The sequence below is a fragment of the Rousettus aegyptiacus genome, unplaced genomic scaffold (genome assembly GCF_014176215.1).
Source record: "Rousettus aegyptiacus isolate mRouAeg1 unplaced genomic scaffold, mRouAeg1.p scaffold_m13_p_2, whole genome shotgun sequence".
Taxonomy (NCBI): domain Eukaryota; kingdom Metazoa; phylum Chordata; class Mammalia; order Chiroptera; family Pteropodidae; genus Rousettus; species Rousettus aegyptiacus.
The window spans coordinates 41,520,806-41,592,894 of NW_023416295.1; the positions used below are offsets into that span (position 1 = coordinate 41,520,806).

Genomic DNA, 72,089 nt, shown 5'->3' on the forward strand with positions numbered 1-72,089 from the left:
CTGGGACCTTTCTTTCCTGAAATGGGCAGCAGTTCCATCTCATGGAAATGGATTATTTATTTTGGGTATGCATTTGCATTTCTTACCACCAATCTTCATCCAGTACCATTATCTGGGGACTTACAAAATGCCTGATCCACAGACATATAATACAATATAGCATCCAATTAGAGAAAACACTTCACAGCAAAGGTGGCTGCAGGAGGGTACCTGTGACCACAGGTTCCACTGGTGTATCACAGGTTCACTGGCCTAACAGAGCACTGGCATGGCCTGCTACAGGTGAGATTCAAGCACCTACTAAGATATAATACTCAGCAAGAATGAGGTGCTGGTCCATAGGATGCAGCAGATCTTGATATGCTCAGAGTCCCTAATAGGAACAATCCTTGGGTCCAGGAAACAAGAGGTTAAAACAGGAATAGCCTAATTTACCATTAATTCTAATGACCTACTAGGAGACATAGTGTTTCCCGTTCTTGCAGCTCTGAGCTTTGTGAATTAGTGGTGCTACTCCCCAAAAGTCCTAGTCCCCATTCTTGCTAAGGGACATAGCAAGACTCCCACTGTACTAAGCTTCATCTGCTACATAGGCACTTTGAGGCAAGAAGAGGAGTTAATGTCTTAGCAGGAGAAGCTAACCCTGATCAGCAGGAGGAGGTAGGCTTGATGTTACACAATGTGGGCAAGTAAGTATATGTGTGGTACTCAGGCGATCCACTTGGGCACCTCTTAGTACAACCTGTCCAATCATATCTGTAAATGGACAAGTGCAGCAACACCTGCCTGAGAAGAAGATTATTACCAGGGGCTCAAATTTCTCAGGAATTAGGGTTTTCACACCACCTGTTTAATCATTAAGTCTGGCAGAGGTGTTAGTTGAGTGAGAGAAATTTAGAATGGATAGTAAAAAAGAGAGGCAATGAGTTCAGTTGTGGCTCAAGACCAACTGCAAAAATGTGCACTGCAGTTTGTCCACTAACTTCTTAGTTTCTCTTCAGGAAGAGAGGCTCACTGGAACCCTGGAGGAACTGTTACCTGAGTGTGTAGAGAATGGATCTACATAGTGCAAGGGGTGGACAGACACACAGATGTGCGTGCTGCTCAAATACCGCTTCAAGAAAACATTTTTAGCATAGCTACGAGGAGTGTCCTAAAGTGACAACCTTTAACTGTTAACACTTTCAAGACCACCTTAGGTTTTGAGTTGAGGCCACACTCTTCTTGGGTCAGCTCCAGCCAATGACTGAGCAAGACTGCATTACAAGGGCCTCCTACTTTTTCCCAGTGTGGGACTCTTACCCCTGCCTCATCCAGTTTCCTCACTATTCCTTATACCTTTCTACGTTCTTAACTCTATCTCACTCTTTGCTTCCTAAAGGACCCAAATGACAAACCTCCTCTTTTCCAGCTCCCTCGAGCTGCCCTAGGTTCAACTAGAACTTTCCTATTTCTACTGATAATTGTAGAGGTGGCATTGGCTTTTTTTCAGATATGCACACAAATGTTTGCCAGACTCATCTCCTGTATCCTATATTGGTACAAATGAAATCAATTCACTTAAATATTTTAACAGACCAAAATGCACTATAGCCGAATATCTTAAATATGAAAAAGAGTAGATAATACTATATATCAGAAATTATCTCAAATGCATCAAGTGTATCAACTAATTCAATTCGTAAAACTATTCTGTGGGGTGGACACTACTATTACTTCTATCTAACACATAAGGAAATGGGCACAACAGTGAGAAATAACTTGCTCCAAGGTCGATTGTCCATAAGCATATCAATAGATTCATGACTTAAATATAAGTAGTCGGTCTCGAGTGTCTTTTCCTGCAGGCATTATATTCTTCTGCTTCTAGTTAAGGGTTGGTAGCACACTAAAACTGCAATACAGAAGTGTTTGGAGAAACAGGCCTGGTTTACACAAGATTAGAGAACATGAAGGAACAGTTGTTTTAGGGAAAGCTGGATCCCATAAAAGTGACAAGTAGGCGAAATTTTAGGTTTTCTTACTTTTGAAAAGTAAAGTTTAAGAAAACGCGTTTTTGTTTTGTTTTGTTTTGTTTTTTACCTCTGATCTTTGTACAGACCGCTATTTCCAAGTCGTCCAGGCAATCTTCTCCATGTCTCGCCAGTCGGTACCTTAATCTAAAATAGAAGCATTATCTTCTCTACGGAATTAGCTTCTCATTACTTCACTCTGGTTATGGTCCAATACTCTCCTATTCAGTTTGGCTTGAAATCTTGGCATTTAGTAGGCACTTAATAGTTAGTAATAGTTTTGCTTGTTATCAGTTCTCGGTCTAATTATCGTAAAGACTCTTTTTAAGGTTTTCACGTAAAATGACCACTACAGTCTACTCTTTGCATCTGCAAAGAAATAGTTTTAAAATAGGTTTTGCTACACCTTATTCACATTACCACGTTTTCAGAAGGCTTCCTGAATGTACTCTCTGGCGCGTATCCAGAACTACAATTCCCGACATACACCGCGGCCACATTAGCCTAAACTACAATTGCTTCGCGTCACTTCCACCTTCACAGGCGGTGGATGCTGGACCTCGTAGTTTTTATCAAGTCCTCGTTTGTCGCCGTTTTAGGAAGGAGAAAGCGTGGCCGGATCGACTTCTCTGAATTGGATATTACAATATGTTTTTTAAGATAGGCTAACAGGATAACATATCAAAGCCAATGTTGCACCAGGTTTTTATGTATTTCACTAACTCCTTCCTACTTCCAGGGGCGGGAAAGGGAAGTGACGTACTTCCGGTGTAATGGCGGCGCGGTGGAGCTCCAGGTAATTCTAATTCCGTAGACGCGCCGTAGTCAGCGATCCAGAGTGAGGGTGGTGGGTTGCCGAACCCGGTGGGAAGTGAAAGGAGCCCAGGAGCAGGTGCAGGCTCGTCAGTTTGGCCGTAGTCGGCGTGTAGGTGGGCTCGACTCTGCCCACCGCGCGCCGGCCCGCGAGGTTGGAGTGTGAGTGCTGGTCGGGCGGAGGAGTCTGAGCGGATGGGGAAGGGGCGGCCGGGAACTCCATGCCCGCCTGCGAACTCCACGCCCGCCTGCGCGGACTGACTTAGCTTCCTAGTGAGGTTTCTCATACTGTCTCCACCGTGCCTTTGTTGCTGAAATTCAGAACCAGCGGTCGTTCTCCTTTCTTTGTGCGGTGTGTTCGGCCTAGGGTCACTTAGACCTTCTCAAGTCGTTTGGGCTTCCCAAAGCCCCCTTCTTAGTGCCTGGCCGCAGGCCATGGGAGTGGGATTAATGAATTGTGGTTAGTTGAAAAATAGAAGATCCACTCCTATACCTCTTCCCGGCGTAATTTCTCTGTGACTGCGTCTTTAAAATTTAATTAGTCCTTTCTTTTTCACACATTTCCCATAAATAGTGATTTTCCTAGTGTTTAGTCCTGGGGACTCTGATCCTCAGTATATGTTGCTCTTTGTCATTCTTTATCCTTCCACAAAGTGATCCACTTCTAATAAGGTGATAGCTCCCAAACTTAGGTCTCCAGTCTCCACCTCTCTGTCGAGCTCAGGATCCTACAGTATGCTTGCATGTACTGGTAATATAATAGTTAATTTCACCGAGTCTTATTGCAATAATGCTTTACTTATTTTCACCTTATCCTTACAATTCTTCGAGATAAATCAAGAAGGGAAAAAATGGGGTAAGGCTATTCCTGATGCAAAAATTAAGTGATTGATAAGTGCGGTAAGAGTTTCCTTTGTATTTTTAGGTGTCTACAGACTGGAAATAGGTAAACAAGCAAACGTAGGCTTCAGAAGAGCAGTTTATCTCCTCCTTAACTGTATTTAGATTTGTTTTATAGGATTGTGAACTCCGGAGTTAACCTAAATTAACATTCTACTGTGGAAAACAAATTTAGAATTGGTATTAAAAGTCTGATTTTGATCAAAAAAAGTGTTGATACAGACAACATCTGTAGGAGGAGGAGACCTACTTGTGTTGGTCTTGGGTGATGGAACAGTAAGCCAAAGATTTCAGTCTTCTGCACATATTAGGTCAGTCAGTTGGGGCAGATTACCTAATGTCTTAAGTCTCAGCATCCTCATCTGAAAAATGTGGATAATCATAGTACCTGTCTCTGGATTGTTTTGAAGATGAAGAAGAATAATGCATATAAAGCACTGTGCTGGCTGGCATACAGTGTTAGCTGTTGTTGTTACTACTACAATTGATTCATTCTCTATGTGCCCTAGTTCTTTTTCTTCGGTTCTAAATGTTGCCCTTCCACCTTTAATGTGCCCATACCACATGCCACTTTCATGGAGCCTTTCCCACCTCATTTGACTGGGGCTCTGGGACTTAAGAATCCAAGAACCTTGATCTGGTACTCTGGCCCAGTAATTCTGAAAATGGAGTTTCTTGAATCCATAGCATCCATGGAACTTGTTAGCAATGTAAATTATTGGGCTTTATCCCTGTCCTTTTGAATCAGAAACTGAGGAATAAGGGACCATCAAACCATCCACATCGTTCTCATGCCAGTTAGTTTGAGAGCGACTGTTCTAGTCCATATCCTACGGATCTGTTATGGTTCACCCTAAACCCCACCACTTGAATCAGATTTGATGCCTTCCTTGCTTCAAAGTATTTGATCTATGGCCGGTCAGTATTTCCTTGTTACTATGCCATCATGTCCTGCACGTTAGATAGTTTAGCTCCAATCACTTCTACAATTCTGACACGAAGACTACTTAACCATCTTTCTTAAACCTTCTTAGCTTTGTCAGTTTTCCCAGCTGCTAGATTGTTAGAGGTTAACTCAACTCTGTGGTGATTGTTTATTTCCAAGTGATCTACAGTGGCCATTGTACCTGAGACCACTTAAGAGAGTACATGATGACATATTGTGTATTTATAATGCTCATGCCTTAATTTGAACATTATTTTCTGTTTATTGCCCACATGTATTTAGACTGAATTTTGTACTACTTAATGTGTCCTTAACTTGCTGTAAGTCATGGCTAGCCTAGAGCTAGTTTAAGAAGTAGTTCAGTAGCTGATCCCACTGAAGACTTTGAGGGCTTCCTTGTTGTATTTCTCTCCTTTTCTATTGAGTCTGAGAATCCTAGCATGGGAAGGTGATGGAACAAAAGGCTTCTGGCATATTAATTTCAGCAAACTTCCAAACTTAGTAATATTTTCTCTTAGTATATGCATGTCCCAAGTGGACATTGGAAGAGACATTCCAATGCCTACAACAAAGTGCAAACTTTCAAAGCATTCTCTTCAAAAATAATATCAGGAGAGGAAGCAACAGATTAAAGCAAGCTTTTGCTATTCGTAGCCAAGCTAGTAAGTCTTTCCCAGCGAACAGATAACCAAAAAGATGGTATAGGCTGCCTTGGCCTGAGGACATATGGAATCCTGAGGTTATAGAATAAGTTAGCTAATGGGAAGGAGAGACCCGGTGGAGATTCACATTTAACTTGACTTTATGCCTAACTCACGAATCGATCAGGCTAGACAGTTCACTTCCACCTGAAAAGTTACCTTGAGGGTCCTCCCCCGAATTCTCTTTTTATCAGGACAACGGATGACAAGAGCCTTTAATGGAATATAGTGCTAAGTGACTAGGGGCTACTTCATAGATTTCTCTGGAGGCCACCACCTCCAAGTTTTCTTTAAAACTTAGAATGAGGTTTACTAAACGACTAATTAATTAGAAAGTCCACGTTCAAAGCTATACTGTGAGCATTGGCAGTACATATCCAGCCCATATACTTAATTGAGCAAGCTGAGGAACAGATACTCTGAGAGGGAGAACAAAGTGGTATGAATGAAGGCATACGGCACACTCAATAATTAGACTTGTTTTTATAAGTTGAAGTAACTTCACCTTGAGGGTCCAGTTTCCTCTTGCAATGTCATCAAAGGAACTGGCTTTTTTTTTTCTTCATCTCAGTAGGGAGATTTATTCAAGCTGCTCATCCAGTTAACATGGGTTGAAGACAGGGGATGGCACCCGATAGTGCTGTCTTGATGCAGTTGATGATAGATATAGCTCAGGGGTTCCTAGAAGTAGAGGTTAATAGGTAAGACAAGGCTGCTGTGGTATTCCTTGGTAAAGAAGTCAGAATACCATTATAGGGAGTTGTGTGTAGGGAGAAATAGGAATAATCATTAAAGTCTGCACACCCTCTTTTAAATTTAATTTTAGAATTGGAACCTAGTAAGTGGCAGGCACTATCCTAGGTTCTGGATATGTAGCTGTGATCAAAAACTTCAAGTATTCTCATACAAGGTCTTTCAGGCTTTAGCTTCATGAGTCTTGTGTTCCCTCTTATTTCTACTCAGTTTTCTATACTTAGAAACTTGGAATCCCCTAAATTCTTTCATGTCTCTGAGTTTTTATACATGCTGAGCTCATTGCTTTATGCCTTTTCTCCACTTTTCATGTGGGGAATGACCTTTTTCCCCTTTCCTACTTGTCCTTCAAGATTCTGCCTCCAGACCCACTTCTTTCTGTATCCCCCAGACCCGCTTAGTTGCACTTCCTCTTTTCCAGTAATATTGTGTTTGTAACATTGCTAAAACACTTAGAGTTTTCACCTCTGCCAGGATATAGGAACTTAGATCTCTCAGACTACTGTGTCTTATTTGCAGCTTAAGGTATACATCACCCCACTGTACACAGACATTGCCTGTAATCCTCTATCCTTTATTATTTCAAAAGAATAGGAGGTAAAGCAAAAAAGTAGAAAAAGACCACAACCATACTGCTCTTTCTGTTAACTTTATTATACTTCTTCATTTTCTTTGTATTTTTGCGAAACACTTCTTAATATGAGGATCAATTATGGCTCCAGCCTCATCATTTTTTTTTTTTTAGTTTTATTTTCCTGTTTGTCTTGTACAAAATTTTTCAATTTTGATAACTTTGCCAAAGAGACTCTTTCTCACAAATACAAACGTTAGCACAAAATGAGTAAGGAAACATTCAGTGGATAATTAGAAGCACTAGAGCTATTTCTTTACCATAAGGCATATATTAAGTAAAGTAGTTAGGGTCATGATATAGGTTTGAAATTTAAGGTTTTGTCTCTTCTTTGGTATCATAAAAATGAGTATTAATGGGTTTTGTCACTAGACCAAAAAAAAAAAAAAAACCCATAATGGTATTTGTTCTATAAACAAATTGCCACGGTTTATGAAGAAAGTTAAATCCTGTTGCCAAGCAGATAAGCCCTGAACGGAGAGGTGAGAGGTGTAGGAGGGAAACTAAGACAATACAGGGTGGGCTTAGCAGGAGATGTAAATACAGGTGATTAAGGGTTTAGTAGTAGAAATGTTCTTTAGAATTTGTTTTTATTCGGTAACTAGAGCGACTGCTATTAAAGAACTCTTCTATTATAGGGTAATATATAGAGACATTGTTGATACAGTGGACATTGAGATAAAATTTCTATTTTAAAAACTTAGGAAATTTGGAAAGTATGGAATAATATTGCATATAGTATTATATGCATTATCATAGTGGACCGTGCTTTTAATTTAAGGCCTAGGTTTCTCTGTGGGCAGTTTTACAGATATTTAAAGGATCTTTTGCCCTGCATGGGTGGAATACAGTGGAGCCCTACTAGTTAACCGTACATACATATATAATTTATATTTTTAGAGGCAAGTTGTGAAAGTTTTTATAGCTTAGAGATAAAGTAGACCTTGTGAGAAATCTTATTAGAGAAGTCAAAAACAATTTGCCTTCGAAAATGAAAGTTGTCTCATGGGATCTTTCCTAATGGATCTTTCCCCTACCTTCTCCCATATACAATGTCATGGAGAATTGGATGAGGAGCAGATTTGATTCTATCTCATATTAACTGGGAAGGTCAATACGATTTGGAGACTGACTGGGAATGAGAAGGAAATTGTCATTTGACTGGCTTTACAGGTAATACCTTAGAGGAAGAGCTGGTTTGAGGAGAGGAGGAAATGGTAAGTTCCAATTTGGACTTCCCTGGTTCAGAGGGCCTTTGGGACATCCCCAAGGAGGTTTCCTGGAGGGATTTGGACGTAAGGATTTGGACCACTGTAGAGTAGATTGGGCTGGAGTAAACGCCATTCTTCTAAATGTTAGTTGAAGGTCTAGGGTACAGATAGTTTTCCAGAGGAAACATGGAGAAAAGATAAGGACTGTTCATTTGTTCAGTTAACAAATATGTTTTAAGAGCTTCCTGTGTTGGGAATGTGGCAATGAACAAAACAGACAAAAATCCGTGAGCAAAGATTAAACTTTACAGGATAGTAAATGTTAGGTGGACAAAAGAAAAAGACAGAAAAAAAAGAAAAAACAGATGAACTTGGTCCCCGTAAGTTGAGAAGCAAGAACTTCAAGAAGGGAATTTGCAGCACCAAATGCTAGAGCAGTGTCAGATAAATGAGATGGCGCCCGGAATTAGCAACAAAGAGGTCTTTCTGTAACCTAGATAAGTACTTTGGAGTACTGGGAATGGAAAATCAAATTTTGGGAGGAATGAGGAGTTAATGTGAGGTTAAGAATTGGAGGAATCAAGTGTAGATTCATCTGTCCAAAAAAAAAATTTGGTTGTTTAAAGAATGAGAAAAACTAGAAGGAAACAGGAAAAAGGAAATTTGCCCCATAAGTGTCATAATTTACATTTAAATGAATCAGTAAAGAAGTTCAACATGTAGAATTTTTCTTTGAAACCAACTCATTTGAAAATCAATAATATAAATCAGGAAACAGCTGATAGAAAGTTTGAAACAAACAAAAATGGACAAACCTCTGTCCTCATGGAGCCTATATTCTGGCCATATTAGAGGATCTTGCTATGTACCAACAAAGGATTTTTAAAAATGAAGTAGCTCATCCAAATGATCAATCATATCAATAGCTTTGATTTCTGAGGTTACTTAATTGCAGACCAATATGGACTGGCTACATGGTATAGGAAATGAATGAAGAATAATAGATCTCGCAGTTTATAGAGTAATTTTTAGTGTTGGTATCACTATTTAGGTTATTGGTATCACTGAGTTCATCAAAAATATAAAAATTTTTAGATTTTATTATTTTTTAACTCATTTGAAATTGTCTTAAAATGTCTCCAAATTGGTGCTGTCTCCCCTACACAGAGTCAGCAATCAAAGGCTTTTATACTGTGTCTATACCTCATCACTTACAATCTTTATCACTTACAGTCAGTGCTATCTACACAGCTTCCAGCACTGTATTTGAACGTAGGAGTCTTCAGTCATTCAAATGATTATGAATGAAACCATACTCCTAGTATACAATGTCCAGGAAGCAAGCAACAGGGAGTACAAGTCTGCAATTCTTTATTTGTAATTTGTAGAGTCAGAACAGTTTTGACATTTGGAATTTTTTAGATTTGGGGGAAGAAATACATTGCAGAAACATAACCCCCCTTTTGGGGTTCTGGGCAACCTCTTCTGTGGTGTATCAAATGAAGAGTCACATAAAATCTCAAGTTGGTGCATGGCAAGTTTTGCTGCCAAATGAGTTTACCACAAGCTTAAAAAAATACTTGTATTTTCAGATTTCAGAATTGAAGATAGGAGTTGTCACCCTGTACTTGGTGACTTTCCCTGAAAGGGACAGGAGTATGTTGGCCTCTTTATGTCCTTGAAATTGTGAATTTGCTGAAATCAAACTACATCAGTTTTCTTTATGTGGCATATCATGGGCGGGGGGAGGGGGTGTTTCTCACTGATATGTATATATGAAAGAAAAAAGCAATAAAAGGTTAAAGTGATTTTTTACACAAAGGAATTTTCCTTCAGTAAAATAGGAAGAAGCCATACCGCTCTTGGTCATTAATGCTTCAGAACTGTGGCCAGTCTGCTACTCCTGTCTGTTCTCTGTGAAGGAGAATCACTATTTGGGAGGGATGGGGACTTAGGTCCTAATTGGGGATTTTCTTGAAGATCTCTCCCCCACCTCTACCACCCATTACATTTTTCTGCATCTAGAACAGATTTAAACTAGTTTTTATTTTGAATATTGTTTAATACTATCACTTACCCCATTGGACAACTAAGGTTTGGGTATTTTGTTTTTTTTTTTTTAACTTATAATGTTTGAAGTTTGCCAAGCCTGCTATTACTGTGTAGAATGCAGAAGAGCAATCTAAAGGGAGTCCACTTTGTTGATTCCCTTTTAACAATTTTATGTTAGTATATTTTGATGAGTCCCTCTAAACTGGACACCTAAGGGACAATGATAGAAATGTTATACTGAAATAATCGAGAAAACAGTGCATTTTGACCATTAGTTGAATATTTTCTTCTTTTCTGAATTTTTGAAGTAATTCCAGAATTTATAGTTGCATAGTTTCCAAATAACAGTTTAAGGTCCTTACAAATGTTATTAAATATTTTACTTTCTGAAGCTGGCCAAAACCGATAGAAAAATCTTCATTTTTAAACTACATTTCTTTATTGTAAAATCTCCTTGCTCAGGAGAGCAGGTGTGGTTCTGCTGAGTTGCTTCCTTGTGACAGGAGAGAGAAATTTAATAATTCATCAAAAAATCCTCCTAGTTATGCTAAGAAACACAGTGAGAGCTATAAACTCTAAATAAATTGTTCTCATTGCAAGAATCTCCAGTTAGTCTAAGTATCAAGCATACACATGTGAAGTCTCGGAATTTCCCTAGAGGTATGTTCTGTAGAAATCTGGATGATGATAGTACTTTGTGTCTTTTTTGGGGGGGAGGGGGGGTTGGGTTTAGAACTACAGTAGCAATCTACATTATTGTCAATTTTACACTTACATTTTGGGACATGGAAATGTAACAGCTTGTACTTAATTGCCAGAAAATTATTTGGTGATGATGGTTGAAGGGTAGAAAGGGGAAGGATGACACTGATCGGAAATAAAACTCATTCAATTTAAATTAGTAAGGTGACTGGAAATAAAATACGCAGAAAATTGTGTTTTTTTTTTTTTTTTTTTTTTTTTAACGTGTTGGTAGATTAAGAAGAGAAACCACAAGATCCGAAGACCCAAGAGGGATAAGCAAAAGAAAATGCTAAATCTTGGAACATTAGAGTCGAGTAATTTGCTCATGTTGTACCTGGTCACAATGAATTCTATGTATGCTGACTAAATAAAGGAATCCTTAATATTTTTATTATGCATGTTTAAAAAGAAGTAATGCCTCATATATTAACATCAAAACCTTTGCTATCTTGAACTTTGGAAGAATGGATCAGTTTAGGATAGGAAAATTTTCTGGGTAGTAGAGAGTGTTATTTACATTTTGTAATTTACCAGTTTGGCATCCGTTTATTAATGTTGACATTTTCATTGGGATGCAATATCAGATGGTCTTGGTATCAGGTGAACCTTTTTGAATTTTAGCTCTGTTATTTACTAGCTGTAATTTACTTGGACACATTGATTCAAATCTCTGTGCCTCAGTTCTCCCATTGAAAAATAATGTGAAAAAAATCACCACATCAGGATACATATGAGGATTGAAAGGATTATATTAATGAAGTGCCTAGTATGTCTTTGTGGCTGCAATGATTTATCAGTATTCATTATTGTCGTTATCTTAATTTACACATTTCTGACTTCTAAAACAGGAAATGTAATTAATCTTTGAATAGCTCAGAAATATCATTGGAATGTGCTATAGAATCTATTCCTGTAGATGGTATATTAGTTTGTTGCAGATCTACTGTATTCGTTGACAGTCCTCCCATTGTCTGGTTTTGAAAAGCTGATAGATAGCTTGCCTTAACTGTTGCACGTCAGTACCCATTGGGACACTTCTTTCCACATTATTTCATATGACTTTTGTCTCTGGAATACATATAATACAGTTGAGAAAAATAATTTTTAAAAGTTTGTATATTATTGGCATTAGAGCTTAGAAATCTCCATTATTAACTGGAGCACAGGATAGATGATTTTAAAAAGAGTTATTTTTAAGTACATATCAAGATAAGCTCTCTTGGATAAAAAATATGTATAAGGTTAAAAGTAGTTCTGAGGGTCCAAATCCCACCCTATTCTCATTCTTCTGCACAGAAAACCATGATATGAATATAATAATTATCAGCAAGTTTACAGTCTTACTGAATTAGAAAGTGTTCTCTTCTGTAATTTTGTCCCGTCTGTGGAAATGCGATCTTCAGTCCCCCTCCTTCCTGGAAGGAGGCTTAGTAGAGGATGTTAGTCTATTAAGTTAGTGCTAAATTCAAGTTAATGTGGATTCTTACTATGTAAAAACATCCCATTTTAGAGTAGGGCAAATCGTTCAATTCGGGATCTGCACATTATATTTGTTGTCTTTTAAGTCTCTTATTCTATAACTGTCTGGCTCTTTTCTTTTTTGTCTCTCATGCTATTGAATTTTTGGAGAAACTGGTTCGTTCATCTAGTATGTTAAAGCCCAGCAATAAAAACTCACCAGTAAGATACCTAATTAGTAGTCAAAGTTACGTTTATTTGCAGCAGCAAGGGAGCCTCAAGAAAGGAGGTTAAGGAAGGGTACTTAAAAGAATTTGTGAGACTAGAGGTAGTTGTCAGATGATCTGGGTAGGGATTGGGCAGAATTGGGGGTTTTTTTGGTTGTTTTTTGGCTTTTTTTTTTTTTTTTTAATTTTTTACACCTACAGCGCTTGATTTTCCTAGGTGGTCTCCCATCCAGGTACTAACCAGGCCCAAATCTTCTTTGCTTCCGATATCAGACAGGATCAGCCTTGTTCAGGGTAGCTTGGTCGTACACGAGATTGGGCAGAATTTGTAAACTAGAGAGTTGCTGGAACAGTAGATCCTGTTTTTTGAACAGATACACGATAACCCCTCAAAATAGCATAATTTTTGCTTTAAACAGACCTATGTATTTTATGTTTTTAGACCTATGTATTTTAGATAAAAGAAAAAGTCATCTATATCTTGAGAAAGTTACCATTTCCAGTGTTCTTAATTTCTTTCTGTAAAATTCGAATTTCCAGTGGTATTATTTCTCTTCGGCTTGAGGAACTTCAGCTTCCTTTAGCATTTCTTGCAATGCAAGTCAACTGGTGATACAGTCTCTTAGTTTCTCTTAGTTGATTTTGCTTGTTTGTTTAATCAGCGAATGTCTTTATTCTGTCTTCATTTTAAGGTTATTTTTGCTGGAATTCTAGGTTTAACAGTTTTTACCTTTCAGTATTTTAAAGATTATTCTACTGTCTTCTGGTTACCTTAATTTCTGATGAGAATTCAGCAGTAATTTGAATTATTTCCCTGTATTTAATTATGTTTTTCTCTTACTGCTGTCAGGATTTTCTCTTCATCGTTGGTTTTTAGCAGTTTGATTATTGACTACTATATAAGACTGTGCTTCAGTGTGGTTTTCCTTATATTTATCCTGCCTGGGAGTCTCTGAGCTTTATGAATCTGCAAATTTGTGCCTTTCTCCAAACTTAGGGAAACTGTTGTTTTGTTATTTTTTGAAATATTTTTTCTATCCCATTTGCTCTCTCTTCTTAAACTTTAATCACACATATATCAGGCCTTTTGATATTGTTCTACATATCCCTGATACTGTTCATTAGAATTTTTTTTGTCCCTCTGTTGTTTAGATTGGATAATTCGATTGATCTTACCTCAAGTTCACTGACTTTCCTTTATCTCCATTTTGCTGTTAAGTCTATTCAGTGTATTTTTCACTTCATATATTTTCACTTCTAGAATTTCAGTTTGGTTCTCTTATGTCACTTTTTGTTGTTTGGTTGGTTGATTGGTTTTTGCTTTTTTTTCCCCGAACTATCCTGTTTTTATTCCTTGCAAGCAGGGTTTTCTTTGCACTCTTAAATATGCCTTGTATGCTAATTCCAACATCTGGATCATCTCTGTTTTTGTGTACTTTGATTGTCTATTTTCTTAAGATTAGGCCACAGTTTTCTGATAAGTTGAGTTATTTTTTTTTTTTTTAATTGTGTTGTGGACATTGCTAATATTGTGTGAGTACTTTGGATTGTTATATTCCTCTAAGGAGTGGTGACTTTTTAGGCAATGAACTTGATTAGACTTACATTGCAAATTCTTTGTCTTAGACAGCTGTTCACATCTCAGTTCAGTTCTTTGATCCTTAGCAGGGCTCTGTTTTGTACATATGTTGGTGCAGAGGTGGTTAGAGATTTGGACAAGTTTATACCCAGCCTGTGTTGCTTGCCTTCTCTGGCTCTCTTCCCTCTGAGAGTTCCCTAGAGGCATGTTAGTCTAATTGCAGCTATAAATACATAAGAGGTAGAGTGCTTTAGATTGAAATTATATTTTTTACATTGATAAGTGGGTAAAGAATCTCATGTATATTATATTTACTAACCTTGATAGCATGCTAACCATTGTATTAAAAACTTTCCTTAGTGATTTGTGTATATCCCCATCTGTATTAAATTATAGCAGTTCTCCACCACTTCATAGTGTCAAGATTGTTTGTGTATGTGGTCTAGTGAAAAGAATGCTTACTTGGGGGTCCACAGGCTAGATATCTAGTTATGGTCCACTACTAATTGGTATTAGAGCTTGGGACATTGAAATGACCTATCCGATCTTCAGTATTTTTATCTATAAAAGAAGAAATTGTGCCAGATAATCTGTAGCATCCTTTTTGGCATTCAAATTAAACACTTTTTCTGGTTGTGTTCAATTATTTTGGTACTGATCACAGTTCTTTCTTCATTTTCTCTACCTCTTTTGATTCAATTTCTTCTATTTCGTTTTTTTAAAAATTTTCTTACCATACTCTATATTATAAGCCATTTAGATATTCAATTCTCATAAACCACTTAATGTGCAATTCCAATAAAATACTTGAATGGCAGCACTATGTAAACATAACTATCAATTCAACATTTTTCAGAAATTCCTAAAATTTATTTAACAGATGGATACTGAAAGACATTTTATTTTAACACTTAATGTTGATGACTAGATTTATTCTGAGCCAAATACTTAGTTCTCATATATGCATATATCTAAAGCTTTGTACCTTTGAAAGATCACGTTAAGACTTGATCATTTTAGCAGAGCATCTTGTGTTTTCATGCAGAGTATATTTATTCCTGAATGTTCGTTCTTACAATAATATTGGATATTTTATTCTTAGTTTATATAGAAATGTTGAATATTTTATACTCAGTTTATACAGCATTCCTCTTAAAATTGTTTCTTCTGTTTGCTTGTTTTTTTATGTCACAGTACTGTTTTATGATGTATGTATAGATCTTCTTCACTGAGAACAATTTGAATAAGGTTATCTGACATCAGTTATTAAATTAACTTTTGTTCTTCTCAGTCATTAAAATAAAATATTATACTAAATATGCCCTTTTTATTATTTTTTCTCATTCAGAGTCTTTTCTAATAATATGTACTATTTACACATTGTTATGTAGAACTATTTAAGGATTTTTTAAAAAAATTTTTAATTATTATATCTATGCCTACTGACTTAAAAAACTAAGGAGGTCAAAGTTAACAAAGCTTTCTTTGGTATATTTTATAGGTGACTTTTGCAAACAAAAAAAGTAAACTGTCAAAGAATCCATACCATTTGGTACTTGTTCTTTGGACCAGCTTAAGGAATCTGATTTATAGGATCAACTGGCGACAGAAAATGAAAAGTAGTGTGGCACACATAAAAGTAAGTTTTTGAAACTTAAAGAACACAATTCAAATGTAGATACTTCGTCAGATGGGAGTAGTAATGCGCAAAAGAGCAGTTGGAAGAACATACAAGATGTTTGTGTACATGTACGCACACACATGCATCAAAAAGAGTACATAAGTGAGCACATTCCAAAGAAAAAAAGATAACAGGGTAGGAAATTCCATCATTCTTAAAAACCAGGCTTTCCTTAATGATCATGAAATGGAAGCTGTCTCCTTCCTCAACTGGTCACAGTTCCGCATGTCTGTCTACAAGTGAAGCCTTTTGTTGCATATTTCATATATATAAATGAACTCTTTATTCTTTGGTGTTCTTTAGACATTATACATTCATTTATTCAAATATTTATTGAATTCTTGCTGTGTCTCAGTAACTTTCTAAGTACTTTGGGCGAAATGATTAGCAAAACAAATCTTTGTTCTCGTGGAGCTTACATTCTAGTTGAGTGGGAGAAAAAATAAATCATAAACTTAATACATAAATAAATTACATAGTATGTTAGAGTGTTAAGTGCCAGACTTGTGCTTTGGAGAAAAGGAATAGGGTAAGGTTGATCAGTAGTATTGGGGGGTTGCAATTTTTAATAGCGAGGGCCCATTGAAAAGGTAGTCATTTGAACAGAGACTTGAGGGATACAGGTGCCTGGGGGAAGCATGTGCCAGGCAGAGGGAACAGCAAATGCAGCAAAAGGTCTAGTGCGGATGGAACAAATTATAAAAAAGGTAGAGTAGTATGAGACGAGGTCAGAGCAGTAACAAGGACCGGTAACTCCATCTGCTTTCAAAACTGTTTGTCTGTAATGAGTGGACAAAGTGGGAGAGAAGACCGTTCCACTTCTCTTTGCAACTGCATGCTTCTGCAAGCAGGCACAGCACACGCATCACTACCTGGGTCTCAGAGTCATTAAAGAAGAAGATATATTTTTATTTAATTATAAATGTGGATACCTTTCCCCTCATCTCCTCTACCAACTCTGTTCCCCTAACCCTCCTTTTAAAAGGATCAGTAGACTGAGCTCCTTAACAGCAGGCACCAGCCATAAGGCCTGGTGCATGGTAAGTACTTAATAAACTGAATTGATAGACTTACAAACTGAGGCAGGCTCTGCTGCCATCATTTATAAAGTCTGTTGATTATGCGAAAGACACATATTGCAGCCTCCCTGCTTAGGTAGATATTGAGCCTGTGTTCACATATCTCCTGTGGCAGGGGGCTCACCTGCCAAAGCTACCCCCGTTTATCAGTAGATATGTTCACGTATTGTTCTGAAATCTGCCTCTTTGGGACTTGTAATCATTAGTCCAGTGGCATTTAAACAGTTAATTGCAAGCCTAGTAGGTCGCAGACTGCAGACTGTGTTAAGAGCTGGGGACATAAAAAAATAAGGAGAGCTTATGTGAAACTGGCTCTTGACTGAACCATGTTAGATGAGCCCTCAGGTTTAGACTTAACCTTTTATACAGTGGGAGAAGTGTTTAGTTTTCTTTCTCAGAATCTTCTTCCTGCACATTTTAGACTTAGCTTTTCCACCTCTCCCTCTTGTGTTCTAGATGAATCCTTTGTGATATTCCCCCAGTCAAGGAGTGGGTGTCTTCAGTAAGCATGTTCTTCATAGTTAGAGGCTTGGCCTTCCAGCCAGTTGTCAGTTTAGTCTGCCTCCCTCTCCGTCCTGTTAGCCACAAGTAGGTACTGGGTCGGGCCTCGACTTACCTCAGGTGAAGCTCAGTTATTCCCTTGATGCTCAAGAGGACTCATCTGTTAGGTTGAGGAGGCTTTAGCTAAGTATCCCTTGTTTTCCAAGGAGCCTTACTACAGCTTCAAGCAAGCCCCCTATCTCCTTCCTCACCCCCATCCCCCCTTTCCCTTGCTCTTCAAGACTTGCGTCCTGAGCCTTATGAATGCTCAGAGCCACTGGACTCGGGCTCCCTGCTCCACTCACCTCCTTGTGCTGCTCTCTTTATGTTGTAGAGACTGCAGGCAACTGTACGGTACACCATATTTGTTTTGCAAAGACATTTTTGACAATGTTATTTTTAACCACTGCTTTCACTTAATCTAAACTCTATGATAAAGGAAATAGGGAAATTCTGGTTATCATTATTTGGATCACACCTCACAATGATTTTTCACTTAGTGAAATCCTATTCAGCTACTAAAGCTCAGTTTAGGTCCTCTTTCCCCACTGTCATCCCTCAATACTCTGTACCATGTGATTGTGCTCTACTCAAGATCCTCTGTTAGTACTTCCTATGTGTGCCAGTCATTAGTTAACTTGATCATGTTTACAAAATCCTGATTCACGACTTCAATATTTTTGGCTTCTCCCTCTTGCTCACAACAGATGTTGCAGAGATGTGTTAAAAATCATTAGCATAGAATTGAGGCCGTCTCCCTAATGTAATCAAAATAATTGCAGTGCCTTGTAAAAGAAGTAGACACTGCAGTTTTATTATCTCTGTCTTTCTCCTCCTCCTCCTCCTCCTTTTCTCTCTCTTGCTCTTCCAGTAACATATCATCTATGTTTAATTGTAGAAGTCTTTATAACCATCCCTCTCCCACAAAAGACTATAAGTTCTTGAGGGGTTTTCCTATCTTTTGTATCCTCCAGAGTATCTACACAGGTAGGGCTCTGTCTTACAATAATTATCAGTAAATACTATGTTTGATGTTACCATGAATTGAATTAATCTTATGCTCCATATTTGGCCTAGGATCTTGAGATCAGGTTTTATGGAAACCTATGTCATACATATTGAACAAATCTACTTCATTGTGTTGCTAAGGGAAATTTTAAAACTTTGCTATATACCTTAGAAACAGGGTTTTAAGGTGGTTGCATTGAGTGTAAAACAACAGCCAAACCATGGCTACTGTAAATTATAAATTTGATCTCATGCTTATTCTCCTACATAGAATAGTCTAGTTTGTGTATACTATTTTTAAAAATTCAATCGCTAATGAAACTTTTTGGCAGTTTACTTGAGATGTTAGATTCAAATTTGTTAATTAGATAGTCACAAAATAAGGAAGTTAGAGCTTGTTCACATTTCCGTGCAATATAATTTTTTATTTTTAAATCTGCCTTTTCCTCATTAAGGAGACAAGCATATAAACATGCAGAATGAGTTACTCATTGATTTATTTTTTCTTAGATTTTAAGATTAAGGTACTTTGAAAAACTTACTATTTTTTCTTCTTATACTTAGGTTAAATAAAATTAATTCTTTAAAAAAAAAGCTTATCATTATAAATGTTGACCAGTGATCTGAAAAAAATCACTTATTTATAAAGATAAATATTTTGGCATTTAAATAAATTTGATTTTTTAATTAGGATATGTTTCAAATTTAATGATTTATATCTGTGTCTCGTGATATGTCTGTCTCTTCAATCTCATTTTGTATTGAAGTGACTTATTTGTATGTCTGTTATTTTTCAAAAGTTTTGGCCTAGGAGCTAGCTATTTCTTACAGGTCATATTTTTCAAATCCTTAGAGCCTATCATAGTGGCGTGCATATTAGAGACTCTTTTGCTGAAAACAAAAATGAATTTTCATTAATACATTAGAGTCAGTTTCTTCTAGCTATTCAGATTTAGTAACCTAAACTAGAGTTATGGTTATTACAAGCCAAAGGAGATAAAGAGGTAACTAAAGTATTAAGACTTGGACATAAACACAAAAGTGAGCTCTTACTAGAAACCTCTGGCCCTTAGTCAAGTTTTTTACCAAGAGAAAGCTGGTCTTATTTTTCACCAGGAGAAGGTATTCATAAAAATGCTAGTCTATAAATCTATAACTTACTACATAGGAATAAAATATCAACTTAAGTGGCATTGAAAATTTGAGAATTATTATTTTCTACTTTGAATTTTTTTAGTTAAAACAAAGTATGTGGTCCATAGTAAAAATAGATTTTAAAAAATGTTTTGAAGTAATTTCTAAAGCGCTTCCAGTTTTCTGAGATATATGTTTTATTGTCTGTGTGTTTTTTTACCATAGATTTTTAAATACCTCCTCCCCCTCTTTTTTTTCCCCTTTGAAAGCATTCTTCTGGTCATGACAGAAGGGAAAGCTACAATTCATATCAGAGGACTTCCTCTCCAGAAGAAAGGTAAATGTGTTCTGAATGCAATTAAAATATTTTATTATAAGTTTAAGAAATTATGTAGTTCTTAGGTTCCTAATTTTAGGGTGAACAACTCCTTTTTTGATAGTTTTATGAGCAGTGTTACTTCAGTGAGCTTGAGTGACTATTCTAGAAGTTTCTAGTAAATCTAGATTTTAAGTAATTTTTTAGGTAAGAATGAATACTTTTAATACCTCCAATACTAAATAGAATGAAAGTTTATAAAATGGAAAACTGAGTTGAAATCATTATTTTAAAGTGCTGTTTTTACTGTTACTATTCTCCTTTACATTTACATAGCCCTTTATAAGTTTTAAAAATATTTTCATATGATCAATCATGTTAAGATTAAAGATCTAGAAATATTTCCATTAATATTCATTATTTATTCATAGTAGGACTTCAGTTATTTCACTTAGTGCAAACTACGACCACTAAAAATAATCTATGAAAGGAAAAGCATTCTCTAAACTTTCATTTGTCTAACCTCTTGCTCATTCCCTGTGTACTTCCTGTTTCACTCTATCTCTAAAAACCTTTGCTTTATGGACATCTCATCAATTGCCATGGTTCGCAACTACTTACTACCTTTCATCAGTCACCTACTCTGTAGGTTAAATATACGTATACCTACACACAGAGATGAGTGTCTCTGTGTGTATAAATTGAATGTAAATGTGTATATAAAATATGGATTCTGTTACTATGCATATTTATTGTGTAGGTATATATTTAATTTCTCTTAAGATTCTCTAATTTTACTGACTTTTAAGATTCAAATAGCAGATTTTATACTGTCCATTCTTTTTTGCTAATAATTTCATTTCATTCTCACTGCTGTCCAAAATTGCAATTTCAAGAATAACACTTGATGGATATAGTCTTTTGGATTGGAATTAAACTGGTCCTTAGGAGGCTAACTGATGACATTGGTCTCATTTGTTCTGTGCATTGGTAAAATGAGTATAAACAGACTAAGCAAAAGGAGTCATTTGCAGAATAGTCTTTTTATGCTAACTATATATGATATCTAAATATATATCTTTTACCAAGGGCAGTGTGAATCAAGATGACAGGTTTGGTTAAGTGAATTCCATGAGCGTTATACACAAACTGAAAGCTTTTATGATCACAACCAAATGGGTGTCAACAAAATGAGCTGTTATTTGAAAATAGTTTGATAAGACATTGTTCAGTCATAGAATTGCTTTACATTACCAATATATGACTTCCCTAAATATTTATAACATAGTCATTTTCAACTCATAACTGGTTTTCTTTGTGTTAGATATGCAGAACAAGAAAGATCTCCTCGGGAGAGAGATTACTTTGATTATAGCAGATCAGACTATGAGCGTTCAAGAAGAGGACGTTCTTATGATGGTAGTATGGAATCACGGTTAGTATTGGAAATTTAACTATAGAAAAGTTATATTTAAATTTTCTTTATGCTTTATAATAAAATCAATAGTAATAGCAGCTAGTATCAAATGGATGATCTTAAGTCTTAGACTTATTAGTCATTCAGTTTCAAAAACTTGTCTACCATGTTTTATTGTTCACAAAGTTCTATATCTTTTTTTGATGTCTCTCATATTATCCCCTCCCTGACTACCAAGAGTATACTGCCACTAGAATTTCGATTAAATCCCTCTGCAGTTTGGACCTAAACACATTATTTGATATCTGCAGCCAAAATTCCTTCTCACTTCTTACTTTCTAATATACACCTAGTCCTAAAATGTCAGATTAAATTAACCTCCACAGGCCAGAATCATCCACTGTCACCTTAATAACACTTTATTAAGAGCAACTACTACCACCATAATTAGTGAGCTAGGCATTTTGCATACTTCTCAAACACTAACAAAATTCTTACAAACACAATTTACAAATGAGGAAATACGTTTGAAATGATTAAGTAAGTGACATGACATTGCAGTTACTTATCTGGTAGATGATGAAACTGGGATTTGAAGTTAATTCTGACTCCAAGGCCTATGTTTCTTTTTTTTTTGTTACCCCTGCCTATATTTCAGTGTAAGCCTGTCTTTGGGCCAGTGTATGTGCATAAATTCTCATTTGACCACCTCTGTCACACTGTGAAGTAAGCAGGCTCTGTATTATGTAGAATATAAAGGCTGACAGTCCAAAAGCATTTGAAGAGATCTATTTCTATCTTTACTCAAAGAAGACTCTATTACTTCTTCACTCTAAAGGAACAAACATGATAATTGTCAGAACATGATTTTATCACCCAGTTATCAATTATTTGGTGTTTCTTAGAATAATCATAAGCAATGTCAGTAAATCGCTGCTATAACTATTCTCTTGGAACATCGTATATTCATAATAAGAAGCAACTCCATTACAAATCAGTATCTCGACTTCAGAGCACCTGCCTTTGCGACTAATTGGGGTTTCTATTTGAAACCACTTTTTCCCCGCTCTGTTTATTCTTAGTACATTTAGTCTATCCTTATGAGCAGTAGTCAGATCTCCTTATACTTCATTTTTAAAACTGACTGCTTTTCTCTGTGTGGGTTATATTACTGTATATTAAGACAAACTATCTCAAATGTTCCTTCTAGATTCAGCTAAAATCTCTCCAGTGGTTTCTTGATAGTACAGCACCTGTATTAATATAATGATAATATGAAACTTTTTATTTGCTCTATTCAAATAATTCAGTGCACAAAGCATGAGCAGAATGATGAGTTTCGAAGGCAGTATATGTAAAAAATAGGTACGTGGACAAACTCCTCTGGGGAAAGGTAGCAGAAAGCAAGGATTCACCTTTTCCTGTTCTTGATAGTTTCAGAAAACAATGTTCTGATTATTTTCAAAATGTTAGCTTAAGAAAGGATACTTACCTGCATTAGTAGGGAAGAGTAATTTTGGCTTTAAAATGGTTAATTTTTTAAAAATTATCTCAAGCTTCTAATATTTTGAGATTTTTAATAAAAATAACAGTTCTATCAAGGAAAAAAATTCAAATATTACTTTTTTTTTTTTTTTGCAATAGTCCTACTGCTAAATTGTCATTAGTAGAGATAAACTCTGATTTCTCCTTTATACAATTTATCATGTGCATCAAAGGCCAATTTGTCTTCTTAAACACTATTTGCATATCACTATCCCACTCAGAAACTATTAATGATTCCCCATCATCTCCAGTATAAAAAACTTAAAATATCTGTTGCTTGTATTTTAAGATTTCAGTTTCACTTGAATTCATCTCTTTTAACCACTGCTACATAGGATTCTTTATTGTTTCCTAACCGTTCTATTTGTTTTGGCCTGAACACCCTTGCTCAGTTTTTTAGAAATTACTCTGTCTTCTACTAGTTGCAAAGTGCCATTCTCCCTTCCCTCTCCCTTCATCCCTTCTTGCCCACGTATAAATTCTGTCAAGTCTTGAAGGACACTAGTTTAAGTTGCATTTTTTCTGTGAAGCACTTTCTCACCACTCCAAAACACTTTTTCTTGTATATATTTATGGGGCCCACTTATGGGCTCACTTATTTAGTATGCAAAAATACATTTAAGAATGTATTTTATATTATCTTTTTTTCATTTTCAAAAATTTAATATTATAGGAGTAGAGACCGAGAAAAACGCAGAGAAAGAGAAAGAGATGTGGATAGGAAAAGGTCCCGGAAATCCCCATCTCCTGGGAGAAGAAGCCCAGAACCATCAGTAACCCAGAGTTCCTCTGCTCAGGATGAACCTACTGCAAAAAAGAAGAAAGATGAGCTGGATCCTCTCCTTACTCGCACTGGTGGAGCATATATTCCTCCTGCAAAGCTTAGGATGATGCAAGAACAGATTACAGATAAAAACAGGCATGTTGATATTACTAAGTATATAAGGCGGTGATGTCCTCGTTGAAAAAATAATCAACTATGGTCTCATTAACCTTAGCTGTTTAGAATTTCCATTTGTCTACAGTGATAGAGACCTCAAATGAGACTTTTCTCCTTTACTCTCTAAGCTCCATTGAAGCTTCGCATACTATTTGCCTTGACATTAGCTCATAACTTGTTTATTTCTTTGTTGTATGAATTTAAAGGTTTGAAGAAAGATCAATGTCATTTTTATATAAATGACATTTTAGCAAAAATGTCATTTATATAAAATAAAGTGTAAAGATTTGAAATAAAATATGAGCTAGAAAGAGACATTAGATGACATTGAAATAAAACTAATAATTAAGTTTCTTTTTATGTATCATATTCCAGCACTTGGTAGTGATGTTTAGAGTGTTATGTTGACAAGGGATTTGGAGATGAAGGCCAGAAACATTGTTATTAATCCAAGTCTTACTTCTTTATAAAGTAGGCAGTCAGCAATATATGAAATTTTAAGCAGATTCCTAGAAGATAATTTTATTTACAATTTTGAAGTCTGTTATATGCTGTCAAGGAGACATAAATGCAAATCTCTAAAAGAAGTCGATAGTCATTGCTTTCAGTAGATACTTAATCAGGTGAATTGTAGGCTTCCTAATTAGGAAGTACAGTTGTACTTTATATAGCCTTTTGATCAAAATTTAATAGGAGCAGCTATGATTTTTTTATTAGTAACATCTTATTGATCAGGCTAGTTATTAAGCCATAGATCTTATTTCTCTTGAAATAGCAGCATACCAGAGCGTTTGGTTGAGGGGCAGTGGAGCATTCTATCTCGGATGCAGACAGTAAGGGGGTACATCATCTATAGCAATAATAAAGTTAACTGCAGTTCAGTCTACTTTTTATCCTCTGTGTTTGCTGAGGACACTGTGATAAAATACTCCTCCCTGCTAGGGCAGACTGTACTCACCACCCCTTAGTATATTGCTCCAGAAGTCCATGGAGAGAATTCAGGCAATCCGTGAACATGAATGGGGGAAAAAATGCATCTTTATTCTTACTAATCTCTAACTAAAATTTAGCATTTCTTTCTGTTGGAAATGTTGGCAACAGACCATAGTATTAACAGACTATTTATTGCAAATACTCATAATTTTTTACATCCACAATATCTAGAAAGTAGTTAATAGGCCTTTCCCCACCTCTTGTTATTTAGTGGGTTAAGAATCAGAAAATACTATACCAACTTTTGTTGTTTTCATGTTTCAAAAACTATATTTCAGTCTGATTGTTATCCTTTGTAATCTTATGTATTTGTATATATTATTCCAAGAGAGATGTGTGTAAGAAAAAATAATTTAAGACTTCCTGCAGCTGAAATCATTCCACAGAGAAATAATTATAAAAACCATAGACTTTTAGACATTTAAAAGGGCTTAGACAATATCACATTCAACCTGAAGAAACCCCATTAGGCTAAAGAATTTACCCAAGATCTAAATTAAAAAGTATAGTCATCTAGCATTCCCCTGATATAGCTGTGGGATTACTACCTAAATGTACAGGTGTTCTTTAAAATACTTAGAACAGTCTCATGATTTCATATAACTTTCTCTTTTCCTATCATTATTACCATTTCTTTAGTTTAAAACATTTAATTTTGTCTATCATGCTTTTACTAGAAGTGACATAATCCCTTTTTATGACTTTTTGTGGGTATTTCATATTGTAATTTAAAGTAAATAATAACTTATTTTAAAATATTGAAGATATGTGTAAGTAAATGAAGTGTTATAATATAAAATAAGCATCCGTTGACTCTAATAGATGTTAATTGCAGCATACATGGATGAAAGAACAAAAGATTATCCTTAAATATTCTTAGTAATCTTATGTTGTTAAAGGAAAGCAGACTATACATAAGCATCATATTTACATAAATTCAAACATAGTTTAGTATATAATATATGTGTCTATGTAGTCAGTATATACACCCTTTTGGGATCATTTTGTGAAATAATGTTAATAATAAAGTATCTAAGTATTTATGTTCCCAGTATAACTTTATTGTGATTGTTGACTAAGTTTTATTCTTTATTAAAATCTGTTCTTTTTAGCTTAGCCTACCAGAGGATGAGCTGGGAAGCCCTAAAGAAATCAATCAATGGTCTTATCAACAAAGTCAATATTTCTAATATAGGCATTATTATTCAAGAACTTCTTCAAGAAAATATAGTTAGAGGCAGGTAAGTATCAGCTATTTTATTTATAGTATTTTAGTTTTTCAAAGGAATATAGTATCTATATGAACAGTAATTATTGATTCATTATGCTACTTCATTTCAAAGGTAGTTGGGAATATTTAAAATGCAGTTTTTATAAAAATGTAAGCTATTAACAAATATCTTGTACTTCACTGTTAGAAATTGCGTAGAATTTTTGCTTTTTGAGAATGTTTGGTTCATCTAATGATTTTTGCACAGACATTCATTTACTGAATACTTCATATAATTTAAACTCATAAGGAATAATGAATATTATATATATGTGCTGCCTCAAAGCATTTTAATTTCTAATGAAAGCAAATTGAGAATATGAAAGAAGTGAGAAAGATCAGCAAAAAACTTCAGTAAAGCAGAAGAGAATGACCTAGCATTTTCTGTGTGGTGTTCAGTAGTTGGTGATATTCAAAAGGGTCAGGAAATAGAAATCTTCTGTATTCATTTTATTTTTTATTTTAAAATCTGAAGGTTATTTTCCCATGTCATTTCACATGATCTTGATTCCTCATCTCAAAAAACATTAGGGATATAAGGTAATATGTAGCATGTTGTGAAGCTATAGAAAATTTACCAAGAGGCAGCCAGCTCTTCTATTTTACTCAGAAAGAAGCAGACTAAGAAAAGTTATATAGGTTATTTAAGATCTTAAAATTTATTAGCTGTGTTCTTTTCTCATTTTCTGCTTTAATGATTCAGTTGTCATACCCAAACCCGATAACTGTTAAGACATTGTTTTCCTGTTAAGACATTGCCTTTTGGCAATCCAATATTTGTCATTACACTGCTAAAAATAACTCTTAAATTAGCCCAGTTTGCATCTCTCCCCTTATCGAAAGCATGTAGAAACATGCCATTTCAAAATGAATTAGAAGTACAATCTTTTATTTTTCTCTTTGTTTTAGAATTATTTTTGCAGTGCTTTAATTGTGTCTTTATTTTTAATAAGAGTATTTCACATCTTTTTATTTTACTGAAAATAGACTTAAAGGTAGAAGCCACCCAAATTTGTTTTTAATCATATAATTAAATTTTATGTAAAATAATAGACCAGTAGTGGAAATTTTACATTGTCTAGATTTAGTCCTTTTGAAGCAGACTCTTTTTTCCTTCACTATTTTGAAAATGCTAAACTATTCCTAAGAAGTTTAAATTTTTATTACTAACTATAACAAACAGAAATAGGAAAAGAGGAATTATACTCAGAGAAAAAATTTTGAAGAAAAAATTATAGTAAAATCTGTTTTATAAAATCACAAATTGAATATTTTTTCAGAAGCAGTTTTTATTTATTAGTAAAGACAAACTCTCTCCTAGATAAAGTGGTATAAATTTAGTCCTGGTTTAGCTTTTGTGACTATTTGCAGAGGAGTAATATTATTCGGTTTTAAATGAGGTGTTTTTTTTCTAATTAAATTGGTGATTATTGTCAACTCCTTTTTTTTTCCTTTTTCAACAGAGGCCTGCTGTCCAGATCAGTATTGCAAGCACAGAGTGCATCTCCAATCTTCACCCATGTTTATGCAGCATTAGTGGCAATTATCAATTCAAAATTTCCACAAATTGGAGAATTAATCCTCAAGAGGTTAATTCTTAATTTTCGAAAAGGCTATCGAAGAAATGATAAGGTATATGTTATGGGCTTGTAAGTAGACTGCCACGCACACAAGGACAGAATAATAAACCAGTATCAACAATAGTGAGCAGTAGTGATTTCTACATAAACATTTTTTTAACTGTGTATTTGATAACTTTTTTGTTCTAGTAAATATTCCTGCCCACTAATGATGAGCCACAAAAATGATAGCTATAACTGTAGAATTATAACCGTTTAGCCAGAAATAGCACCCTTTTACATGTATTAGTTTTTATCTTTTAACTTTCTTATAATGTAAAAATTATCCTTGTATGTGACATATTTTAAATAGAATGTGTTAGTAATCTATAGATTTTGCTGATAAATAAAAATTGGTTTTAGTTTATAGATTAACTTTTTCTCTTTCTTCACTTTTTAGCAACTTTGTCTCACTGCTTCAAAATTTGTGGCACATCTTATTAACCAAAATGTGGTAAGTAATTATCTTCAAAACTTGGTGCCTTTCCATGACATTAGACCACAGGCTTAATGCACGTCAGTCCACATATCTCTATTTTTGTTTTGATTTTGTAGTCGTTGGAAAAAGCATCTTAAATAATATCAAATTGATATTCTGTACATGGTCCCTTAATTACAGATTATTTCTTCAGAGAAAGTAATTTGTTTTTGTAAAGCAATAAAGTTGGTATCTCCTCCATGCCTTTTTCCTGAACCTGGTGTTCGTGAGAACCTAATGTCAGGTTAAAAAAAAAAAAAAAAACATGTTCTCTGGAGTGGCTCCGTAGTGTAGTAGTTAGCATGTCTCTTTACACTCAGAAGGTCCTGGGTTCGTGCCCCAGTGGAGCCACAATCCATACCCCAGAGGTTCCAGGCCCCAGTGGGCGACAAGCATGTTGGAGGAAACACCTTGTCTTCAGAGATCCAGTTCTTCAGGGGAGATGGCAACATCTATCGGTCAGGGGTGGAAGTGGAGAGGAGAATTGAAAAACAAAACAAAAAAAAAAAAAAGTCATGTTCTCTGAAACTAAATGATATTTTTGTCATATATTCATAGCATCAGTTTATAACATATCACAGATAAAATAATTTTCATCAGTTTTAAATGCAAATATATTTTTGTTCAGTTTTTGTGTTTATTTTTTATTCATTCACTGAGAGTTTGGATTCAGCTTCTGGTTAAATTTGAAAATAGTAAAATTGCACTTGTTCATACTCAAAGGTATCCTTCAGGTATATATTATCATGTTTAATTATATAAGGAAAAATTTCAAAGTCACACTTAATCTTAATTCTCTAACATTAAATAATATGTTAATTCTTTCATATGTGAAATTCTTTCTAGTGTTTACTCTTAGAAATCTTTTAGATTTTAATGTAGTTAGTCATTATTACAATAACTTGCTGCTTAAAACTATGAAAATTTATTTTTCATGTCAATAACAGCACAGATAATATATTTCAGTTTTTGAATGTATATTTTACTTATATTGGAGATACTTTAGGCATTACCACAAAACAGTTAAAATGGTAAATATTTTAGATCTTTCCAACTGTGGTTCAGGGCATAAATTTTTTGTTACTGATCAGACTGACAGTCGCCCCCTCCCCACCCCACCCCCCAAAAAAGAAAAGCATAGTCTGTATTTTTGATGTGGTCAGTGTAAAGAAGATAATTTCCTGAGTTGAGATTTAGACTTTTCTTCTCTGTATCTCAAATAAGTGTGTGACTTTAGAGCAGCATATATATGGTGTTTTGACCATGCTTTCTAGTTCTTTTTCTTTTCACAGTAAAGCTTCTCGATAGAATTTTATTCCCACTCTACCTGGCATTGTTTGTAAGTATTTTTGAACATGGCCAGCGTAGTTTGATTAAAAAAAAAAAAAAATAGAGGATATAAAACTGTCATTGCGTACCAGAAACTAAGATAGTTGCTGATGAAATTGTTATTCATGTAACTTAAGAACTATTTGCTATCTAATGGTTGCTTATAGAATGAATTAGAAAATGGATATGAAGATTTGTAGTTGTGGAGAATCACTATTCTTTATATAGTAATTATGAAAATATCTCAGGTTAAAAATTAATACATGATTTTTAACTTTTATTTTGAGTTTAGTTGTATTTCCTGTAGATAATGTATATTTCCTATATATAATATATGTGAAGAATATTTCTTCTGGAAATAAGTTAAATAGTTGTATTCAGTGTAATTTAGATTTTGGAACACTCATTTGGAAATTTTTTATAGTACATAATGAAAGTGAAAGAATAATCATATTCTATATTGGAAGTATTTCTACATACATGATAATAAAACTGCTCATCATATGTATAATAATGTCACTACAAAAACTAGATATACTGACTTACAATTATCAATGGTAGGTTAATATATGTAAAAACATTTTCTCTATTCCATATGTCTATTCTGTTCAAGGCACATGAAGTTTTATGCTTAGAGATGCTCACTTTGCTCCTGGAAAGACCAACAGATGATAGTGTTGAAGTAGCTATTGGTTTCCTCAAAGAATGTGGCCTCAAATTAACACAAGTGTCACCAAGAGGAATAAATGGTAAATATATATACTAGGTTTCATATTGAGTTTTTGTTTAAGTACTATAATATTGCTTATTGTTTTTTTTTTTTTTCTGTTTAGCTATATTTGAACGGCTTCGAAATATTCTCCATGAGTCTGAAATTGACAAAAGAGTTCAGTATATGATTGAAGTGATGTTCGCTGTACGGAAGGATGGATTCAAGGATCACCCTGTTATCCTAGAAGGGCTCGACTTAGTGGAAGAAGATGATCAGTTCACCCATATGCTCCCTCTGGAGGATGACTATAATCCAGAAGATGTTCTCAGTAAGTCAAGAGGTGGGGGTTGGGAAATAGGGCACCAACGCATGTAAATATAGAAAATAAACACTAAACTTTTAATTTGTTTTTTTAAGATGTTTTCAAGATGGATCCTAATTTTATGGAAAATGAAGAGAAGTACAAAGCTATTAAGAAAGGTATGTAGAATTTTATAAAATTATTTTGGATAAGAAGGAGCAATTTTTGCAGTTATCTAATACTAATAGAAAGATAGAAATCTCTGCTCTTAAAGCCGTTCTCTTCATTGTTTCTTCATGCATTATTTTGCGGTCTCATGCTTATCCATGGTATTACTTTATTCTAAATTATTTACATAATCGTCCCTCTTCTTTTTCCCTGTGTTTAAATTATGCAGCCTTTAAGTCTCATCCCTCTTAAGACATATTCTCCTATTATTAGCGACCTTTATTTAACTTCACTACTGCCTAAGAATTACTGCTTTAAATGACACTCAGTTTAATATTCAATTAAGTACTTTATTATAAAGCATTATACTTTATTATTTCTTGTGTGCAGATTGATAGCTTTCTGATAACATCAGTCACAGCACTAGATATAATATCAGTGCTTAATAAAATGATTTCTATTTTACACCATTAATATACTTTAGACAGACTTTGGTTTGTATTTTGTCTTTGCCATTAATAGCTAAGTGACCTGGAACAAGTTACTTGTTTGATGTTCCTTGTTAATGTAAAGATAAATAAAATGCTCTTTTTTCTCTGCAGAGCAAGTGTTTAGACATCGATACTGTTTTTTTTTCACATTTGTATTTTTTTTCTAAAGCTAATATTTAGGGCTACTGATATATTTATATAATAAGTATATATATACATGTTATAATTATATAATAACGTTATGGATTTATTTCCTTGCATTGTGATTTTACCGGAGAACTTAACTGCTCTAAAATCTCCTAAAAAGAAAGCAGAGACTTAGAACTCTGTCACTGCCTGTACTCTGTGCTTTCATCATACTTGGAAGTAGAAAGTTGAAGTGGAAAGTAAAGGTGTAAGAATCTATTTCTATATGTTATCCTAAAAATCTGGTACAATAAATTAGTGTCTCCTCTTACTTCCTGATTTCCTAGGGGCATTTCAGTACAACAGCCAGAAACTAAATTAGTTTCTAATCATGGAGAACTCCTTAGACCCTTTTTTATCTTTTCTTATGAGCTTCTCCTAGTTTCCTAAAACATGCTAAATGATTTTATGGAGTTTTTATTATATTTCGTATGATTTTTTATTTTAACTTGGGAATTTTATTTCTTTTAAAGGGTCATGGTCAGTTGGCCACTGCCAGGAAAATAGCACTTTTCTTTATCACAGCCCTTCTTAAACTCTTTGGTCTTGAGCTCCCTTTATACTATTGAATATTATTGAGGACTCCAAAGAGCTTTTGTTTTTATGGGTTATATCTATTAACACTTACTTTATTAGATTAAAACTGAGAACATAAATTATATTAAAATAACAATAACAAACCTCATACATGTTAGCATGTTAGATATGTTTATGAAAATAACTACAAAAAAATTTAGAAGAATGGCATGTTTTATAAATTTTGTACAGTTTAATGACTGGCTTAATAGGAAACAGTTGGATTCTCATATTGTTTCTGATTTCAATCTGTTGCAATAGATTGTTTTGGTTGGAATATATAAAGAAATTAAGTTAACACATTAACATAATATCAAGAAATCACATTTATTAATTTTACCACCTTCTCGTCAATAAAGACTTAAGTATTAGGAAGCTATCAAACTCACAGAGATGGATACAAGTTTTCCAAAATTCTAATTTTCTCTTGAAAACTCTAATTTTATCATGGTAGCAAATAAAGTTAGTTATGCAACAGTCTTACTTTGTATATATTTGAGTAGATTTGTGCCAAATACCTAATAACTATAGGTTTTCAACCATTCTTTCAAGTAAAAATAAAAAAAAAAAAAAAAAAAGCTGATTCATCTCGGAACTCAAATGATTGCACAATGTTTTTCCTTGACATAACCATCATCATTGTATATCTGTCTTCAACAGAAGTCCTGTGTATGAACTTCATGTTTTAGTACTCAGATCTCAAAGTTGAGATTTAATAAAATTAATAATTTTCTGCTCCTTTAAGGACATTCTTTAGTGAAACTGACTTTTTCCCCCTACTACAAGCATGTGGCAGTAAAGAACATGACTGCTACTGCAGTTTGATGCTTTTATTTGTGCTCAGGTTGCAGCAATTTTAACCCTCATTACTTTTGGACCATCATTGCAGATGTCAGCACAGTGAAAAGGCAGATCATGCCTTAGTATTATTTTGAAAATAGCTTAAACCTTACAGACCACCTGACAAGTGTCAGTGATCCCCCCAGGAACTCACAGACCATACTTTGAAAACACAGCTTTAGGCCTTTTGAGCCTGCTTCTCTTGCTCAGGCCCACTTCCACTTCTGGAAGTGTACTTTCCCTTTTAATAAAACTTCTCTTTTCTACAGTAAAAAAAAAAAAAAAGGAAAGAGAAAGAAACCACTGCTTTATCCATTCAATAAAACCCAATCGTCACTGCCTAAGTGATTTTAATAAGTAGATTGTAGACAGATGAGGACAAGATGATGTAAACGACTAGACAATTCATTTGACCTTCATTCTTCCATTAAATATTCTTCTAGACCTGGCATTAAAAAAATGGGCACAGCAGGAAGTGGGCACAGCTTTAGTAATTAGCACCTTAGAGTGACTCAGGTGTTCTTGTGTTTTAGGTCTTACAGCATTTGGGAAAACAGCAGGAATGCCTGTCTTCCAAGTACTGAATACTAAATAGTTTCTTTTAAAGGTCTATCTAAACCATGTTATGTAATAATAAACTAGAGACACTTCAGATTATTTCATGAAGTCACATTGTTAGAAATATTCTTGAGGAGGTTTGTATGTCAGATAAGGGCTGAATGACAACTTCGTTTTTATATAATGATTTATTCTTCATAGCATGAAGTTCTCTGCTAACATTAAATATTGTATGTGGCTCTCGATTTATACTACTTTCTATAGATAAAGAAATTAGAATTTCCTGAAAGTGAATTGGCCCCAAAACTTTTTAGTAACTCTTTGGTTATAATAGAAATGAAAAAGTGAAGTGTTGGCCAGATTTGTACAATCTTTTGTACAAATGGAGCACATACCATTGGACGAAATATAATTTCAGGTTTTATTATTTGATTATATTAACATGATGACTATCCTTATTTAGTCTCTTACTTACATCACTATTTTCATCCAGTTCTGAGTGTAAGTTAAATTTTAAGAAGTAATAATCCAATGAAGTGCTCATTTAACCAATTTTCTTAAAGACTTTTAAATTTTTGCTTCCGTTTTCACTATTTTCATCCAGTTCTGAGTGTAAGTTAAATCTTACTTACATCACTATTTTCATCCAGTTCTGAGTGTAAGTTAAATTTTAAGAAGTAATAATCCAATGAAGTGCTCATTTAACCAATTTTCTTAAAGACTTTTAAATTTTTGCTTCCGTTTTACATATAGAAAGTCTTCGGATTGGTTATAATGTTCTATTTAATAGGTATATGTTTTAATAAAAATTTTATCGATATTGATATTTAAAATTTTTTTGGTATTTACTTAAAGTGAATGCTAAATTACGTAATTGTGTCTTCTCTTTTCCTTGTCTTTCATAAAATATTCTTAATTCTTAGCCTAAATTCTTCTTTTCTATATCTAACCTTGGCTTTTTGTAATAGAATGCTTTCTTTTTGATAATGAACTAAGAATATTTTGACTCTAATATGCTAGTTTGTATTCCAAGTTTATTTTTCCACTGCTTCTGCTCCTTTAGAAAATTTTCATCTACTTTCTCTATTCATTCCTTGTTTCATGATCTCTTTCTGTCTGGCAGAAGAATGATACATATGGCCCTCTCTAGTCCAGTTAATTATAACGCTCCCTGACTACCTAGGCAGTAACACAAGGCCTGTATGATCTTGTTGGTTGACAGACTGTTAAACCATTATGGATTTCAGGAACTGAGAATTATCTTCTCAGAATGAGATGCGTGTATCACTTGTTTGTTAATATTTTCCTAAACTTTGTTCTTTTAGAAATTCTTGATGAAGGAGATAGTGACTCAAACACAGACCAAGATGCTGGAAGTAGTGAAGAAGAGGAAGAAGAGGAGGAAGAAGGAGAAGAAGATGAAGAAGGTAAAAGTATGGCTTATTTTAAAATAATACTGTAAATACTCTGAAATTAATTCCAGTGTAATTCTCTAAAACATTGGTTCTCAATCTGTGGGGGTTGGGCGAGTTGCTACTGGGAATCTAGTGGGTGAAGGGTAGGAATGCTGTTAAACATCTTACAAGTCACCAGACTATCCCCAACAGCAAAGTATTATCCAGCCCTAAATGTCAATATTGCCAAGGTTGAAAATCCTTGCTCTAAAAGTATTTAACAAGGAAATTCATTTTTGACAACAGCGTAATTTTATGCCTTTGATTATAAACTGTGAAAAAGGTACATTCATGTTGAGTATGTGTAATTTATGTAACCCTGGCATTAATGTGACAGATGAGAATGACTAGATATTTGCTGTTCATTTTGGCAAAATAGAGTGGGGAGGCCAAAAGCTATATTTGTACAGGAGCAGGTAATGATGTTCTTCCTCCTCAACTTTGATTACATTATATTTCACAGAAAAATAAGCTAAGTGCGTTGGTTGAGTTTCAATTAAAACATCAGAACATGTATACACAGGGTTGCTATTTACTTTATTACATATTTGAAATTATTAAAAGTATATCTTTCCCTTTTAGGGCATAATTTATTTTAGTTCTGTCTTAGAGTATAATTGCTCTTTCTAATATATTTTATAAAAATAAGTTTAAATTTTTTCCAGTGTCTTCCTTATTTAAAACGTTTTCTAACTATGTGCTACATTTTCCTTTAAAATTTCTTTTATTTTTTTGTGAAAATACTGTTCAAAAAACTGATTAAATGTTTATAAGGAAAAGTTTCATGTATTAGATATAAGAAAATTTTGACAAATACACATATTTATTTTGGACCCATTAGCCTGTCATGATAATCCAGTGTTCTCTGAAACTGTATTTCTACTCATAAGTTATAGTTCCTCCAAATTATCAAGATACTGTTTGGAACTCTAGAAATAATGGTTTATTAAACAACAGCATGAGTGCAGCATTTTATAGTATCTAAATGAGCAAGTGACACAAAACCTGGCTTAGTTCAGGACTTCTTTGAGCTATATTATTTATACTAACTTATTAAATACTCCTATATATGGCAAAAGACTTGAAATAGTTACTTTGAATTCTACAAGTACTAATTTTCACTGTAGAAAACAATATTATTAAAGTCATAGATTCTAAATGTATTTAGAAAATTATTATACAGAAATACTTTTTCGGTTCTTCACATTTATTTTTATAATTTCATAATTTTGTTATGTTTAATTTCAGGACAAAAAGTAACTATTCATGACAAGACAGAAATTAATCTAGTCTCATTTCGTCGTACAATTTATCTTGCTATTCAGTCAAGGTAAGATTATTTGTTCAGTTGATTCTTATTTTTGATAGCAAATGGGCAAGGAGATAGGATTTGTAGAACTGATGACAGGAAAATTGATACCATTTCAGGGATTCTCAAATATCTGCCTCTCTGTCCCTATTCCAAACCCAAGCTGATAGATTCCTTCTAATGGTTCTTTGCTTCAAGAGCAAATTGTCTTTACTTAAATTTGAAAGGTCTGTGTTACATAATTAAATGGTTCTTTTTCTTTTTTTAGCTATTTTTCTTATAGTTAGATATCACTAATAAAAACTTGAAAACAGCTCTATATTACAGAGCTAGTACAATTTTTAATTTGTAATGGAAATTTCATATATATTCTAATTTGTTTTTTAATTCTGGTTCTAAGTAGAGAAGCACAGTTATATTAACTTTCAGACATTAATTTGTTGTGCAGATAGAAATAGAAATTAGGTTTAGGAAAGTTTTTAGAACCCTTTGAGATAATGTTAAGAAAGAACTATAATGTCATGAAAATAAAACCTATTCCCTTTGAAGGCTGTGAGTCGAGTTTTGAAGAAAAGTAAATAAAAATTTTAAATGCTTTGATTCTGTTGTTTTATATATGAATCAACCTACTGATTTAGTGGGCACGGTGTTTACATTTTATACTGGAGGAGGAATGTTTCCCTGTTTGGCTTTTTTTGCTTTGTTACTAGTTTTTGTATATTTCCATTTAGTATGATGTAATAGCAATAATGATTCATCAGTAGGAGTCATCTTGTTTTCAGTCTGTCTCAAAACTTTTTGGCTTATATTCATCTTCCAAAAGAAATGTTAAACAGCAAATATTGGTCAGAAATTTTTTAGTTTATTCTGTTGCTTTGCCTTTCATGTGAGAGAAAAAACTATTCAGTTTTTTTCATGATAACTTAAAGTAGAAGATGAGAAATTTTTGTTAGGATAACTTCCTAGTTTGACCTTTCATTTGTTTATTTTTAGAAGTTCAACAGTAATGAGTTAATAAACAGAAATTTCATTGTTTTAATATTTAACTTTAAAGACTTACTGTGGAGCTCTTTTAATAATTATTTAAAAGCAACTTTTTAAAAAATTGACCTAACCTTAATGATCTCTGAATCACACAAAAGACTTGAAAAATTAAAGCATTAAGAGACCAGTGACAAGCCTTTATTATATAGTGGGCCAATTGTAGTAGTAGCAGTAGCTTCTGCCTTACGTGTTGGTATTTATAGAGTTCTCAGCCTCTAAATGCCTAGTAAAAATATATATATGACAAAGGTTAGAATACTTTAAAAGCTCATATATATTTTAGGAAAGAAACAAAGACTTTGATAGAAATGTATTTGAAGGATATGGTTGGGAGGTTCATTAATGGATTATAAAACAAAAAAATGTATTAGTTATCAGACATATCACTCTAGACAAATAAGTGCTATTATCAGTCATTAAAATAGCTGAAGTGGTTAATTTTATTAAAGCAACAGTACTCTACTAATGATTATTTCACTGAGATACACTTATTAATAGACTATGGCAAACATTTTGGTAACATGAATTCAAGGGCTCAGCGCCCATTCCATTTGACCTGCTTTTTTCATTATTAAATTTCTTAAAAAAAAAAAAAATATATTTTGATAGAGAATTATATACAGAATATTTCAATGCAAAAAGAAAAAAACGAGACAATTTTATTGTTAACACAAATAATCAAAATGTCCAATTTATGCCACCATGGAAAATTAGTTTAATGGAACATTGTTATTGATGTAGACAAGTGATCGGATATAATGTTAGGTGGGGGAAAAACTACATAGACCATATAGTAACAAGCCAGAGGTGTTATCTTAACTGGATAAATAGGCAGATTTTAGAAATAACACTTTAGAAAATAAAATGTCAGATCTTTTTAAATACATTTTGGTATTGCTGTATTATTGAAGTTTATCAACTATAGTTTAATATTTTAATGCTAGATATTGCTTATTATTACCTGGTATAAAGTTTTTTCCTGATACAAATTTTTAAAATTTTATTATTGTTTTTTAATTTTATTAGATCATATCACCCTGAGTTATTACCCTGTTGTGCTTATGAAATCCAGTAATTAACAGAAGCTGAGGAATACAGATGAACTTATACTAAACTAAATTTCTAATCATTATATTTCAGTGGATGATTATTTTATACTATTGTTAACAAAAGCATGAGGATTTGGATATTCTACAAAAAGTACAGATATATTAGCATTATTCCTGAGTCAAGTTCACATTGTTTGAGAATTCTCTTAAGTGAAACATTGAAGATATTTTAAATGTAATTTATATAAATATTGTGAAAAATCAAAATTTTTCCCTTGTAAGTCAGTTTGGTTATTTGCTATTTTTATACTAGTTTTTTTTTTTTTTTTTTTTTTTTAATGTTGAAGCCCTGTGTTTGGATATGAATCAAGATAACTTGTAAAAATGGTGATTAAGCACTAGATGTCATGCTGGGCTCCTGGAGCATCTTTTACCTTTTCCTGACTTGAATTAGAGAGAAGTGGAAATAATTAACTGCATAAAAATTAAGTCTATTTTCTGTGTCTCTGGATTTGCCTCTTCTAAACATTTTATATAAATGGCATATTGTGTGTGCTCTTTTGTGTCTGACCTTTTCACTTAGCATAATTTAAGGTTCATCCATATAATAATATGTATAAGTACTTCATTCTTTGTGGAGTTAAGAGCTATGTCTTTTTTATATACACAGTATAATAATATGAAATTATAATAAATATTTAAAACAACTATTAAAGTAAGACTCTTGTATATAAAAGAATACTACAATTTAACTATGCTGCAAGTTTTTTAATCTAACTATTGTGACCATTTTATCTTTACAGTTTAGATTTTGAAGAATGCGCTCACAAATTGCTGAAAATGGAGTTTCCTGAAAGCCAAACAGTAAGTTAATACTTTTTTTCTACTAGGAAATATATTGGTTATAAAAAATGTTTAAGACAGTTAATAATTTTCATGAATTAAAACAATAACTATAATAGTTATTATTTAAATGTAGATTTTCTAAAATTTAAAATAACTCAAAATTTAGGAGTCCTGGTGTGTTTCATATATGCTTCTCATTTCCGTGAATTAATTTAAGCGCTTGAATGGGATGTAGGAAAAGAAGGAAGTCTCTCTGAATCACCACACTTTACATAAATTTCTTAATGGTTGCCTATAGATCAAATTATGGCTTAAATACAGTAGGAAATTTGTTCTTTAGTGAATTACCTGGTCTACTTTATGTGCTAAAGTAGTCTTTTGTGGTAAAAATTATAAACATCATCATATATGTTATTACATTGCTGTAATTAGATGTAGAAAAACCTGTATCTTTTTTTCATTCATTAATTCAACAAAGTATAATCAGTATATGCTATATGTTAGGCACTCTGCAAGGTGTCAGAGATTTAGCAATCTATAAAGTACATACTAGCCCCCTCCTAGCTCATGGGACTCATAATGTTAAAACTCAGTATACTTCACTATGCAAAATATCATAGAACTCTATGGTTCTATGCCACGGATAATAAAGACAAGATTGAATAAATTATTTTTTTCTAGCTGTGTTCTTGTGTGTGTTGGTCACTGCCCATCTAGATTTTAGATCTTTGGAACCTGAGCCAAGGCTTTTCGGGCTTCTTTTTTTACATCCTGCCTTGTATGTGCTAACCCAGCACAGATGCCAGAGTCTAATATAGGCTGTTTCATTTCTCATTCTTCTAAAAGATCTTGACTATCTGAGCTGTTAACGTTAGGTGTAAGTCCTTTGTCTTACAGCTTTGAACATGATCTGTTACAGGGATTGTGGCCTAGGCCCGCTACCTATTTTTGTAAATAAAATGTTATTGGAATACAGCCATGCCCATTGGTGTGTATGGTTGTTTTTTTGCCCTCTAGCTGCAGAATTGACTAGTTGCAACAGAGACCACCCATATGGCTTCTAAATCCTAAAATATTTACTCTCTGGCCTTTTACAGAAAAAGTTTGCCAACTTTTGTTTCAGAATATAGATTTATGCTTGAAATGCCATAGTATGGAATTTTGAGAAGAAATTATTTTCAAAGTTAGAAATTATTTTTTTCCTCCTAAAGTTTGTTTACTGGTATATTAATAATAGTGTACCTGTTTGTGCTCTAGGTACACTCAATGTCATTGGAAGGAAATAAATTAGCGAACTACCCTTTAAAATTATAATTGAAACTGAAATTTCTGTATGATCTTGTCACATTATTTAAGGAATATAATTAAGTCATTGAAAATTTTATTAATATTAATCCAGAGGATAGTTGTTCAATAACATTTGAAAAGTGTTTAGTGCATCTGTTTTCATGCACTCAAAAGACTGTCCTAAAACTACTATAATATTTAATTAAAATGTTAAAATATTTAATTATTATAAGCCATGGGGAATAACTCTTGTAATTGCATTTAGTCTAGGGAGGAAAGTAATTCGTGTTGTAGGTATGGCTGACTTTATTAGCAATGCTATCAGCATATTGGCATGTTATACTGTTTGCAACCTGATTACCGCTTATATTACTATACAATACAGTGTTGGTAGAGAAGCTGAAAATACCTTTTAATATATCAAATTAACATAGAAGTCAGAAAAGCCTCATTTTAAGTTTTAATACTGTATTAAATCTTGACAAAGTGCTTCTTTTCAGAACTTATACATTTATAAACATTTTATTTAATTGAGGTAACTTGTGACTAGTCTTAAAAAAATAATAATCTAACAGTATAAAGACATCTAAAAATAATCCTGCATTGTGAAGTAAATCCTTTGAGTAGATTGTTTTATCAGCTTCTAGAGCAGTGATGTTCAATAGAACTTCGGCAATGGAAATATTCATATTCTGCTCTGTCCAGTACAGTAGTCACTAGTCACATATGGCTTTTAAGTACTTGAAATATGGCCACTGTGACTGAGGAACTAAAATTTTAACTATATAATATTAAATAATTTCAATTTAAATAGCTACATGTGACTGCAGGCTGCCATTCTGGGCGGCACAGTTTTAGAGTGTCTGTTCTGCTTCTCCAGTGTCCCCTTCCTCTCCTTTGCACATACAGATATTCAGTAAATACAATCGACCTAATTTTTAAAAATATTTACAATATTTACTTAGGTTGCAACTCGTGTTATTAAATATGATAAAAATGTCAAAATCCTTAATTGAAAATATAAAGATAAATAAAAGTAAAAATGAACTGAGAGTATGTGTTAATTTTATAGGCTTTTTATTTGCAGAAATCAAATATATTACAGTTACTATATTTGGGAAAAAATTTTAAACTTTTTGATAAGTGTTTTATAGAAAAAGATACGTAGTCAAGTCTGCAGCAGTGATTAGAGAATGAATTTATATCTTTTTCATTTTGTCTCCATTGATTTGTCCATGTTGTCTGAGTTCCTTGATCTATGAAATTGCTACTACAATCAATACATATTTTATTAGGATTATTTTAGGAATTAACAAATAATATTTTTTAATTATAAATAATTTATGGTGATAGTATTTCCTGATCCTGGTTTTATTCTCGTATTTATTAGTTTAATAGAATTTTCACTTAGGAATTTTCAAGACACATGAAAAGCTGCTTGGACAATATATTCTAGCAGTTATAGAAGGATTTTAACTATTTGTATAGGTCCAGCTGTAGGCATATCTATATGCATAACATGAGGCTAGAAAACTCACTCACAGAGGGTTTTTTTCCTTGTTCTTTTATATATATATATATATATAAAAGATATACGTGTGTGTGTGTGTGTGTGTTATCAATCAGAGGGTCATTTAAGTTAACATTGAAAGCTGTGCCTATTTATGCTTCAGTAAAGATTTATCATGTTCTTCCTTTTCATACTAACTAAATATATTAATTGAGTTTAAATCTTTGGAAAGTATGTAAGTGAATTCTTAGATGTACTGGTAATCTGTGTTTAAAAGAATTCTGTATTCATTTATTTTAGAATACAGTATATTCAGTCTCTTAATGTATCTGTTTCATATACTAGGTTTTCTTAAAGTGGTTCATACTTATATGAATTTTTAAATTTATAATCAGTCTAATTAGCGTAACCAATATATGGAAACTGTCAGCCAGACCAAAGGCTTTTAAAAATTAGGCTTTGCATAAATTGAGTTTTTAATTTTGTCTTAATAACTAAAGTTTGCAAAATTGTGGAAGTTTTGTGTCTTTAAAACCTTATTTAAAAATTCAAGCTGTCTCTAGCATTTTGATAAATATCATACAGCATGGAGTCATTGTATTTTGAACCATTACTGTTATTTTTTTCAAATAGAAAGAACTCTGCAACATGATACTTGATTGCTGTGCCCAACAAAGGACATATGAGAAATTTTTTGGCTTATTAGCCGGGGTGAGTTCCAGCCTCGTTTTTCTTGTTGGAATTTAATGGAATCACAAAGGGAATTCTTAACATAAATATTGCAAATTAATGTCTCTGTTTTGTGGTCTAATATAATAACATATCTTTGCTAAAAGAAGATTGCTCTTCCTCTCCCCAGAGTGGTTTCTCACTCTCTGCTCCTTCTTCCTTTTCCACTTCATTTTTGTAGCCCCTTACCATTGCACATCACTTTTCCAGAACTTTCTGAAATTATACATGCTTTGTTAAAATTTCCCAAAGAGAACAGTTAAATGCTCTTTTCAAAATCTGAATGCAGCTTCTGAAGTCAGGTGTATGTTCATGCAGCACAAGTAGAGCATGAGCTAAAATAATTGTTAAAATCCAAACTCAACCCACAGAGAAGTGTATTTGTATAGTATTCAAATGTATGTGTCTGTGATTTATATAATTTTGTACAATTGGTATAATTATGATTGGTATAATTTTGTTGTAGCATGTAAATCCTAGGTAGCTAGAGATAATATATATTAACTTATTTTTTGAGCATCCCATAATATAGCACAAAATGATTGATATATGCAAAATATTTATTAATTTTTGATTCAGTAAATTTAGAAGGATTTAATATGCTCATCATGGTATTGATATTCAATTTTTAATGGTATTGGCATTCATTTTTTTAATTTATTAGCGATTTTGCATGCTAAAGAAAGAATACATGGAATCCTTTGAAAGTATATTCAAAGAACAATATGATACCATCCATCGCTTGGAAACAAACAAATTGAGAAATGTTGCTAAGATGTTTGCTCACCTTCTGTACACTGATTCACTTCCGTGGAGTGTAAGTAGATGGGGTCAGTGTTTATACTTCCTTTCTAATCCTCTGTTATTCTCAAATTTGTATTAAGATAATATGACCATGTTTTTCCTATGTAGGAAATGTACTTTAAAATGAAATGTGTAGCAAATTTTTACTATAATGGCTATTTTTGAGGTTATGTTCATATAACATGGGATCAAAAGATAGGTAAGTAACACATGAGTTCAAAAAATATCATTGTGGATAAACTAAAAGTCCAGACATCGAAGTGCTTTTTAATACTGATGGCTATGAGTATTTTCAGGAAAAATAATATAGATTTTTCTCTCTTGTTTACGCACACTTGTGCACACCCGTATTAATATACACCAATAGTTTGGTGCTCATGTATCTCTGAGTTACTGCTTATTTTCTGAGAGACGAACTATCAATGCTTCCTCTAGTTAGGACATGAGAGAAATGATTGTCCTAGCAGGATGTGTTCTTTTTAGCAGAATTCGGGTAAGTGATGGGGAGGAATTCTTGTAGTCATACTTAGAACAAGGAAAGATATTCTCGATGAGAAGATGTACACTGGATTGGAATTGGAATGCATTCATTAACTGGCATTTATTGTAAAACTACTGTTCATTCAACAATCATTTATTTAGCCACCAGTTATACCCTCAGTCACTGAGAGAGATACAGGGGATCCAAGGTGAATTATATATAGTCCCTGCTTTTCAGAAGCTTACTGTTTGAGAAGAGGTAAGATATGCTCATAGCAGTAATACAAAATAAAAAGTGATAGGTTATAAGAGAAGTAAAGTTGCTGAAGGGATATTTAGAAATAAAGAAAGAAATTGCATTCAGGAAGAACGAAAAAAGAGGATCACATTGTAGAATACTATAACTTAATGATAGAATGAAGCAACATCATTGAGCGTATAAACATTGGCCAGATTTTTGTAATATTTTAAGTACTAAGTATGTCCAGCTTCATTAATAGGCATTTTGTAAGCTAACCTAAGAGCCAGATCATATTTTTTTTACTTCTGTTTTTCTCTCTTTGAGAAAATGAAATTAAAGTTTTAAACAATTGAAGCAAATGGGCTCCTGGAATACATAACTCAACAACTGGAGGTTACTTTTCTTTTTATTTGCCCTAAAACATGTCTCCATGAACTTCACTTTTAAAGCCTCAATCTTAGTATTCAGAACAACCTGTCACTCTTTCTGTCTCTACCCTTATTGTATATTATATGTGCTATACAGAACTATAGCCTAATGCTCTAAGTGGCATTTTGCCCCAAACCTGCATATACCCACATTTTGATGAGTGAAGTTTAGGAGCTGGTAATCTTTACTTTAGCATTATATACTCAAGACAGACTGTATTTCTGCTATAAAAAGCAGATTACTCAAGAAAGAAAATGAACTCTATTTCTGTAGCATCTTAACATTTTGAAAATCAGCACAGAGAGAAGTAGTCTTAAATTTTGCCAAAAAATAATACATATCAGAACAGAGAAGATATTCAGAGATAATTCTGATTGAAGATGAAACTAAGTCATAATTTCAACTTAAGAGTTATAAATATTTGTCACTTTGTCTTTTAAACAAAATTAAATTGTCTTTTTTCATTTTTATTTTCAGGTTCTTGAATGTATAAAGCTGAGTGAAGAAACCACTACGTCCTCCAGTAGAATTTTTGTTAAAATATTTTTCCAAGAACTATGTGAATATATGGGTCTTCCTAAACTTAATGCAAGATTAAAGGATGAGTAAGTTTATCATTAAGCACTCTTTATTCTTACTGTCCTCAGATGTATTCTTTCACTATAATGACATGTCCACCTTTAGTTGTGAAAACAAGAATCAAGCTCCTAGGACTTTCTTTGTTAGTTATTAGAATGAATCCCGTATTCTCTGGCCCAGGAAAACATTCAGTTTTTGATGATGGTTTTTAGTTCATTAGAGAAAACACAGAATTGATGCCTCTTTTAATTTAGTTAAAACACAGAAAATTACTTTTGCATGCTCACTAGACTTCTCCAATGATGAGTATTTATAGTTTTATCTTCATTTTTACCTTAATTTTGAGCCTTAGAATGATAATTAGCTTTTAATTATCAATGGATAGTTTTGAATATATACAGATATATGTAATGTAATTGTCCAAATTATTACACTGAACTAGGGTCTTGTTCTAGGACTATTATGTAATCGCTATTCCAGCTTTCTTATTTCCTATTTATTCACATCTCCCATTGCCACTCACATCGGCTTCTACGCCATTCACACTACTGAAATCGAAATCATCCTTTCAAATGTCTTGGTGACTACCTGCCAAATCAAGTAGTCTTTCTCAGTCCTCATGCTCTTTGACTTCTTGGCCTCACTTTTACAGTTGACCGGTTGCTCACTGTGGCTTCTCACCTTCTTCTCACTCTGCCTTACTCTTCTCAGTCTCTGTCTTTTCCTGAGCCTGCCTCTCTCCAGTGATCACCAAAAGTCTGTCTTAGGTTCTACATGCCCTGTCTGTTCTATTCCATCCACGTCCCATGGCTTTATGTACTTAATGGGTTTCTTTCAACTTTAATGAGTTCTCTCCAGTAAGTAACACTTCAGCTATACCAACATTGTCCAGCTTGTTAAGCAGGACTGGCTCATTTATGCCTCCTTACCTCTATTTCATTTTATCCTGCAAACTCAATTATTCTTCTTATTTGTTACCTTTTTCTATGGAACAGTTTTTCATGACCCTGCTGGTTAGTCATTCAATGTGGCACTAAAAACCACATGTCCAAAACCACGTTATATAGTGAATGTTTTTGTTCTTTCCCTTCCCTAGAAATAATAATTTTATGCAGTCTTTGTTCATGATTTCTCATTTTTTGTTGAATGCTTTTCTTCTCTCCCCTGGTGCTTTGCACTATGTTATGTATGTATACATGTATATGTATATATATACACACACTATATACACGTGAATATATATACACAACACAACAGGAGGGTTTTTTACTTTCCTGTGTATATATTCATATACCATATATATGCATATGTACATGGATAAATATGTTTGTATATGTTTACATATGTATTCTTTGAGTGTATGAGATGTATATAAAACTTTTTTAAACTTCTGTTGTATAATTCTAGAAATCAAGTTTAATAAATTATGACAACCCTACTCATTTCATTTAGATAGCAGGTAGCCTAACCTAATAAATTATATAAATCATTTATTTGGTTGTATTTTATTTACTTAATACATAGAAAATCTGAAAAATAACTTTATAAGAACTTTGCTTTTTTATCTTTAAGCCATTCATTCTTTCTCGTTCATTTTTTTTTTTCTTTTTTAGAACTCTACAGCCATTCTTCGAAGGGTTGTTACCCCGAGATAATCCCAGAAACACTCGGTTTGCCATCAACTTTTTTACTTCTATAGGTCTTGGAGGTTTAACGTAAGGATTATTTTCAGACTTTTATTTTCAGCTTACAAAATCATCTCACAATTGCCTTCTAAGCAAAATCTAACATTATATTTTTGATTTAGGGATGAATTACGCGAACATCTCAAAAATACACCAAAGGTCATTGTGGCACAGAAACCAGACGTTGAACCAAATAAATCCTCCCCCTCCTCTTCCTCTTCCGCGTCCTCCTCTTCAGAGTCTGACTCCTCTGCCTCCGATTCAGACAGTAGTGCCAGCAGTTCGGAATCTTCCAGTGAAGAGAGTGATTCTTCATCTTCCAGCAGTCAGAGCTCTGCCTCAGGTATCGAAACTCTTTATAATCGATCATGCTCTTTTCTGACAAGTGTATTGCTGACGACGTTTACAATGGAGGAAATGATAATTTGATTTTTTATTTATTTTAGGGTTTAATTGTTTATAAGCCACCATTAATAATATAAATGATCACCTATTACTGTTGCAGTCTGAAGTGAATTAAAACATTTACAATGCTAAGATTAACTTTTGGAAGACTTTTCATAGAAATGAACATGTTTCATCGACAAATATTTATTTCAGTGATGACAAAGACCATTCATAATATCTGTAACCTAGTTTACAGGGGCTTTCTTAATGATATTTTAAAGAAATTTTAGTTTTTACTTTGAATAGCGATGCTTTACGTTAGTTATTGACATGTATCACACATTCAGTGCATACCTCATAAGTGTACAGCTGTCTAAATTTTCATAAAGAGAACACATCCATATAGCTAGCATGCAGAACAAGAATTACCACAACCCCAGATGTTCTTGTTTCCTCTCCCAGGTACTGCCACTCCTCCCATCCACTGCCTCATGGCAGCCACTGTTGTGATTTGTTGTTCCATAAATTAGTTTTGCCTATTTTTAATTTTATAATTATATATTATGAACTCCTTTGTATCTGGCTTATCTTTCAAAATTATTTCATTAGATCCATCCATATTATTGCCTTTAATTATAGTCATTCATTCTTGCTCTGTATAGTTTTCTGCTACATGAATATACCACAGTATATTTGACATCCTTTTTATTTAGTGACAATTTAGATTTATAATTAGTGTTCCTATGAATATCTTGTACATATCTTCTGGTGACTATACACATATATGTCTGTATGTATGTGTGTATGTATGTATGTACATATATGCATTTCTGTGAAGTATGTACCTAGAGGTGGAATCACTGGGTTGTAGGTCGTGTGTATATTTAGCTTTAGTAGATACTGCCAAACAGTTTTCCAAGTGGTTATTTTAGTTTACGCCCCTTTCAGCCATGCATGAGAGTTCCCGTGGCTCCTTTCCTCACTAGCACTCTAATTGACCATCTTTTTCATTTTAGCCATTCTGGTCAATGTGTAAAGGTATTGCATTGCAGTTTTAATTTGCATTTTCTTGTTCACTAATAGAGTTGAACCCCATTTTATAGATTACTGGCCATTTGGAAATTTTCTTTTTAAATAGCTATTCAGGTTTTGCCCATTTTTAAAATTAACTTGTCCCGTTGATTTCTAGGGGTTTTTTGTTTTTTGTTTTTTGTTTTTTTTATGTATTCTGGATATGTATCTCTTGTCAAAGATATATATATACATATATTTATTACAAATAACTATCCCATTCTGTCTCTCTAGCCTTGTAAGATTGCCTGAGCTCTGCTGGTCTCTGTCCCTCAGTGGCAGCCCTGAGTCAGCAGATGCTCGCAGGGAGGAGGTGGCTGCAGTGTCTGCTTACCTCTCTGTGGCTCTGCCTTCTCTTGAATCTTGGCCCTTCTAGTCCTTTTTTTTTCTTTTTCCTTTCTCTCTCTCTCTCTTTCTCTCTTAAAATAAGATATAGTCTAATTGTGTAAAATGCATGTCATGTCTTCCTTTTTAATGCATATTAGAGAAAGAGCACTTTTCTCTGCACCCTTCGGTTGGAAGCCTGGCCTTTTCACTCTTATTCCTTGGCTTATGCCAGCCAGAATTGTGGACTCAGTGTTTTATGTTATTAGAGCAAGATTCAGTTTGCTCACAGGAAATCTTCTTCTTGAATTGCAATATACAAACTTTTGTTCATTTAACACTCACCTCTTTTAATTCCAAACAATTTGTTATTTCATGATATCTTGCTATTTCATATCTGTTTTGAGAACAGATGATAACACAGCATGAATTGCAGCAATAAGAAAGCTTGCTGATTCAAAATTAATCTGCTTCATTATACAATTTCAGTAGATAGCTTTCAGTTTTTTTCATAAAATATTAAATAGCATAAAAGCAGTATGAGTTGCCCCCAAATTAGAAAATTGTAAAGCAGACACCAGAGAGTAAGGAGACTGCATATTATTACATGGCTTGTGTTTTAGTGTCAACAAAGCACTGACAATGGTGTAGAGTAGGGTCAGAGAGACATTGATTTAGCACAGAGCCAGATGGTTTCTGCTTAGGTAGCTGCAGCTCGGCTGAGCTTGATAGGAACCAGAGAAATAAGTCCTTAGTGGCAAACCAACTAACTGGGCCAAGGGTAGGCATTTAGCAGAAAAAGTACAGGTTGGTACAGTGAGATTTGAGTGGAGATAGGATGAGGGTAGATAGTTTTCTACCCTACTTCCTTTTTTCATTACATGTAGGAATTCAACAGAAAGTTTGGTCATCTAGGCACCTTTGCTATATGTACATACCTAAACTAAATAACAAATAAAGTGATTAAATTTGTCTTATAGCTTAAAATGGTAAGTTATTTCACGGTAATTGTTTAATATATTTATAATTATATCAGTAAAATTAAATTGTTCACGGCCTTTTTCGAAGAGTTTTCTCAGAAATCAAGACTTAGTGGTTCTCATAAAGCCTATTGTTAAGTGTCTTAACACACTTCTCCTACTGGTGCAGTTAGTTGCTTCTCTAATAGCACTGGAAAGCAAAATTGTTGTTTTTGTAGGAAGAAGTTTTTTTTGAAATACATATATATATATATTCATGCTGTTAAGCAAACCCAGTCATCCTACTCCCCTCTCAGCTTTAGGAAGTGATGTTGCTGGTGTGTGTGATTGTTATACTTTGATTGTGTACCAGATCTGACATAATATTTTGTGTGACATAATGCACATGGACTGGAATTTCTGTTTTTGAGTAAAATTTGTCCGTGAAAAAACACCATTTTAGTCACTTCGTAAAAAATTTTACATTTGTTATAGTAATTTAAAGTTCCTGTTCACCGTTTTAAGTCTTAAGGATCAAAACAGTACTTTGGTAACTAATGTTGATATATTTTATAATCTTAAAAATTACACTTTGTGAAATGTTGCGTCATCAGACTTTTCATTCAGTCAATTTAGGTTTTCATCCAGTTTATCTGAATTAGCAAATGTACACTGTATCTATAAATGTGATTGTTAAATTATGAAATTAAGTTAAAGTTAAAGCTAATTATATTTCATTTTGCAGCTAAAGATATAAGGAAAAAGGGACATGGGAACACCAGAAGTAAAGAAGTAGATAAATTGATCAGGAAACAGCAAACAAATGATAGGAAACAAGGAGAAAGAAGACCAGAGCAAAGACACCAAGAAACAAGGACTGAAAGAGAAAGAAGGTCAGAAAAGCACAGAGATAAAAATTCAAGAGATCCAAATTGGAGAGATCCCATGACAAAATACACTTCAGACAGAGGTGTTCCTTCTGAACGAAATAGTTACAGTAGAGTCACGAATGACAGAGACCAAGAAATGCATCTAGATTTGGAAAATAAGCATAGTGCTCCCAAAAAAAAGAGAGAAGAGAGACGAAATTCTTTTTCTGAAAATGAGCACAGACAACGAAATAAGGACAGTGAAAATTTTAGAAGAAAAGATAGGTCAAAGTCAAGAGAAAAGAATAGAAAACATTCAGGCACTAGAAGTGATGAAGATAGGTATCAGAATGGTGCCGAGAGACGATGGGAAAAACCTAGCAGATACTCTGAGCAATCCAGAGAATCAAAGAGAAATCAGGACCGGCGAAGAGAAAAGTCTCCAACAAAGCAAAAAAAATAATTTTACAAAATCACAGAAACTGAACATGCCTTATATTCATTCAAAACAAATTATTTTTTACGTTGATTAACGAACTTTATAGAAATTTCTTGTATAAAGTACTGGTTTGTATTTGTACATTTAAAAATGTTTTCACTTTAACATGTTTTATATAATTGCTACATCTCAAGGCCCTCCACATAAAATTATTTGATGAGAAAAGTTTCACTAGAGAGGGATGTAATTCTTGCTTATATTTTGTTAATAAAATGATCAAATGCTCATTGAATCAGTGATATTTTTTTCATTCACAAATTTTTTTTTCTGGTAATGTTTCCAATTGTTCATAAAATTATAATGATTACTGGTTTGTTACTTGTAACTGAAAAACAAAATGAACAATTTCAGTTTAACATTTTTGCTTTGTTAATGAGATGCTGTGAACTTTTTTAGGAGTCATCTTTTTTAAAGTAGAAGAATTATTTCAAGTTTCATATTATGTCTTAAAAGAGGTATGTAAAATTTTTTTTCACAAGTGTTTTGGTGAAGTTTGGTGTATATTAGTCTTTAAACAGATACACAGCTAAGTTATCTTTAATTAGAACTTCTCTCATTGATAACATTTCTCTGGACTGATAGATCAACGTTTAATTGAAATTTTTTTGTGATTAGTGCTTTTTCTCAGCCTTGAAGTTATATCGTTGTTGGTGAATTAATGTGTATTTAATTTTTAATTTGGCTTAATAGGTGTTGGGAAACATACAATCATGAGAAATGCGGACAGCCTAACTGTGAAATCCAATTTTTTATAAGAATTTTAAGTTCCCATCATTGTAACTCTCACCAGTTATTGTGACCATATTATTTATTACTTTTGAAATAAAATATTGCCTCTGAAATTTTAGATTTGCTGACAGACATTTAACCCTACTTATAGTAAATAGGCAACTTGTGCTTGTTCATGATCCATTTTAGCTAATATCTGGATTCAAGAATAATGGGACCACCATCTTAATGTTTGGCTTTTAGGCATACTCTAATTCAAAATGCTTTTTATTTTTGTTACTTAAAAACTTGAATATAGGTAACAATAAAGTCCATGTAAATAAAGAAATGTTCTCTCCTATCCCCCTGCTACCTAAAATAAGTATTAATTGAATGTGGCATCTTGGAAAAATTCCTTTTAGCATGTTCTCCTACTGTGGTCATTAGTAGGGGCTGTCAGGGACACAGTACATTTCACAGAACTATGAAGATCAGCAAATTGTATTTAAGGAAATAAATGAGAATTTACTTTTATAACTGAACACTGATCATAAGGGGTGGTAAAAAGGAAAAAAACAGTGGACTAGAAATTTTAGTTTATTTTCTTCACTTTAACCTTAATTCAGGAGTCCCCAGCCCTGGGGTCCATGGCCTGTTAGGAAGTGGGCCACACAGCAGGAGAGCAGCAGGCAGGTGAGCCTGCAAAGCTTCATCTGTATTTACAGCTGCTTCCCAGCATTAGCATCACCACCTCAGCTCCACCTCAGATCATCAGGCATTAGATTCTTGTAGGAGTACCAGTCCCAGGTGACGAAAAGGTTGAGGACTGCCCGCCTTAATTCTTAACTTTTTTCTAAATGTAAAAATGGGAAACCTTTTTATTGAGTACATAAGACCTTAAAGAGTTATTAAAGTAGGCTTTTTAAAATGTAAATAATATTTAGCTTCTACTATGTGCCCAGGCCTGTTCTAGGAACTGGAGATAAGACAATGAACAAAACGGTCTCAATTCTTACGGGGCTTGCATTATAGTTGGGAAGGAGAGTGGTGAAAGACAGTAAACAAAATAAATGCATAATACATCCAGCGGTGATAAATACTGTGAAGAAAAGTAAAGCAGTAGAAGGAGAGAATGTGTGATATTGGCAGTAGGGGATAATTTTACATTGGAAGATCAGAGAAGAACTCCAATAAGGTGATGTTTACCCAGGTAATCGATGGAAGTGAGGACTTGAGCCATAAGTATTCCTGTGGAGGGAACCAACAAAAATACTTGAATGTGACTCATATCAGGACACAGTGAATAGGAACTAGAGTGCGGAACATTCTGCCTTCATTAAAAGTTCTGTTCACATGCACTTTCCGCAATTGAGACAGATTCTTCACTTTCATTTTTTTAATATACAGACAAGAAATATGTTGCCTATATTTGCTATTTCTAATTTTTTTTAACTTTTTAGGATTAGCATTTCTTAGGGATTGATTGAGTTCTAGATATTTTACATACATTGCTCATTGTTTTTCAGTTTCTCAGCTTCATGCCTCCATGGTTTCTCCTACATCTTGACTCTAGTTACTTAACTTCTAAGGTCATCCCCTTTATGTTCACTGCAAAATTTATAATCACCCCCTGAAAGCTCTCCCATAAGCGTCACACTTTGACATCTGCCCATCCAGTTCACCTGCCTTAGTAGTGCTTTCTAAGAACCCTTCTCTTCATCAAAACTTTAGGTCTGTTGACTTTGTTTTAATTAATTACCCACTCTCTTTTCCCCCCATTTCTTTACTTCCCTTGTTCTGCGGTCCATCATTCTGATAGATGAATGAATGAACATTTAATTTTTGCAAAACAACCCTTTGAAATTATCATTGTCTTCCCAAATTACAGAAGAGACTGAAGTCCAGAGAGGTTAATTTGGCTCAGACCACAAAGCTAGGAAGCATCAGGATCAAGTTTACATTCAAATCAGCTTCATTCCAGAACACAGCTAGAGGATAGAAGCTTGAGAGAAGTATCTGAGTACCAGCCCCTTGTGAACTTGTGTGAATTTTTTCACCTCTGACATTTACATTTATTTTTAAAGTATTAATTGTGCCTACTTTACACTGTTATAGTGATGATTAAATGAAATAATGCAAAGACCTAGAGTAGTATGTACCACAAAGTGGGCAATAAATATTAGTTTTCTTTTTTCCCAGGCTCATTAACTGACTCATGATAACTTTGTTTCATCCCATCTGTAATAGCATTTGAAAAAAAAAAAAAATTAAAAAAGCTGCACAGAAAACAAATGTTTCTGGAATCAAAGTGTGACACTGTAATTCTCCACTTCTATTATATACTGTTCCAGATGTATATATTCTTTAACTCAAGGAAATTAAATCTTATATCTTTTATTTCACATTTCCCAAATGTTTTGCCAGAAATGGGGATGGGGCTGGAGGTGTAGGGGTTATCTCTGATAATTAAGTAAATTTTTGATTCTTTAAAACTTTGTTTATACCACTTTCATTTTGATTCAACGGATGTATTATTTTTCCTAATTCATGTCTTCCTCATAATTTTATGCTTTCGTGCATCAAGATTTTTTAGAATCCTGATGCTTTCCCCCTCCCCCAATTTTTACCTTTTTCAATGTAGTCAAATATTCTTTCTGGTCTTCTAAATTTCTTGATTCTGTTCCATATTTCTTTCACTAAATGTCTCCTCAATTAAGCAAACTTTAACGCCCACTGACACTTTAGGAGAGAGCCCCGATGTCCAGTGTGACCTTTAGGCAACCTCTATTAGGATTCATACCTTCACACACATACTTTCAAACTCTATCTAAACTGCTTCCTAATGGTTTTCCTGGCTCTCCATATTCTGATTTCCATTTATACCCACCCACATGTTTCTTTTTAAATGCCCTTAAAAACCTTTGAGTACATTGCATATCTCTATTTAGGACATAAGTGAGGACTAGTCTTTTACCATTACCCTCCCCTTCAACCAATGGCCATGCTTTATGGAGAGGTGAAACTCGAGTTCAACTCAGGCCAGCTTTGCATAGGTAAAAGGAGAAAGAAGAAACTTAGCTACTCAGAGTTACACAGGGGTATGCAGAAAAGAGCACAAGTCTTTGTGGTGCTTACTTGTAGAAAAAGACTCAGGTTCCCATAGAATAAGTTATTGCCATTTAATTTGAATACTCTGGCTAACTGCACGCTTAAGTCTGACTGAGTTTTTATCTCTTCTATTTCAGTTGCTAGCTGTTGACTTTGGGGGCTGTCCTTTAACCTCTCAGTTCTCTCATCTATAAGATGGTACATAATAGTAACTCCCTCAAATAGTGAACGATTTCTGTGGCTCGCTTAGAACTGGGCCTGGAACTAAGTGCTCAGTGTGCTATGATTACTGTTTTGATTGTTGTTGTCATTAAAGCAGACATAGTACCACGAGACCAGAAATTGCAAACTCAAATACCTACAGGGACCAGGTAGATAATACAAGTGAGACAAGTAGAATTGAAGTCATTTAAAGGTGGCAGTAGTTGCTCAGCTCCATCCAATTGTGCCTGTAGAAAAGGCCAAAGGTCGACAAATCTGCCCAGTTTTCAAGAGAATTAATCAGAATTATTATGTATTTTCTGATTTTCAAATGTAGATAGCAATTTGTTTGTTTGTTTTAAAGCACTCCAAAATTATACAGTCCAAACAAAGTCTCTAGGTAAATAAGTTTTTGAGTAACTAGTTCATGGCTCCACTTTAGAACCTCAAAAGCTATTACTTAATTTTGAAGTGATGCTATTATACATAGATCATTGCTTTAGTTTCTGCTCTTTGTAATAGTGGGAGAATAAAACTCTTCATCTTTCTTGAGAAGCTTTACTTTGTAACCTCATCAATCTCTAGCTAAATTGCTGTAAAACTTTTGACAAGTTTTAGTTTTGCACTTAATGTATCCAAAATATAATTCATTTTTCCTCAAATCTGCATCTTTTCGAACTTAACTACAATTGAGTCTACCAATCTCCCATCACTTTTGAGTTTCCAAAGCTGTTCCCTTACCCACAAATCACCAAATTCTATCAGTATCGCTTTGGGGAATCTCTGGCATACACCTCCATCTTCCCACCCCAACTGCTCCCACCATTGTTCTGGCCCCTATACTTAGTGCCCGGATTTTGATAATTATTCATTGATCATCCGTGTACCAGGTACTGTTCAGAGGACAGAGCAAAGAGCAAATAGGCCTTGTTTTCAACCGAGCCTAAATTCTTTAAGGGGAAAACAATAAAGTTTTAAAAATAAAAACTTAACAGCACTTTGAGAAATCTTAGCTATTCAAGAAAGCCAAAAGAATAGTGCAGTAAATACCTATGTACCATCCACCTAGATTCAGATTAATCCGAAGCATTATTTTCATCCTGTCCCTGCCTGACACATGAAAATCTAATGATTCTTGCCTATAGGAAAAATATAAATTCCCAGCCCATTACTCTAGTTTCTTTAAAGTTCAAGTTCAACATGTTTGTTCTAGGACCTGCCATCCTTTGACCACTGCTATGTAGCAGGCGTTTTAGCGCACCTAATCTTTACAGCAACAACTGTTAAAAAGATCTAATTTTACAGTTCTCATTCAGATGTCTACCCAGCTAAGCCAGGACTCGATTGTCCACATTGGCCTCATAACAGGTGAAGCATTTTTTTTTTTTTCTGAAAAGTTGCTTCCTGCATAAACCCTGCTGTAACTAGGCTGGAAAAGTCTCTATAAACTGCTCTTTCTCACCTTGGGCTTTCTGCCTCCCTCTTACCCTCCACGTGAAATGTCCTTTTCTGGTTGCCTATGCAAATCTTTCAAGAGTCAACACACTTCCACCTTGCAACTAACATGTCGACACCAACAATGGCTTTTCCTTCTATAGCACTTGGTGCCATTCAGGACGCACATGGTAAAGACCTTGTACTTCGCACTTACATAGTGTACTGTGAACTCTTTTTTATTTTTTATCTTATACCCCTGAGTACTTTATACATTTATCAGGGGCAGGAGTTGTGTCTTAAATATTGCCTTTCTGTTTACACCTTTCAGTATTAACAGTTTTGGGTCAGTTAACTCTTCATTGCAGGGGCTTGTCATATGTATCGTAGAATAATTAGCAGCATCCCTGGCCTTACCTGTTAGATGCCAGTATTACAAATCTTGCAGTCCTGACCATCAAAAATATCTCTGGACATTGCCAAATATGCCCTTGGAGGCAATATCGTCCCCAGATGAATACCTCTACCATTGATCTAGCACTTAGGAAATACTCTGTAGTGGACACAATGATCTGGGAACAGCACTGTGTCCACTCATATAAAGCAATGTCTACTTACACTGCTCGTTTTTGTGAGAGCAAGATTTGTTTTAAGTAAGGAAACCCAGCATTTAATGGAGTGGTGGACAGCAGAACCCAACTGTTTTTCTTTTTTTTTATTTTTTTTTTTTTTTTTTTATTTTTTTTTTTTTTTTTTTTTTTGACTAAATATTTTGATATCTCAGTTTAGGGAAGACAGCCTGGTTGACATTTTAAGAGGTAGGCTTTTTTCAAATGGAAGCATATTATCCTGTTAATATAATTGCCCCATATATGTTATGATTTCTCACTGTAGCTATTTATTATATCCAACACATTTTAGAAATTGAAAACAACCCTCTGAGACTACTGTATTTTTTTTAATCCTGTGTTAGAGAATTAGATTACCAATATCCAGTCACCTTAATTTTTGATCAAACACTTCAGTGACAGCCAAATTGTTCTGAAAGTGAATTAAGTAGTCATTTAATGAATAATTTCATGCATTACAAAACCTAAAAGATTGCGCAAATGGGATTGAATCTGTTGCTAGTTTGCTTCTCTCTAGGAACAAATCCTAGAACATGTATCTGGTATGAATTGGGAATCCTTATGAATCCTGTGCCTTACACAGCACCCTATCTTGCATAACCAAAGCATGGTAAATTCCCTTTTCTACTTAGCTACTGTAATTTGGGTTTGTACCACTTGTACAAAAAGCATCCATATTCATTCAGAGCGATTTCTATTGGGTGGTAAGTACAGCTATTCTCACCTTACCATTCTTTTGCTTACATATTTTCCTTGCAGCCCTTCCTTTAGACTGTAAATGGAAATAAATATAGACTCAATTAAGATGGCCTGTAAAAAAATACAACAAAGGTCCTTCAGGTAGCTCTTAATACTCTATGATACATCTAAATCAGTGATTTTAAAGGAGGTTAATTTTATTACTAGTGATTTTAAATGAGGTTAATTTTAAATGAGGTTAATCTTATTATGAATTTTCTATTTTTATAAATAACAGAGAACCTCATTTTTCCTAAAGCACTCTTCTCAGGCTTTGAAATGTATTACACAGATGCAACAATTCAATTTACAAACGAAAGTTGGTTTCATGTTACCAGTGAGAAGGACTAACTGCAGCTATTTGGGGAGTTGTAATACCTCCTTAAAACCACAAAGATACTTGAGCACATTACCTTAATAACTAATGTATTCTCCCAATCACTTACAATAGGAAATACTGAACAGTAAGAATACTGAGAGCATTTTTAATCTCTTTACAATATAAATGTAGTCTGAAAATCCCATTACACACAAATACATGCAGAGACTCTTCCTTGAAATACGGGGGAAAAAAATGTGAAAAGTAAAATTGTTACCATTCCTCATGTTCTTAATATTATTTTTTTGTACCAAAAAAGAAAATAAAACTTAGGGATAGTTATCTAAAGAGAGAAAATAGAGGAGGGAAGATTGTGTTTGTAGTTAATGAAAGATGCCTCATTGCTAGCCTAGGCCGGAGGGCAAGTATTAGTGAAGTGATTGCAGAGATGGGAGGCACCGGAGAGGAGCAGACAGTTGCTGATTAAAAAAGAGCCATTTCCCGCTGTCGATACTTCATGGAGGTCAGAAGTTCAATTTTACATTCCCTTGTATCCCTAGGTTCAAATCTAAAATCTCTTGTAGATGCTCCATAAGCGTTTAATGAATGAATGAGGAAATATTATTTTGGCTTATCGCTAGGCAGGATGACTTGGTATACTTTGGGATTCGTACGGTTTTATGAATGTAAAACTGAATCAACTACTATTAACCCAATTGGTGTTCAAATGTAAGTATTCTGTAGTAGAGCAAGAGAAAATAGAAGGCACAAATGCATTAGCTAAAAACCTACGACACCAAAATGAAGATAAAACATGTATAACAGTGTGTCAGAGGAGAGAAAATTGGTAGAAGTGGTGGGACTATAAATGAGTCAAATCAGCTTAGAAAATTGTTTGACAATATCAGCTAAACTTGAACCTACATGTTCCCTGTGAGCCAGCAATTTCCTTCCTAGATGCCCAAAAGGACAGCGGAACACCACATGTTGAACAGAGAGGCAGGTTGCTAAAAGAGTACACACATTCAGTTACCAGATGAATTAGGTCTGAAGATCCTCTGTATAACATGGTGACTATAGTTGACAACACTGTATTGTATAATTGAAATTGCCAAGAGAGAACTTAAATGTTCTCACTAAAAAGGGGAGGGGGGCAGTAAATATGTGAGGTGAGGTGTTTGTTAACTTGATGGGGAAAAATCCTTTTGCATTGTATGCATACATATATCAAATCATCTCTTTGTACACTTACAATTTTATTTGTCAATCATACCTCAATTAAAAAAAAAACAAAACACTGCATATTAGGTACCTAAGTACCTGAACAGTAAAAACACTGAACATTTTCAGTCTTCTTCCTTCCCAGCAGAAATGTGTACAAATGTGCACCAAAAGAATTTTCAGAATAGCATTAGTCTTAATAGCCAAAAATTGGATGCAGTGGTATACTATACAAAAATGAAACGATAAAACTACAGACATATTAAACAACATGGATAAATCTAACCAGTATAATGTTGAACAAAAGAAGTGAGACCCAAAGGAATACACACTGTATGAGTCCAGCTACAGGAAGTAGGAGAACAGGCAGACTAATCTAGTCAGAATAATAGTCACCTTTGAGGTTAAGACAGGGCTGATGTTAGAAGAAGGAAAAAATGGGACTGCTGGGGTTCTGGTCTTATCCTATTTCCAGATATAGGAGTTATTTACATACACGTGTCTTCATTTTGTACTAATACATTGAATTGTAAATACTTAGTACTTACACACTTTATGTTCAGTAGCAAAAGCAAGTTAAAATAAAAAAGATTAAAATAAAAAAGATGTAACTGTGCTTTTATCTTTTTTTCAACTCAAATGGAATCACTGCTTCATTTACCGTAAACAGAAATGCGTAATGTGGCCACAAATTTCTCTAATCTCTCTCTGCATGCCACTTGTCATTAAGAGGTATACTGTTACTCCACCATTGAGACCAAACGACATATCCAACATTGAGTCTGAGTTTTTATCTGATAGGATTCTTTTGGTGATAGGAATATATTTTTACACCTCTGTGAGAGGTTTGAATTTGGATGTATGACTTGGCCTCCCCTGAAGCTGGAAATTCTTCCTCCATCAAGTTCATGAGCCAAGGCTAGCTTACTGGATGATAAGAGGCCATGGCCAACCCTCTAGCCCACACTGAGCTAACTGCCACACAGATAAGTGAGTCCCCCATCCCCTGCCACCATATAGACCAATCAGCTACCAAGCACCAGACATGAGTGAGCGAGCCCTGGCCTGTCTGGCTCAGAAGAATCACTAGAAAAACCACCCAATCAACCCTCAGAACTTTAAGAACTAATAAATATTTGCTCTTTTAAGCCACTGGTTTTGGAGTAATTTGTTATAAACAAAAACTGTTACACATGATAATGATGCCTGAACTTTTTTGCAAAACAACTACTAGTATGACACCACATACGATTGCTCTTAATAAGTGCTTTTAATAATGATTGAGGGTTCTTGTTTTTCTAGTCTTTTCTCCTAAGTAGTCAGTTTTACACCTTAAACCCAAAATTTAGCTTCACAAATGTTAAAATATTTTAAATGTCTGTTGCATTGTTTTATCAAGTTTTTTTTTTTTTTGGTTTTGTTTTGATTTACAATACCAGCCTCTTTGAAAGCTCCTTCAATGACCTTAAAATATGTTTTTTCCCACAAACCATGCTGATTACTGTTTTCTGTCTGTTCAGAAAATAATAGTCAAAACTGTTCTTCAGCAGCTGCACATGTTTTTTTTTTTTTTTTTTTTTTTTGAAGGAATGTATTTTCTGTCAGAGAAACGTTGAACAAGTTTACTGTGGAGGGTTGTGGTCATCCTTTCAATGAATCCTTTGAAAGAAAGACCTCTCTTTTGTGGGTATATCTTATGGGTATCTCTTGATACCTAACGGCCCTATGTTTCAACTAATGCCACAAATGAAACATAAAAAAGAAAGCCTAGAAAATGTCGACATGCATCTCTTGCAATGTAGTAAGACTGCCAATAATTTTTATAATGTTCTTAATTCTAAGAGACTAGTGACTTGTAGTCTGAGTTTTTAAGAAATTTCTCTACAATCAGTTAGTTCTAATGACTATACTGTTGAAAGCCTTCGCTGTATCTTTTGGCCCCTGTCCATCTGGTGTGTATTGCTCATCAAAGGTGCAGGATTGGGGAGTCTGGTGAATGTGTCTCAATGGGAAAACCTACCCGGGTATATGCTCTACTGATAGTGACTTAATAACATCATCTTTAAACAACTCCTAGCAGAGAACTGTTTTATAGAGAATGCTCTTAGTTCAAGGGTAAGGCTGAGATATTTGGAAGAAAATATGATAAGGGAGAATTAGTTTTTATTACTCCCATCAAAAATAAAGAAAGATCCTATGAACTTCAAGGGAGAACAGAGAGGGCCCTATATAAATTAGCAATTCTGTGTTAAGGAGTCCTGCACTCTGCTGCTCTATCGGGTTTCCTGGGAAGGTGACAAGCCCTACAGAATCTTTTATATTATCATAGCATTGCAGACTAAATTAGAAATGTACAAACAATGAACAGACAAAAGAATCTTAGGAAGCCATATAGATTCTTGCCAAGATTCAAGTAGAAGAGGGAAGTACCCAAAAGATTTTTCTGTGAATATGACACTCAGAACCTGAGGATTTGTGGTTTTGGGCCTCATAAGAAGGAGAAGAAGGCATCGCAGCAGATACAGTGTCAAACCCACTAGACACTACATGAGAACTCAGACATGACGGGATTGCCAGTAGCGAAGAATGATGATGACGGAAATGTTGAACCCATGACCAACCTGAATAAGCAACTTGATCTAGAGGAAAAATGAGCAAGAAAACCACGATGTCATTGGATTTACCCAAAAATTACCAAGTTAACTTTTCCGCCACTAAACAAAATGATTTCCAAATAGAGAATTATTCTATGAAAATAAGATGGACATATTTTGATCTATATTGGAGAGCATATAGATAAAATGCAGGGCCAGAGCGTAAAGAACATTGTCAACTGCGTTGTGGGGAGCCATGGAAGGGCTTCAAAGCTAATTACCAGCTCTGTGTTTTAGGAATTATCTCACGGCGATGTGCAGAGTGAGCTGGAGAACAAGCAGGACTAGAGGGAGCCTAGGTGACAGTAGGACGGTGAGAGGCATCAGGAGGCAGAGGGGGATTCGCAGTTGAGTGACTTGTTTAGAGTTATGTGCACTTACATTATACATAATCTCTGTGATAGGACATGAAACTTTAATTTTATTGAAAGTAACTACATCAAGAAAAGATTGAGGACCCCTGGGATCAAATCCAACTTAATATAATCATAGTCCTATCTGGAGACAGGAGTTAATAACAAACAAACAATCCGAGGGACTTAATATTGAATTGAATTTAAGAAAAAGTCTTGTGTTTTCTAAATACTTATGCTGGCTCTCTTTATGTCCAGTCGAGCTGTAGAATTTAGAAAGTCACAAGAAAACATTGCTTCTACCTTAACGAGCACAATCTGGATAACTTACAAATTGATAATTTTTTTTTCCTTCTTCGGGGCACAGAGGAAAGTTGAGGATTTAAAGAAACCTAATGAACTAGGTTTCATTAGGTTCAGAAAATGAGAGATCTACAGATGCTTCTTTACCCGTGGTGGAACAGCTGGAAGAGGAGGAAGCTGCCACAAAACAAGGTAAGAAGAAAATGGCTGAGATTTTAACACCTTCTTGAAGTCCGAGTAAAGGCTGGTATGATGATTCAGAAACCCTAAGATTCCCATACACATGTGCTCTTTCCCATCAAATCTTTTCCATAGGTCTTCACTGAGCCATCACTCAAAAGACTGGGGAAAGGGCAAGACAGTGGAGAGGTTTAATCCCATCTCCAAAGGTTTTCTGTGTACATTTTGGATTACACAGGTGCATGCATTTGTTAGATCAGATTGCACTGTACACTTAAAATCTGTGCATTTCACTGTATGTGATTATACCTCAGTGAATATGGCGAAATACCAAAAGAACACTTACGATGATTTAGGCCACTTAAAAATTGCAAACTAAGCTATACTTTTAAAATAGGAAACAGTATTCACTCTTAAGCATATTACATAATAGCTTATTTTCTTATGATAGAAAAACTGAAACAACTTCCGATGAGATTTGTTTAAATGTTATCTCATTGTTTCCCTTAAATGATTTTACAAACTGTAATTTTATGATAAGTCAAATATAGGACTTTAAAAATTATTTTTCTTTTTAGTACTTGATTATTCAACTAGTTATTTAAAATGCATTGAAACCAAAGAAAATTATCTCAAAACCTGTGGGTGTCAGTGCTTCTCTTACCAATGGCTTTATTCTAATCATCTCTTTCAATAAACACATTAAGTAAAAAAATTAAATCAATCTTATCTTTGCCACAGACTCTCTTTGAAACAAGTTTAAATCTCAGCAGTCTTATTATAACTTTACCAGTCCCAGATCACTAATTAATTTGTCATTAAATATAATTAAGAAACTGAAGTAATTCAGTGTAACAATCTGCATAAGTTCCAAAAAGTAATTAAAAAGCTTCCTTAAATCATTAGAAACTTGATATTATATTTTAACAAACCAAGAGGAAAAACAGAACCCAGAGGAGACTTTCCACTTTGGTATGTAGCATTTAAAAAGTTTGTCTATTTATCTGTAAATAAAAGATGAGATCCTAGATAATAAGATCATCTGAGTTTGTTGTTTTATGCAAAGACATTTATCATGTTGGGAAAACACATGCTTTCTTTTTTTAAAGATATAATTTATCATGTATTGTTTGAAAATTTAATAGAGTTTCATGAAAAAATTTCAAAGTATTCAAAAAGATGGGAAAATAAAAATATTCACAATCTCATGATGCAAATGCAACTGTAGTTATCACTGTAGAGTATTCCTGTCAGGCTACTTCTAAAAAATTTTTATGGGATATTGACAGTATAAGAAGAATGTTTTAAAGCATAAAGAATAACAATAAAAAGGAACACCTGTGTCCCCATGACAAATCTTAATAGATATTACCAGTATCTTTAAAGCTCTACATATGCCCACATGATCTAATGCTACACTCCATCCCGCAGGTAACTAGTATCCTAAATTTAATATTCATCATTTCTGTGCTTTTATTTGTGGATTTACTACATACTTTTTTCTGTAATCATTCTATCACATCTCTGAAACTCTTATATATATTTGCTATTGCTTTGACTCTTTTTGTAGCATTCTGGATACTTTCTTTAGATCTGACTTCTGATTTTTCTAAGTCTCATAATCTGTGTCTAATATTCTGTTTAACTTGTCCACTGAGTGTTTGATTTCTATTACTTAATTTCTTATTTCTAGAAGTTCCATTTGTTTCCCTCCAGTCTGTTTTTTTCTTCTATTTTAATAGACTTTCACTCCGTTCTCATATTTACAATTCTCTTTCATTTTTGAAAATATGTTTAGCATGTTTTCTATTTTTTTGCCCAGCTTAAATATATAAAATTTCGCAGGTCCGATTTTGTTGTTTGTTGTTTCTTACTGCCTTTTCCTGGGGGCGGGGGGGCGGTATTTTCATTTTTTAATGTGAGCTAATATTTTTTACTTGTGCTAATTTTTAAGTCTGAGTTATAAGTGTGTCTCCACAGAAAGGATTGGCATTTGAATTAGTCGGAACCCTGGAGATACTATCAATTGAGACCGCTTTGTAATTTTGGCTTTCAGTTTTATGGGCCGCACAGATTGGATGAGTTTCAGTTCCTAAAACTTTCATAAAGGTAACCTTGTGCTTACATTATCAGCGATGATATTTTGCCACCCTCATTCCGACCCCTACCCCATCATCAAGTTTGTTTCCTTGGTGATGCCTTCTGTGGAGTAGGCTTATTTCTATTTACCTTATACTCAGTCTGTAGCTCTTTAGCATCCCAGCTTTATGTGGGGTCTACAATTAGACTATCTTCTATAGACCCTAGGATTTGTTTCTCAAACTTTGTGCTTAGTATTATGTTGGTAAATGCTTAAGGACTGGCTCTCCAGAAAAAAATCTTGATTTGCCAATTTCTGTGTTGTAAACACTCACATGGCCTTTTTCAAGCTACCAACTCCGTCATTGAAAATGAAGTTGGAAAGAGGTACAGTCAGCTCTCAAGGTTGGTGGTAGACAGCTCCATCACTCCACTGCTTACACTCTTTATACCTATGAAAACTAAAGCTCATTTCACCAGAGTTTAGCATATACCTCAGAGTGAAAGACAGTTGAGCAATTAATTACTCACCTCCTTGGATTTTCTCTTTGACTTTGCTTTAGGCTTCTCTATATCTCTGGCAGTTTGGCAATATGTTTTTAAAAGAGAGGCTTTATTTGTTTGTTTTATTTTTATTTTAGTCCAGAACTTCTTGTTTTAAGCAAAGGGGCTGGGTAGGGTACCTAGTCAGCCTTATTGCTGAAACAGAAGTTCTCTTTTGTTTGTTTTCCTCTTCTTTTTATAAAATACAATATATTGTTTTTATTTTGTAATTGTAAGGATAATACATATCAATTATAGAAAATTTGAGAAATATACAAAGATGGTTTGTAATATACAGAGAAGAATGTTGAAATCATTTGTAAGCTCATAACCCAGAGCTAAGTACTGATAATATTTTGGGGCATGTCTTTCCTATCTTTGTATTATGTGCGTGCATGTGAATATCTCTGTGTGCTTTTATCCAGTTCCCATCATGCCATATCTATCATTTTGTAATCTGGTTTTTATTTCTTTATAATATTTAATGAATTTTTCTCATGTCATTAAACATTCCTCTACAACTCATTTGTGTGACTTAATAGTATTCTCTCACATGAGTGAACCATAATGCTGATCATTTATATTAGTTCTAAGTCTTCATCATTATAAATAATGCTAAAATGAACATAAAAGGTGTGTTTCTGGTCAGTTCCCTGGGGTGACGATTTTTTTTTTCCCAACTTGGAATTGAGACAGTCTTCTTCTACGGTGTTAGACCACTTTTCCCTTTTCTTATTTCTGCTTGCTCAGCTATATCTCATTCTGCAGCAATTCACTTTTGCCTACTTTATCTCCAATTCTTCATTATTAGTAAACCTTTATATATCTATGCTTGCTTTGTCAGCCAAATATATTAACCATTTAAGAAAAAGGTACCATGAAAGGATATATATATATAGTTAAATGCAATTTTTAAAAGGCCAACAGAAAAATCTGCTAAGTCTTTTTTCCGGTCCTATGTTCTCTAAAATCAATTTTACTCCTGGATATTGATGACTCTCTTAACTATTGATAGAGCCCCCTTGTAAATTATCAAAAGTATTGCTTCCCAGAAAGTAAAGATACTGCCAGTCAATTGTGACCATCTTTGGCAAAGATATAGAAAGAGAGCAGAGCAGAAGCATTCAGTGAAGCCAGTGTTTGCAACAGAAGTAAGTCATTAGCTTATGAGAAATTACAATGGAAGTGAGTCCTTTCTTACTGAACACTCTTCATTTCCTTCTGCCCTGTAACTTGTTCTGATTGAATCTCTTTTTTGGGTGAATCATCTATCAGAAAAGGGCAAAACAAAAAGAAGTGAAGAAATGACTCCAGGTTGACCCCTGGAAAAGAATAAAATATTTAATATAATACCAACGAGGTAGGAAGAGTAGGTGATGTTTCCTAAGAGATTTGTGGTCAAAAAGAGAACATTTGAGGTTGTCATTTTTAATAATTCAGTAACAATGGACTATGAACTATCTCTTATATTAAAGCTAATTCATCTCGAAAAGTTAAGTTGTGGAAAATAAAAGTAACTTCACTTCTCCAATAGAAATGGTTGTCCATCTCATGTGAAATCAGAGGCTATTTAAATGTTAGGCTTTAATTCTAGAAGGATTACAAATAAAATTTTTTACTTAATTCAGTTTTCTCTCTCCCAGGAGAGTAATATATGTAGAAAGACTCTTCTATCTACCTCTTTCTCTCCAACTCCATAGTAAGTATTAACATACCCATTAGTCATATTCCTGATATTCAGTTCCATGTACTCAGATACATATTATTATATAATAATGACATATTTTCTATTTGATCAATTCTTATTCACCCATTACTCAGAGACAAAATAATTTTGTTAATACTACTTGCCCTAGCTAAGTCCTAATGTAGCAGTGTAGTATATGAAAAGAATGTAAGTTTTTAAAAATGATTTCAATTTGAATCCCAGACTGTCTATCACTAGTTATCTTTGTGACCTTGGTAAAATGATTTAATATTTTTTCTATTTCTTCATTTGTAAAATGGGCGTGATGATGTCTACTTCACAGGTTACCTCCAGGATTAGGTGATATAATAATATATGTAAGGTACTTAGTACACTACCAAGATAAATGGACTAAATACTTTATTAACCATCAATATTTATTTTACACGGTTACACTCAATTTCGTTCATATAGTATTTATTGAGTACTTATGTATGAGGTAGTGGCTTGGTAAGTTTGAAGAGTATATAGTGTATTTAAAAATGTATTTATTTTAATAAAAATTAAATATATTTAAGGTATATAACATGGTGACTTGATATATACATATTTGATATATATATAGTGAAATGATTACTATAGTCGAGCTAATTAACATATCTCTTCACATAGTTACTCTTTCTTTTTTTTGTAATGAAAAAACCTGAAATTTACTCTTAGCAAATTTCCTTTATTTAATACAGTATAATTATCACACTGTACATTAGTTCTCCAGACTTATTTATCCTACATAACTGCAACCTTTTTACCAACATCTTCCCACGTGTCTCACCTCCCAGTCCTCCATGGTAATCACCATTATACTCTCTACTTCTATGTATTTGACTTTTTTAGATTCTACACATTAGTGAGATCATGCAGTTTTTTCTTTGTGTGTGTGGCTTATTTCACTTAGTAAAATGTCTTTTAGGTTCATTGTAAGTGACAGGATCTCTGTTTTTTAAAGCTGAATAAATAGTCCATTATATCTATCACAAATTCTTCATCCATTCATCCATAGATGGATAAATTTGTTCTCACATCTTAACTATTGTGAATAATGCTGCATTGAACAGAGAAGTGCACATATCTCCTTGAGGTATGGATTTCATTTCCTTTGAGTATGTATCCAGAAGAGGGATTGCTGGATCATTAAGCAGTTCTAATTTTAGTTTTTTAAGGCACCACCATCCTGTTTCCTTAATCCCTATACCCATTTACATTTCCACCAACAGTGGACAAAGTTTTCTTCTTCACATCCTCTCCAACACTTGTTATCTTTTATTTTGCTAATGGTATGGCACAAATTAAAGACAAGCCTACTGTCCCGCCCGCGGGACCAGTTATTTGGTGGGAGAACCGAGGAGAACCCAACCTAAAGAAAAGAGGGGTAACACGGACGAGAGAAAAGAGTGGAGGCAAGACAGTGTTCTGATCAAGCCTCAAATTTTATTCTGAGCAGCAGTTGCTTTTATACAGGAAATAAGAGAAAGGGGTAGGGCTGATTAGGGAAAGAGGAGTATATGGCATGATCTGATTGGCCAGCTGGTATCAGCGTCGTTCTGTCCTGCGGTTATCGCGGCTTCCTGTTGCTTAGTTAGAAGGTGCTGAGTGACTTATGCAAAAAGAAGGACAAGTTCTTTCTGGCTACGTGACCTTCCTGGTAATTTATAATGGCGGACCTCTAGTCTTAAGATGGCTCCTGACAGCCTACCTTCATAAAGTTTACAGTCTAGTTGAGTAACAAATTTTATACACTTTAAACATGTATATAATAGTATTAAAGCAGTATATAATCAAAACATGATACACATTTTTAAAAAGCTTTGATTTAGAACAGGGAGTGAGATTTGTGTGGTCTCGAAAAATAGGAAGTTCTTTCAAAGGGGACTTAACATTCTTAATTACTCTCTGGGTAGAATGATTAAGAACTCAGGCTTTGGAGTCAAATATAAATGATTTGAATTCTGGCTCTGCCACCTCTAACTGTGTAATCTGAGACAAATGGTTTAAGTGCTTTATGTCTCAGTTTTCCTTGGTTGCTTGGCTTCTGCTACATACTGAGTATTTAGTCCCAGGTTTGTCTGGAATGTTAAATGACATTATGCATTGGAGTGATTAGTGAACTTCTTAAGCCTGGTGGGTGACTTATCAATGTGGTGGCGGTAGGAAATGCTGTAAATGAAGCCAGGAATAAGAATGAACATAGAAGCTACACAACGATCAATTTTTAATGCTCTCCTATTTCGTTATGTATGTGCTTGATATGATTTTATAGTCAGAAGCTTAATAAATACCACTTAAAGATTGTGATGATCATGCTTTATTTGCTATTCTTTATTGAACTTTTAAAATGAAATACTAAAGATTTTTCAGGCTAAATTATTAAGTTCAAGTAAATTTAAGAGCCAAAAGACATCCATGAATCGTTTTAATTTGATGTAGGGCATACAGATTTTTAAAAACTTTCTGTTAATTTAATGTTAATTTTAAAATCCATTTATTTCCTAATGCTCTGTTTCTACTAATAATTTTTACTTTATTCCATTCCCTTTAGATATAATTCCGCTTTATATAATTTTGTCTTTTTCTTTTTATGACATTATATTTATGCTCATAAAAACAAATATATAGTTGAATGCAAAACACAAAAGCTATCAACAGTTATTTATATACCTACACAATACACATGATTGATTTAGAGGCATTTATATATCTGACAAATAACCCAGAGGCAAATATGTTGAATAATAAAAATTTGCTTTGGTGCTCTATTAAATTATTGAAAATCTGAATGGTAAATGTTAGTATGTTAGATGGCTTAAATATTCATTATATTCCTTCCACTTTTGTATTTTTCTCTCATTTGACAAAAATATTATTATCATTTTTATAATCCTGGCTATACTAAATATCACGAAGAAGCGTTTTTGAGGAATAATTTTATCATCAGAACTTGGGCTGTTTTTTTTTTTTTTAAATAACGGTGGATTCCTCTTTTAAAAGTTTGAGTAATATTAGCTTTTACTCATCACTTAATTGAACTCCTACTATAGAAACTGAGAAAAAATTAATTAATCACAATGAGTGGTACTTGAATGGACAAAAGGAAATTCATCCAGGAGACATAAACCAGTAGTCAAGGTTAAGGCAAAGCACAGATAGAGGAAAATGAAAAGAAATCAGCTAGTCATAAGCAGGGCTGGAGCTGGGGGCCTTGTATCCTAGTAGTTAAAAGTGACTCTTCAAGACTGTGTGCTGAGGGGCAGCATCATGAACCAGATGCATGGAGCCCTGGTGAGCAGAGGCAGCACTAGCTACCGAGTAGACTGTAGTTGGACAGTGTAGGTGTCACTTTGACGGGAATTTACAGTCAAGAGCTCCCTTTTTTCTGGCAGTTCAGATATTTCTTAGGTAGCCTCTTCACTAATGTTGACTTTTAGGCTCTGACTGTTCTCTGAACTAAGATGGGATATTCACTCTCCTAGGAGGAAATATTTGGTTTTGGGGTGGGTGGAGGGGTCAGAGGTTATCGTTTATATCTAAGGGGTCTATGGTCTGACTTCCTCAGGCTGATTTCCCCAGCTCTTTATTATCCTTTGGAAAATTATCCTTCTCTGAGGCAGGCCCTTTCTGGTGATAGTTGTGTCCTTGAGTTTGGCATTGACAATTGTTTCTGAAATCCTGGCTCTAAAATACTCCTTGGTAATCCATTAGACACACAAGGAGAAACATTACTCTTTCAGGTCACTGGGACTACATTTATTGAATTTCTGTTTTAAGGTATTAAATGCTTAGTCAGTCAACCTGAGCACACATTGAGTATCTGGCACTATATTAGATACTGTAGGCAGGCAGAAAAGATACGATAGATGGTGTTCATGCCCCAGCCTAATGTAGAAAATAAATGTGAAAGACAAAAGGGCACTTGAAATAAAACATAAAAATGTAAAAATTAACATAGCACATTTTGTGTATATACCAGTCTATCATTGATTTTCCATATCATTTATTTAACAAATATTTATTGCACACATTTGGTATGTAAGACCCTAGGCTAATGCTTTGATGTTGTAAACTTTGACTGACCTTAGACTGCTCATTATCCAGAAATAGTTATAATAAATAGATAATGTGCCAAGAAACTGGTACAAATGTGAAATGAGTATAGCTGTGAGAAGCACGACTAGGTGATACTTGTGATGTGTCTTACAGGTGAAGAAGCTGCAATGGAGGATATATACAAAGGTATTCCAGACAGAAGAAAAACTTATAGTAGAAGGCAAAAACATAGCTTATCTGTATTAGTTATCTAATTTTTTAAAACAAATTTTCCCAAAAATTACTTGCATAAAACTACAAGAATCATGTTATCTTTCATTGGATTTGGCTTGGCTGGCCAGTTCTGATTTGGAATCTCTTATGACATCGTAGTTACATGCTGGCCAGGACATAGTAAACTGAAAGTTTGACTAGGGCTGAATTGTTTGTTTCCAAGGTGGCCAGCTCATGTGACTGGTGAGTTAATAGCGGCTATGGCCAGGGGTCTCAATCCCTTTTCCAGTGTCCTTTCCATGGGCTACTTTGGTGACCGCATAGTATGATGAGCAATATAAGAGACCAAGGCGAAAGCTGTGATACCTTTTATGACCTAAAGAATCACTTTTGGTGCATTTATTTTATTGGTCACAGGGACTAGCTCTGATTTAATGTGAGAAGAAACCTTACCAGAGGATAAAGATCAGAGGGTAAGGACATTGGAGGTCACCTTGAAGATTGGATACAATGTCATCCAAAAAAAAGGGTGATTTAAAAATAATATTTACCATAGTTGGTTTGGGAAACATTTGTAGACCCCATCATGAGTTTCTTTGTCTACTGTCTGACCAGAATGTAATGCCTTAAAGGCAAAAATGGTGACTTTTGTCTCTGTTGTTTTCCTCAGTGCCTAGAATACCACTTGGTAAATAATAGACACTTCCTATATGTTTCTTGAAGAAGTAAATTCATAAACATGAATGAATATGATCTGAGAGATAAATTAAAAATATCAAAACCACAGCGACATAAATGAGCCAGGGTCTGCATGGAATCTAGAAAAGAAGATGAGGTGGTTAATAAGAATTGTAA

At 34.0% G+C, this 72,089-nt stretch overlaps 1 protein-coding gene across 1 annotated transcript; it reads left to right on the forward strand.

The window, feature by feature from the left end:
- The first annotated feature begins 2,685 nt into the window (after window positions 1–2,685).
- CWC22 (CWC22 spliceosome associated protein homolog) lies at window positions 2,686–51,610 on the forward strand. The gene is made up of 20 exons (XM_016164719.2): window positions 2,686–2,808; window positions 15,529–15,666; window positions 19,739–19,806; window positions 21,110–21,220; window positions 23,421–23,666; window positions 25,793–25,921; window positions 27,414–27,582; window positions 27,970–28,023; window positions 29,990–30,125; window positions 30,210–30,416; window positions 30,506–30,568; window positions 34,534–34,635; window positions 35,911–35,992; window positions 38,868–38,928; window positions 42,341–42,418; window positions 43,101–43,253; window positions 44,868–44,995; window positions 46,583–46,684; window positions 46,777–46,997; window positions 50,141–51,610. Exons 2-20 carry the CDS (start codon window positions 15,640–15,642, stop codon window positions 50,725–50,727), a joined length of 2,724 nt encoding a protein of 907 aa, XP_016020205.2. The 5' UTR covers window positions 2,686–2,808; window positions 15,529–15,639; the 3' UTR covers window positions 50,728–51,610.
- The last annotated feature ends 20,479 nt before the right edge of the window (window positions 51,611–72,089 follow it).

Excerpts from the sequence above, each read along its gene's own strand:
- CWC22 (XM_016164719.2), top strand. The coding sequence starts at position 15,640 with ATGAAAAGTAGTGTGGCACACATAAAA. Across the intron at positions 28,024-29,989 it reads ATCTTATTAACCAAAATGTG|GCACATGAAGTTTTATGCTT; the intron begins GTAAGTAATTAT and ends ATTCTGTTCAAG. Across the intron at positions 30,417-30,505 it reads TAATCCAGAAGATGTTCTCA|ATGTTTTCAAGATGGATCCT; the intron begins GTAAGTCAAGAG and ends TGTTTTTTTAAG.